This window comes from Struthio camelus, chromosome 2 (genome assembly GCF_040807025.1).
Source record: "Struthio camelus isolate bStrCam1 chromosome 2, bStrCam1.hap1, whole genome shotgun sequence".
Lineage (NCBI taxonomy): Eukaryota > Metazoa > Chordata > Aves > Struthioniformes > Struthionidae > Struthio > Struthio camelus.
In genome coordinates, this window is record NC_090943.1 from 77,576,852 (window position 1) to 77,645,855 (window position 69,004).

The window sequence follows — 69,004 nt, forward strand, 5'->3', positions numbered from 1 at the left end:
TGTATGACCTTATTCTTCCAGACAGTCTGTATTCAAGATTCAGAGCAGTCAAAACTGAATGTATGAATACCCGTGTTTCAAATTTGTAATATTTTGACAAGCTTCAAAAAAAAATTGCCTGTTAACTTTCTTTTAAAAAGGCCATTAAATAGTCTGGGACTAGATGGTAGGCCACACTTTCAAAAGTTTTTGCCAGGAAAAATATCTTCTTTATGTATACAAATCAAAGTTTATGTGACTAGGCTGGACATTTACATGAACAAATATGAGTTTTGCCTGAATAAACACTGATACATGAAGGCCCCACTGGCGTTTCTCAGGATAGCACCCTAACTGAATGCTATTTCTAGAATTAAGTATTCTACCTATTTTGAAAGTGCGATTTTCTATGATCTTACAAGAATGACTTTTTTCATATAAGTAAAATTCTAGAAGAATATTAACTTCATGAAACTAAGCAGAAAAGTTTGTTTCTATTTTTTTGTCTAAGGTTTTAAGGCAATAAAATTTCCTCTTAGAAAGGTATTTACTACTTTTGCAGTATACTCTGCATTATAACCACATCCAGAAGAAAGTTCGACTACACAAATCATGAAAGCAATGCCTATTTAACTTGAATTCATAATTTATTGGTTTTGAATGCATCACTTTGATCAGCAATAAAAAGGGCAATTAATCAACACTGCTTTGCAGGGAAAGGGGAGAGGGAAGAAAAAAGCCTGTGATTTCATTTTGCAATAGAAGAACAGTCTATGTTCTTTTGCTTAGGACTTGCCTCAGTTTATCCTTGCCTGCTTTATCTGGCCACCATCACCAAGTGGAAGATCCTGACTTGGGAACTGGAGGCTCTCCAAAACATATGGAAGTTAAATCAAAATAAATATCCTCTCACCTGCAACGTAGCTCTTCTATTCAAACTGGGAGGTCTTTTAAGAGACTATCTCCTTGCTCCCTGTTTAGTATCTTGGAATTTGATCCAAAAAAAGAAGTGTCTAAATTTAAAACTGCAATCCAGAAACCTCTGTTTACTTGCTGCCAACTCCTAGAAGTGTCTAAACTCTAAAGTATGACTTATTTTTATCTTCAGGTGTCTAAGGCATGGACCTCTCTGCTACATACAAAGGACGTTATGAAGTTCTTCCGCAGCCGCTCCCTTTAGAAGAGGGCCATGAGAGAACGAGAGCTGATCTGTCCTCCTAACTATATCAATTGCACAAAAAGCCAAAATTCTGGGATTGATTTCTTCCTCAGCCTGCTCCCTGCCATTGCAAAAGCCAATTAAACCAAATTTCCCATTAGTCCCAATCAATAACTGAGAAGTATCACATTTTTGATTTGCTACTGCAGACAGAGGCACAGATTTTTTCCAGCTTTTGCAGAGGTGTGCAACCAAGTTCACTGAAAGTGTGTTCGTATTGATAGTCCATTCCCCAGGGTGCTGCACAGTCCAGCCTGCCCCTGAGATCATAGTACCTCTGCTGTTCTTGAATTCATCCTGAGCTCAGGTTACTATAAATTCCATTTGTGATAGCTGGCAACAAGGACCTTCTAAGTAGGCTCCTGTTTAACATGTCCTGTTTGGCATTATCAGAGCAAGGGCAGTTCTGATAAAATAACGCCCAACTGCTGCACTTTTGAGAATCTTCTTGAAACTAACCACACCAGAGGTTCCTTTCAAAAAAATTTAAGTAGCTAACTACATACACTAACCTGCACTTGAGGGCACTCTTGCAGGTAGGTAATAAAGAGTTGCAGGTTTAACATGGTACTGAGATTGCTAGGGGCTAATATAGCCAGCCATGAAGGTATAGCCTCTTTTATCAAAGGATGAAACTCAGCCCTGTGCAGTGGTCTCATCCAAGCCTATTTCAAGATATCATATCCTTCATCAAAGCCTTAAGTCTTCATAATTGATGAAGACCTGCATAAACTTTTTGTAAGATTACTCTGCACAAAATAATTTAAATTTTGCTGAGAGAATATGTTTCCCTTTATATTGCTTGCTATTAAGTGATTTAATTCTGCTTGTCATAGACTGCTTCACACCCTTTTCACCATGCACCAAAGGAATGCTGGTAATTGCCTATTGCTGCAGGTATTCTGAGCCCCCTCTCATACTGATGAGTATAGATTCATCAGCCCTGTGGGAAAAGGGTAACCTGTGTGCACCTCAATATCAAAGAGGAAAAATTAAACCCTTTAATTCTGTCACAATTAAAAGTAAAACAAAGTTAGTGTTGTTTAGCAATAAGTTTATAAAAACTAAAATGAAAACACAAGTTACTCGTGCTACCTGGAAGGTAGTTCCGTAATTTTAGGATTTCTCTTTTTAGATATCTGCATTTAGGACTGGTTCCAGTTCCTTCACAATCATCCTATCATAATCAAGCTTCATGCTACCAGTCATCAGGTATATTGGTCAGTCCAGCATCTGCTGGTGAACGTGATTCGCAGAGCATCTCCTACTCCTCTAGGTCTGCCTTGCAGTGTGAGGACTCAAAATGAGCAGCAAGCAACTTAGCATTCCATTCCAAAATACCTCTCAACTGTGAACTAAGGGGCAACTCTATGAATTCTGCTGGTAGAACAACATCTATAACTGCGTTTGAGTCATGGAGCGTAACTTGATCCTCCAGAGTTAAACTTCTCAGAACAGAAGCCATGACAAGGGCTACTGCTTCCTATTACGTACCTGCCAAACAAAATGAGGTATTAAAAGGTATTCCAAGCCTTTCCTTCTTCCTATCTCCTTAACTTAAGTGAAATTCAATGGCTCATAATCCTACTTCATTGATCACGCATAATGACCAAAGAAAACTGAGGAACCTTTTCTACATTGAACTTGGAGAACAAGCAAAAACAATGTTCTGCCTTGGATTACTTGCCTGTTATTGCAAGGCCTTAACTTTTTCCAGCTGTTTAGTGAAACTTTAGACAATCAACTGCTTAGCTTCAGCAGCCTTACTCAGACATAATATCAGGGTATTCCTAAAGGCTAACTCTGGCAGAGTGAAGATAATCTTCTTTAGTTCTTTTTTGTAGTCCTTGGAGAGAAACAGCATCCAAGTTTGGCTAAAGTCTAAATTTGAAACTGGATCATCTAAGAAAGACAATATGGTTACATTCCTGCTGTAAATCGCGTTATAGAGGACCCATCCTTCTGCACTGAACGCAGAGGGAAGAGAGAGATTAGCCATTGTGAATGCCTCCACTTTTTTAATAATGATTTATCATCACAAATTATATCTCTTCAAAATTAATAAACACATGCCAGCCCGAGTAACATTTGTTCTTAGAACTATTTAGAAGCTAACTGCAATACATTAATAACTCCAGGAAATAAATTTGAAAGTGTAGTGAAAAGATACTGCCCCATTAACAGTTTAGGGGATTCTGGTTACCTGTCATATCTGTTTTCTCTTCTGTCCTATATAGTTTGCTGGCAAAATCCAAATGGCTGGAACAGTCAAAACTGCTTAAGTATTCAGATACCTTACTTTTAGTCAGATAAGAGGGAAGTGGTTGTTCAGATGTATTTGCCTATATCACCTTTAATATTCACTTTTAAAATCAGATAGTTTAATAAAAATCTGGTTTTGCTTTATTAGTGTCTGTCATAGCAGGTTGAAGACAACTATAACTTAGCAGTTACAAAACACTGTAACAAACTTTAATATATAATTAATAATCAATATATAATTACATATATTATATAAAGTAATAATTATACACTATACTATTTTATATGATTATATATTATTATATAATTAATATATAATTAATATTTAATCGATATATAATTACTAAATAGCAACTATAACAAAATACTGTTACCAAAATCAATCTATCTGTCTGTCTGAGTTCTCTTTTTAATTCTCTCTGTGTTAAGTTGCCTGAGTGAGCAAAACTTGTGGAGAAGGCATATGGAAAATCAGCTGAAAAGTCAGGAAGCAAAACAAAAAGTGATTCATATCGTTTCATTCATTCACATTCAAACAGGAAAGCTTTCAGAAGTTTCGATTCAAACAAGCCTGCCATTCCCTAGGAGCTACTAGTTAGATAGAAGCCATATAAAGTTATGTCTAATGCATAATTACTCAGCATCAGTGCACAGGGAATTAGGGGATGCTATAAATCTGTTGACATTGACAGGGACAGGGGGCAATTCTTTTTTTTACATATGTAGAGAAAGAGTAACACCAACTTCGCATTGCTCAAAGAAAATGCAATTATAGGAATGCTATAAACCTATAGCTGTTGGTTTGCCTGTGTTCTCATTCAACCACTTCACAGAAAGTGGAAGTCCTTGTAGGATCCTTTGATTTTGCTTCAGACACCTTCCCTTTCATTGTTTAACTGAATATCTTTTGCTCTGTGTAGAGTTCAGAGAGCTCCCTGCGTTGGTGATTCCCATTACACTGTAAGCTAGTGGCAATTTACAGTACATATGGAACTTATTTATCAAGAATGTCATCTTCTCCCAAAGTTGCAAGCATTCTACCGTGCATCAGTGGGAATTATGAGAGTGGTGAGCCTCAAGGAAAAATTACGAGGTACTGACCTATAGTCATATTTGTCATAATTCTGTGTCACAATAAATAGTTTCTGAAGCAGAGAACCATTTAAAGTTGAATTTATGCCCATTTGAAGTTGATATTTGAAAAAATGAGCACTTTTACATACAAAACTTACTCTCTCTTTTAACTTGGTTTAATATTTTTCATATTGACACTTTATGCTTTGTTGTACATGTCTTCCATGCAAATACCCAAATATGATCATTTCATTCTATTACTGCGTCTGGCGTGTTTATAATCACTGTAACAAACAGCATGTAGTAAGTATCACAGGTTTCAACAGAGCTTCACAAGCCTGTTTGTGACCCTGGGTACTGTCAGGGAGCAGCAAGGCAGGAGGTGCTGCTCATGGGAAAGGGGGTCAGGAGCCAAACATGATGACCACAGGCAGAGGCAAGGTTCTTGCAGCAAGGGTGAAGTCCTGCCGGACCTGACCAAGGCAAGCAGAGCAGATCTGACAACAGTAAGTTTCAGCCAAGAGTCCAGATCACTAGACGAGTCCACTGTGAAGTTATAGTCCAAGCTGCTCCTGAAGGAAAAGGGAAGACCCACTGCTGAGGCTTCTTAGCAGAACTGTCTCAAAGAGCTCTCCTCAAAGGTGGACATCTGCACCATTATCGAAGCTGACCCTGAGCCCAGGCTGCCAGAACCCCAGGAGGAGGATGGGGAATGTGCTTAGGGCCATGCCAGGTACTTTCTTGGATGAACAGTTTGCACTGAAGCCTGAGCTGCCATGGCTAGATTACAACTGGTCCACATAGAATCACAGAATGGTTGAGGTTGGAAGGGACCTCTGGAGATCATCTAGTCAAACCCCCCTGCTCAGGCAGGGTCCTCTAGAGCACATTGCCCAGGATTGCGTCCAGGCGGGTTTTGACTATCTCCAGCGAAGGAGACTCCACAGCCTCTCTGGGCATCCTGCTTCAGGGCTCAGTCACCCTCTCAAGAAAGGAGTTTTTTCTTCCTATTCAGATGGAACTTCCTGTGTTTCGGTTTGTCCTCGTTGCCTCTTGTCCTGCTGCTGGGCACCACGGAGAAGAGTCTGGCCCCATCCTCTTGACACCCTCCCTTCAGATACTCATATTTTGTCAATTAAACCTTGCAGTGCTCTTGGTTCATCTGAATTCATTCTCTTTAAGACCCATTACCAAAACTATGTGCTAGAACATGGAGAAAAAAAATATGTTTATCACATGCAAAGAAGATGGCAAAAGCTCACTCAAAAACTTTCTCATGGTTTGTGGTTCATAAAAAAAGTAACTGACTTTTAAAAATCATCTTTTCTTGTACCTTTCTGCACAAACATGAACATAATGTATGGATTTTTATGGCCACGTAATAATTGAAATTTTTATGCTTGATAGAGTATTTAGATAATTAATAAATGCTTTTTAATTTGTATTTTTATATTAGTAGTTCAGCTCCAGACATGCAAAGCATTCTGTGAATCATTTTATGGTCCCACACAGTCCCTCAAGTAAATTATCATGGGTAAAGGCCAACCAGAATAAAAGGGCCCAGATCTGTTTGTTGAAAGCTCTACATATATATTGCTCAGCAAAACTGGCAAAATTCCAACATATTTTCTTCTTACATCTCTTGTTAATGTACCATCTCTTCTTAATGCACTTTTTGATCTGATGTTTTCCTCTCTGGCCTTTCATAAACACTTTGTGCCTCACTAACACAAGGTAAAGTTAATTGAGCAGGATTTGCCCTGACCATTAAAAAGATGTTCGAGGTTCAGAAAGACTGTGATCTCTTGCTAAAGTGAGTGATAACAACACCACACACATCTTATCTATGATGAGTACTCTGTTGATCTCTAGATCTGCACTAACCCACGGACTTCATTTAATTTTTACAAGTGTGCTGTCCGTAATCCTGTTTGGGCCCTCACCCTACCTCTGTGGTACATACCCTGGGCCAAAATGCTCAGAAGGCTTCTAGAGGAATTCTTATACACAGCAGAGGGTTGACTCAGAAAAGGTCTTAAAAGTTTTCTCTGTTTCCATTCAGTAAAAGGAAAGCCTCTTAATAAATGAAAGCTTTGAAGTTTTCACATCTGTAATTCTGTGGGTATTAACGGACAGAGCACTTCATAGTGATCTGATTATCTGATCTGACTACCTGTAGGAGTGTGAGAGAAGAGTTGAGATTGACAAGAGCATCTCCTGATAAAGAGAATTTGAAGTCTATTAAAAAAAAAAGATCTCTCGCTGTCCCTTTCAGAGAAGGCCAGAACCAAAGGGGAATCCTGGACTGTCTCCAAGATGGACTGGCCTGAAAGATTGGTACAGTGAGGAAGAAAACCAGGCAGGAGAATATACATAGGATTTTTTTTTCCCTTGGGCATGGATTCCATAACTCTTCTGTTGTCTAAAATAGCAAGTGATAATTTAAGAAATCTCCTTTGCAGAGTTTCTGTCATTTGCTTCAGTCACGAAGTATCCCCTAAAATGTGTAGCCTAGGAAAAGAGAGATTTATGAATGGTGTTGGGGTTCTTGGACACTAAAGCTTAGCTTCCTTTTATGAGAAAGGGTACCAATGATCCTAAACATAGCAAATAATATTAGAGAAGAATGGAGAAAATATATTGAAATACATAGGCATAATTATGGGTCCTAGCACAGCAGGCTGATGACTGTCTAGCAAGAGGGATGTTGACCAGTGCCATGACGGGCAAGGTCATGCTATCATCTCATTTCCTCACTGGCCCTCTTGGGATGGCTAGTAGCCCTAGAGAAAGAGTGTTTAAAGTAATGATGCAGTGAGCAATGATTATTGCTATTGATTTGAGTGGATCAACTGTGCTACTTTTATTTTGTCTGTTGATATTGCTAATGCTTGTTCAGCCTTTTAAGAGTACATATTTATGATAAGGAGAATGGAAAAGGGTGTGGATGGAGACATGTACAGGTGGAAGAGGGGTGTTTTTATTCCAGATACAGTACACACGGTGTTCTATCTACAGCCTTACCAATTTCACCTGCTCTATACACCATATTCCTACTGGAACTATGGCATTTAATTGTTGCCACAGGATAATTTTTAAATCTTTTTTCAGGCTATGATAAAGTTATGTGATACGCTTCTCCAGAACTGGCACTGAGCCAGTAGTTTTGAGTCCTGTGTTTGTGCAGATTATGATTCTCAATTAGGTGTCCTTTGTGGATTTCAGGCTGATTTTTCAGGTCAATTCTCCAGTTTGTTAAGAGAGAGCACACTTCTGGGCCATCTCACCTTTGTGTTGTTGGCAAATTAAAGTAAGCATACTCTCTGTTTCTGAACATAAGCTGTTAATGAAAATACCAAAAAACATTAGATCCAGGGCAGCCCTTTAAAGATCTCCATTCAATACATCTTTCAGGCTAACACTGAACCATTATCAACCATTCTGTGTGCAAAGTTTTTCACCTACATTTTTGCTTGCACTAAAGTAATTTAATCTAGTCTCTGGCTGTGTCTACATTTATGATCTGAATTGGAGTGATAGTGGGATTTTTGCCTATTTATGTGCATTGGTTTGGTTCACCAGAGACGTTGGCATGTGTGACCTAGCTTCCTTTCCAACACAAATAAATCCAAAGTTCTGCTCCAGGTATGTACTGAAAAGTCTGCTATCCTTACCGGGGCTGGTTGGATCCACATTGGTCGTGGAGATTTTCTGTTCAGAGGACCAGACTAAATCTAACCTAAGTAAAACTCCTGAACTGTGTATGGGATAGCTGTATGGGTTTTCAGCACCAAATGCTTCTATCTATTGATCTGCTCCTGTTGTGCCAGATTACTTGCTGAGGTAGGCATGTTCTCCTAGACTGCTTATGTGACTATTGTATGTGACCATATTAACAGTCCTGTTAAAGTCAAATATACTTGGCTAATTATGATTCCACAGCTGTGTTACAATGGCTTAATTTGATTGCTTTAATGTTTTCTTTAATTTATAAATGTTCCTATGTGATTTGGAACTGACTAAAGAATTACATATCTACAGATGCCTAAGCAGCCTCCTGAGAGCTCATGGGAATTAGAAATCATTACATCAATCAGAATTTTGTGAAGGAGCATTATAATCATTCTCTCCGAGAACTGTGAATTTGAGCACTGTACTTGTCAAAACTGTTATTTTTTTTCTAGTTTACTTTTCTTTGTCCATTTTGCAATCAGGTTAAAGACAAAGTAAGTCAAATCTTCTAACTATATGGCTGAGAAACACTGTATTATTGGTGGGATGTCTGTTGCCATCTTCTTGTAGGAAATTATGCAAGTTGTTGATATTTGCTGCTAATAAAATGAATTCTGTGATCTTCTAAACAGCAGGACTCTCTGTAAAATTTTTCATGAAACTTGTCTGTTCGGGGTAAAGTACCACAGTGTGCAACTGGAGGAGATAAATGAAGGAAAGGACAAATTTCCTATCTCCCTGTCCCCCTAGATGAAAGATTCATATTGAGAAGCACCAGGTTTCTAAGGGAAGAACAATTTTCAACCAGTGGAACTGGGATCATAAAAGTTCATAAGAACAAGCTTGAGCTGAACCTACCCCAGATACTGGGCCCTGTCCTCTTCTGGTATAAATAGGTAGAGCGCCATTCCTGAAGGCTGTGATGATTTACCCTGGTTAAATCTTCTTTATGGCACTTTGAAATGTCTTTCTTGATGGAAAACTTGCTTTATTCTCTGACTCTCTGATTTTCTCAAAGCTATATATTTGCTTAGTAGCAGTTACTAAAAGATTAAGTATTTGAAAATGCTTGATGCACTTATCACACTCTTTGTGCTTTTGGGTCTAATTCTTCTCATAAGCAATTTGCCAATCTGAAATAACATATCACCGTAACTGCAATGCCTTTGATGGAAACAGCGGGAGAATCAGACCCCAAATATTTTTGTTATTTATATACCCAGAAGTTCCTGCTTCCAATAGCTATTGCAAGTGTGTCAACACCAGTAGTGACTATGGCAACAGAACTGCTTCATAGTCACTCAGATGGAATTATCATCACTTGTCATCACTTAGGTAAACCAAAAAACCCTCCCCAAATATGTGCATGTCTCTTTATTTCCTGTTACTTACATGTCATGCAGGCACGTTCCTTAGTTCAGCCTCACATTTGCAGTCACAAGACTAAAACCAGAAGTTCGTTCAGGTGGTTTTTCATTCAAAGTGTTACAGCAACAAATCTGTGTACAAGCCTAAGTCAAACTATTTGTCACTTCACATGGTAGCCACTGTGTTAAACTATACACCTGACATTATTTGATAAGAACTGTAATCATCTCAGGGAGTGACGGACAGCTTATTGTGAAGCTGGAGACTTCCCTGGAGTGACTAATGAGCTGTCTGTGGTGCCTTTCAGAAGAACAAATCTGATACAATGAACAGCTCAGGCTGTCGAAACTGATCTTAGATTTTTTCTAGTGGGAACTTCTGATTTATGTATTTGACTGGGCTTGTATCTGGTCATTGGTTCATATAACTAAAGCCTTATTTAAGAACTGGGTCTTTATTACTCCAATTAGAAACTATTAAAAAAAAAGACAACTGGACATTATCTAGCTATAGGGTTGAGAAGAGGAAGACTGCAGGATGCAGAGAAGATCTTTTAAACATAGTGTTGCCTAAAAACTTGCAAGAAGTGAATATTGACTCAACTGGGACAGGTTGTAGATTTAACTTTGCTTTAATTTAAAGTTCTACTGCACTTCAAATGCAACTGTGGTTTTAGAAATCTTGTGCAAAATTTGCTCACCTCATGGTCCTAAAAGTATTAAACTAAAGCCTAGACATTAAGGCAGCTTTGGCAAAGGATGCTTAAATGTTTGCAGTGATTTCAAAGACCTCAGCGTGGTTCAAGGCTGAGAGCAATTCTGAACCCTGGCTTCAAATCAGTTGTCTTGAAGACAGGTGGAGCCAATCACTGTATGTGGCACAGCAGATTGGTGACTCTTCATTGATTGAAGTTATCCTGATCTATCATCTGCTGTACTGCTATTTTCTTTGCAGATATTGCATGTTCCCAAGTAGGGCTTTTAGAGAATAGAGTAAATAGAATGCTTGTTGAGAGACAGTATTTTAATTGTCACTAGTGCATTTGATATCCATGCAGTAGTCACTTTCTCTGTCTCTTCTTGGGATGTTTCAGCTTCAGGACGTGAAGCGGCAAGCAATAAAAAGCTTGTTTTGTAAAGTTTCTGATGAGTTATGTAGGTCAGTCAAAAGGGAACAAATATTTCAGAGAAGGCTTTGAATGAATATAAGTGGATATCTGGTTATCATCCAGTTGGGAAACAAGTCATCTTCTTTGTAACATTTTAATTTTTTCAATTGCTCATTGTTGCTTGTGGTTCTGGTTCCCAGGACTTAGTGCCCATAAATCTCCATGTGAAAGCAATGACTTCTCTTTTGATTTATGTAAAATGAATTAAGATATGAGAAAAAATCCTGGAGTAGACCAGTTTGCAAAAGACATCTTAATATGGCCAGGACAGAAGATCTGCAGGTCTAGCTACAATCCAAATACTGCTGGCTCAGTCTACTTTCTGTATGTCAGCCTGCAAGGTTCCTTGTTGATTTATTCCAGAGGCAACTTTAGACTGGTCCATTACTTCTTAAAGCACAATCTCTCAGTTGGCACTTTAGCAATCTACAGAAGTGTCCATTTTGAAGTCAGAAGAATCTTTATGTAAAATGTATTGTCATTCCTAGGTTTATCTACGTGGCTTCTATCTTCATAATATTGCAGCATGAAGTCATATTCCTGATTGCTCAGTCAACTTCCAGCATGAAGTAATAGGTTATGAAATGATATAGAACATCTGCCTGTAGCAGATATCTTCTGTTGCTTTCACTTCACCAGTAAGGACTATGCCACACTTTTATATATTTCATTGTGTGGAACATGATTGACTGGTGATCTTAGGTTCTTGTAATCATTTGAGTGGTTTAACTAAAGAATTTCATTTTAACCAATAGCCTTATTTCCTTTTATGTATCAATTAAAATATATACTAGGACACCATATCAAGTAGTCATGCACTATGCCAAATATTTATTGTCATAACAATTAAATATGTTATATAATGAGAAAGGTATTAGAAGTTGCTTTATCAAACCTACCAAGACTTGGGGTTGACTGAGAAATGACTTCACGACTGAAGAGAGGAGGGGTTCCAAACTCCCTTCTTAAACTTCCTTTCTTAGGATCTTGTTTTCATTTAAAAATACTCTGCCTTCCTCCAAATATAAAAAATACAGAAATGTGACTAATTTCAGTTCTAGAATTATTTTTTTATGCAAGAAATGATGACCAGTTTTCATGTCCTCCGTAGCAGAGTTCCTATCTTCACTTCTTTCATCTCCGTAACAGTGAGAAATTTAACTCAGCTTCAGTACATGCTTGTTGTTGTCATAGGGAAAGTAACTTCACATCTGTCCTCACAACAGTGACAAGAAAGAAAAAAAAGAACAAATGAAAGTGAGAGAGCATACAGAACAAAAAGAAAATAACCTAGATACTGTCTGGGAGGAAGCACATTGAGTAAATACTATGGAGACTCAGGTCTGCAATGGCCATAGCAGATCTTGCAGACAGTGAGACAGTGGGTGAAATTAGTCATGCCTTATGTTTATGAAAATCAGACATACATATCTGTGCTGGACTGCTGAGGGAGAGAAAAAAACATATTTGGAGAGTGAGTCATCTCACTCTAAGTCATCCTATATAAGACAGGTCAGGTGAATCACCAGTTGGAGAGGCCTATTTCTCTTCAGCAAGTATAAGAGAGCTGAGCATGACTGATATAGACATAATATATGATTTTGAGTTGTCTGCAATCAGATGGCACAAATTCTAATATCCTATGTTGTAGCTGATATAGACGTGTTAAAACATAAAAGGTTCACAGCCTGATAAAGAGGCCCACTAACTCTTCTGAATTACATGAATAATAAAGCAAACCCTAATGAGTTGATTTTTTAGCTGTTGTAAAACAACAAAATCTCTGTTGACAACATGCCAGTGACTCAAAGTTTTGTTTCTCAAGATGAAAATGAACACCTTCCCATTAATTTTACCTAAAGATGCCAATAGAATTCCCCTCACCTCACTACAGCTGACTTGGTCACCCATGCTGCCTTCATAGTCGGTGAAAAGTAACAAGCGCCATTAGTGTGGTTCACTGATAACTGATCTTAAAAGCCTGCTTCATTTGACCTGCCTTATAAACGTGATTTAGGCAGGGAGAAGTAGCTCCATAGATGCTGCTAAGTATACTGATGAGATGTCCATTGGCTCTAAGAACTTAGAGCGATTAGCTCCTGTGTAAAAGTCCACCTTGTACCTGTCTACTGTCAAGTGAACAGTATTCCTAATACATGGAGTAGCTGGTTCCACCTCAGTTTATCAAGGTCACAGTGGAACTTATAGAATCCAAAGATTTATAAAGTAGATGTTAAATTTGTAGTGCTCCTATTTCTAACCTGATTCAGTTCTTATGCAGCTGCCATTACCACACTTCTTTGGAGTAATGTGGGAGATATGTTAAGGTATCAGGTTACGCAGAACAGAACAGACCCACTGTTTCTCCTGATAAAACAGATCTCATTTCCAGTTGCCCTATGCTTTGCTCTCTTTATCCATCAGAGGTGCATCATTTGCAGAAAGCACTCAGTATGTCTGAAAAGCAGAGTATTTCTATTTAGGCCTCTTCCAGGCCATTCATTTCAAAGGCTCTTATCTCAGGCTTTAGCCTTGTGATACTGGACTTTGTGCTGGTAAATAAAGTGAAGAAAATACTCAGTTTTTACTAACCCAGATTCTATCCTTTCTTTCCTATCTGATACTCAGATTTTAGAAGAAGAAAAGGCTAGCACATTTTTTGGCACAAAAATACTTCCAGATTGTGTCTTATTTCTTTGAACTGCGCAAGCTAAGATAATGATGCAAGGATAATTATATTTCATACTTCGAATTTAAGTGGATAGGAGAGAAATATCCTTCTGTGTGGGGCTCTTACATCACGTTTAAAATATCTGTTATTAGCCAAAGCCAGAAAGACCTATGTGTGTATTTAGGGAATGGAGAACTAAACAAGAATTAAAAAGCCCTCCTTCTTTTGTCTTTATATTAGCTAATCTGATATTTTAATTGACTCAACAGTGAAGTTGCCAGTGACCTATCCCATGATGATATGTTTCATCAGTGTACCAGGAAGGTAATTCACCAGCTGCTTCAAAACATGCACTTTCCAGAAAAAGATGAGAGCAAGATTCTATTTTGTCCAAAAAAAACCCCGTTAGGGATCTCCCAAAGTCCTCATCAAGGCCAAAGCAAAATTGTTAAGAGAAAAAGATAAAACTCCTTTAGAAACATCTTTTCCAAAAAGGAAAGACAGTGCAATGGTCTTCAGACTGCTGCTCTAATCATTCAGTCCTGTGCGAGGAAAAAGATTAGAATTAGAAATCAAGAGGCAGTTTCCTGATAGAGGGTAAAATTTGTCACTAAAGGAGACCATGGTAGGACTATCTACACCTAGAAAATGTCTTTCTCCAACTCCTATCACTGTCTGGGAAGATGAGAAATGAGTTAGTGGAGGCTACTTCAAAACTGGTTATTAGACAGACGGTATCCATACTTTTGTACAACTTAAAAACATACTGAATGAACACCAAAAAATGAAAAAAACGGCCTTTTGGAGCTTCGGAATAAGCATACATCTGAATGCTTCTGTTGCCTGGAATGGAGCTGGCATAAGAGCGTGTAACAGTGAACAGTAAGACTTGGCTGGAGTTTGGCTTTCTGCTGGGACACAAGGCAGCAGGATATCTCTGCAATAGCTGTACTAGCAAGACTAGTACAATGCCTTGTGGAATGTAAGAGAATCATCTCTGAAAAGGAAGAGAGAGATGGTGTATGGAGACCTGTTGTGCTCCTGCTGAAATACCTGGGGTATTAATCCTTTCGCTTTTGTCTCATTTCATTTAGGATGCTTTTGGGGCAGACATATCTCTGAGAGGGAGAAATGGCATTTACAAATGAATTCCTCTGGAGGAAGGTCCTTCCTTCCTTTGCTACCTTCCTTCAGCTTCCTGAACAGATTTAGTAAAGTCCCAGAGATTTCGTTTTTCTTTTCTCCAGTCTAGGAATTAACCTCACCAAATGATTGGATAACTTGCTATTACCTTATAATTTGATATTCTTTCCTGTCACTGAGTAATTCTGATACTCTACATTTGAATCATTATAAAATCTTTAAGGAAGATGTGGCAAATAAAAAGAAGAAGTATAATTTGGGGATTCAAATTTTGGATTTGAAAAAAGGGATGGAATCTAAAGATCACCAGATACTGGTAAGGATAACTCTTTCATGCTGTTAGGGTAAGAAGGTGCTCCAGAGCATAAAGCTGTGCCATTCAGAGAGCAGCTGGAGTAGCTTCTGACAGGATATCAGACAAAGCAGTTTGCTTGTATGTCTCTCGCTGTACACAACGTGAAGCTGAGCACTGGCAGAAACTGTTTGAGTGAAAGGATGTTATTAGGTTCCCCTTTCCTCTGTGACTGGCAACGTGACTGTAGCTGACTGATTAGCTAACTTGTTGATCATCATTTTTAGTCTTGACATTGCAGGGCTGTGTTTTTCGGGTTTGTTTTGCTTTGTTGTTCGAGAATGGGATAATAATTTATGATGAAACCATATAGGCTACATAAAAAAAACAAACAAAAACCTTTGCTAAGCATTTGGTATTCAGTCCTCTGACAAGCAGAATTTAGAATTAAAGGTTACTAACATTTTGGCAGTGTGTTCCTTGGGCTTTCTCTTGTATTTCTGCCAAATAGCTCACAAGCCTCAGATTTGATTAAAACAGCAATGCTCTCTGCTACTTGAATGTAATTAGAACCATTCATTACAGCTTTCGTTGACAGTTTGGCAACCTGTACATTTTTCTGAATATGGACAGCATTCCATGGAAACAGTTCAAGGGAAGCGTGAAAGAAGAGAGCCCTTTCTTGAACAGCAGCAAATGGAAGGCTGTCCATACTTTGAGATGTTCACAGGTTGCCAAACTGTCAATCGAAGCTGCAAGCAACAGCTCTAATTAGATTAAGGTAGCAGAGCACTACGTTTTTTCTAAAAGCCAACTCCTGCAACTTGCTGTCCCCTACTACGCAATTGTCATGTAGCCTGTTAGACCACTATATATATTAAGAGTCACTCTATTTTGCTGCTGTATAGCCTGGTCTTAGAATACTGATGGATGGGGAAATAAATGAAGAAAACATGCTTGCCTATGTAAATCTTTTTTCAGGTCACCTTTTTGCAGAATTTGGGAAAAGATTTTTAATAAACTTTACTTGCATTTCCCAATCTAGTATGTGTGAAATAAAATACAGTTCAAATAAAGTCAGAGCAGACCTGGACTTCTTTCAGTCTCCTAATGAATTTTATCTTTCGATTCAAAAAATATTAAGTGAGCTCTTGTTACGTTTCATTTTGCATTCGTCTGTGCACAATGGCTGTGTCCAGGAACTACGAAAATATAGCAAGAAATGCCATTTAAAGTATCTTCCAAATCATCTGAAAACACGAACCCCATTGGCTTTAATCAAATTTTTCTTGTGATTAAAGTAAGAAAGACAGTCCAAAATGTTGAAAATCTGATGAGAACTACTTTCTGTTTTCTCTGTGGCTCATCACTGCTAAAAGGGAAAAGGGAGAGGGCAGATTAATGGACGGGGCAATCTGCAGTTTAGTTTCGCACTGCTTGTTGCTGGGCTACTTAAGTAAACTAACCAGGGGATGATAGCCTCATTGCCCTTTTGGTTTCATGGCAATCTGAATATCGCGGCTTTGCAGGAGAGTGGGTGCTTCTGGATGAATAATGGGTTCAAAGCTGGGATAGTTTTGAGGTCATTTGTTTACTTACAGAATTGTACACAAAGCCCAATTCCTCTCAACAGCAATAGGAACACACAGGCCATGGGCTTTTGCCAAAGCCTCTCACCAGACGGTTTAGCCATGCGCCAGAGAAACATCTGTCTCTTTCTGCCTCCGCTCCTTTACTCTCTGACATTTAACTGCTTTCCTCATTCACTGCCTCGTTAGTTACCCCTCTCTGAGTTTAGAACCTCAGAAAACTTTTTAGCGCTGGGTTGAGCCATGTCTTTGGGAGGGCCATTTGGAAGTGCTTTCTTTCTGCTGTGCAGAGGTGCAGGTTGCAGAGCGGTTAGAACTTGGGACATGGGATGCACCAGGAAGGTCTCAGATTCCCGCCTGCGTGACTGCCGAGCTTTCCCCCTTCCTTCACAGGTCAGCTGAACTTCGCAGAGTGAGCTAGGGGCCGTTATTATTTTTCAGTACCAATGAGTGACCCTTTGGGTTGTGCCTTGCATATGCCCATGCTATTTATCTTTTCCTAGAACTTGGGTATTTTTATACTACTTTAAATTTGTTAGATGAGGAAGTAAGAGAAGCTAAACCAAACAACATCTCTACTGTCAGTGCAGGCATTCTGGTATGATACTGATAACAGCTGATGCCACACAGAGCTGTTATAATTGTATGACTGGGACAGTGCAGATTTTACTACGTTTGGGTAAAATCACACCTTTAAATAAAACAGAGAATTGGTAAAAAAACAACAGATTTTTATTTCCTCTAATGGTGTCCAGCAGATATACTTCTTAAATTCAGTCTACCCCACAGTGGAGCTTGAGTCTAGGGTGTGATCTCCAAGATAAGTAGTGCCAAGCAAACATCAAGTCAGCAGAGCACAGTAACAGAAAGACTAGAAATACTTAACTAATTATGCAATATTTTTCCTATCAGGACATTTCAGCTCATTACTGCAGATAGATCTTATTCTCTTCTCGTTCTTGGAATCACCAACCTTGTGAGTATCTTTCCTTCCTACAGTCTAGAAATAACTGCTTTCAAATGGTGGTGTTTGGCTGGGTAGAGGGCCTCACATACTGTCCTTCTGATATTCGTTCAAGTGATTCTTAGACATAAAATGGGATTTTACTGATAGGCCAGCTGTGTTTAGTACCCACCTCTGCGCTTATGCATCACAGTTGCATTATGTTCTCCCATGGGTTAATCTCTTTTAATGTCTTGCTTCTCATGAGAAACCAGTAGATATATTACAGTTCTGAAAGTTTTCCTGTGCCCCAGAAACACTTTTAACCACTTCTGTCTCAAATTCCCTCTAAAATGTGTAGGTACTTAGATGTAAGAAGCCACTCAAGTTAACTTAACAAGCATCCTTAGCTCCCTGTGTTCTGTTACTAAGCCACAAACATTAATATCTGTGTTGGATTTCAAAGGGAATTTGAAGCACAGATAGGTTAAGGTGCCCAGCCTGAGTCAGAGACTGGATAAAGTCTATCAATGGTAGAGTAAATTATTCTAGAGCTTTGCAGTTAGATTTGTTTCCAGCAATTTGTTAGTAACTCACTTGGGAGTTTCCTACTCTATACTGCAGTCTGCACTGAACACATGGCTTGGACAAAGATGGTCACAAATACCCTTCTGAAGCAGTTTCCTAACTCATGAGGATGCTCAGCACTAGTTTCTTCTCCTGATGCACAGGAATATTTGCAGCCAAAAGTGCCCGACAAGACTCCAGCTTTCAAATTTCAGTCTCTTTCAACTTTCTCTCTTTCTCAAAGGCTACTCTAGTAACTGACTTGATATCACAATGTCAGGCCCTGAGCATTAGGATAGAAAGCTTACTGTATAACGTTTCTTCTACACGGGCTACTCATTTCAAAGGGATTTGCACTGATTGGCCATGCAAAACCTATTTCCTAGCATTTAAACCATATTAACACTTAAACTGATAATTGATATCTTGTGTTTTGGCTTGTTCAGATCCTACTCAGATTCTAGAATTCTAGATTTCAAGCTCATTTTTTTCATACGTGGGCATGTTTTTATACACTGTCTCGATTTGCGGTGAATTAGGTGATATGGTGACAGATCTCCTTATTCCTTAGTGTTTTAAGGAAACTTTACAGTTCTTGGATTAATTCTAACGTCTCAGACTGGATGAAAACATTTTTGCCTCAGCAGACTTAAATTTATAACTTTCCTTTTGTCTTGTGTTCCTGTTTTTCCACATTACCACTATCTGACAGAACAGGTGCCCACCCTTTATGATTTATTGCCAGTCCTTCTGGTGTTATGAATTAATGTTAATATCATTTCTAATGGCTCAAAAGAAGCATGAACCAGAATGGAACTGCCTTTTCCATCACACATATTAGGCAGATGTTTTGGTAATTCTTTCATAGTGACTGGGCTCCTTTTTCCTCATTACTAGCTGTTTTCAGCTGTGCTGCAACCAGGTTCTACCACAGAAGCTCTCTGGCCCTCTATACCTTAGGTTTCCTTTCACTAGTCTTGATATGTGAAATGAAATTCAGCTGAGCATCTTGAGCTGGAGTATATTTAATTTATCTGGATGGCCTCATGGGTAATGTCGTATGCCAGGTACAATATCTCTCCAAGTTCATCTTCTCTTCTGTGTCTGCGTTATGCTATATAAGCCTAAGGATCAGACTAATGGCTGGATCCTGTTTATGCATCAACAACTTTCACTAGAGCCGAACCACCTTTTTTTCTGGGACTAGGTTCTGCAACACTTAACTAGGTTGATCATTTTGACTGTTCTTTCTCTCCTCTGGCTTCTCCCACATGGTAATTGAGGCTGCAGTGTTAAGTTGGCCCCCATAGCATATTTTTTCCTTCTGGTTTCTGTGGCCTACAAATGCAGGAAATTTGTAAATATCCTTCTTTGCCCCGATTCTTTGATTGGCCTGTCAGCTTGTTAAGGTATCTGGCTTCCAATGCTTTGCATGATGGGAGAAAGGATGTTTTGATGTCTTGGTTGCTCTTCTGGGCCTCCCTAGCATCTTGCTGCATGCCAGAGGGCTTTCCTTCTTATTATCGTTGGTCACTGGGAGGTAATTTTGCCTCTTCTATGTCCTGTGCTATCTCCTGAACTAGCTCTCCATGCGTGACCCACTCTGTTACTCTTTGCATGCTCTAGAAGGTGCATTGGGCAGTGAGTATGCACGTTTACGTGCCATGGAGCCACACTTGGTTAGGAATGTGCTCGTTATATCAATGCTATCCTAAGATCATATCACACTAATATTTAGTCAGGTTTGGGTAACATGCAAACTGAATCATAGATTTACACATACAATGTACATAATACAATTATAACAGTTTGAAGAAAGCACAAGGAAGAAAATCCATGCTTAATCTAATCAAAATTACATTTGAAAGATTGCTTTCTCTCTCTCTTTCTGTTGCCTGTTTAACTTGCTGTTCCCACTGACAAGAGTTATTCTCTTCGGTCATTCATAGTCTCTACCTTAGTGGACCATATTAGTTTTTATAGCTAGCTTCTGCCTTGAAGACGTTCCTGGTAAATTCTTTCCTTCATCCCAAAACTCATCCCAGAATTTCTTCTGATCATTCTTCTTAATTGAAGTAAGTATAATTTCACTACCCTGGGATCCACAAATCATTCATTGTTAAGCTATTGGGTGATCTCCTGTATAATTCTTTACCTAATGAGAAAGAAAACTCACTCTCATCCTCTGACTTTGGTGATTCATAGGCATGTTCCCGTGTGAAGTGTCTTTGTGTGGATCTCATATCCCACAGCAATCTGAATGTTAGCAAACATACTGAACACAAATCCATAAGAGAGCTAAATGCAGGTAGCTCATTTCTGGTTCTGTGCTGAAACCAGACACTATTGCACTTGACTTCCGCAGTAATTTGACCCTTACCTTGTAACACAGTCTCAGGTCTCCCTTTTCTCTCAACCCAGTGAATGAGGTTGGGTCTACGACTCCTGATGCCAGAGCCAACTCCAGATGCACTGCACGGTTTTTACATGCTGCCAGTTTCCCAGAAAGGAGTTCATATTATCATAAAGCAGACAGCTGCGATTGCTCAGAAAGCTCTTGCTCTCAAACTTCTACTTCTCTTCCTTGACTTTGAAGGGTACCTAGAGGAGGGGTTTATGAGTGGACATCTTCACTGCAGGTAGTATCACAGTGCCATGCATGTAAAACATGAGAATCATAGTGGTTTGCAATCTAACAGAAATAATGTCAAGATAAATACTGTGCTGTCATAATTAGACTGTTGGCTAGATAGCACTTTTGAGTTGCATCCTCATGATCCTTTATGATACTCTGTTCTGTAAGTCTTCTTTCTAGCTGATATTTGTTTCACTACTTCCAATTTTTCTGTATCCTATTTCCTTAAAGACTTTCCTTCCCCTTCCAGCAAGGTGGCTAGTCAGAGATGCAGAGAATTTTTTTGGATGCTTTGATTTGTATGATGATATGGACATATTTGAAGTACAATGAGTTCATGCCTAACTACCTTTACAAAAGTATGGCAATTAGGGCAGCATAGCCACTGTTTGGGCCATATGTCAACATATCTATCTAGTACTCTAGGTTTCCAACTATGCTTAACTTCCCAGCAGTGAATGGGACGCTTCTGTGGGTACTGAATACTTTTAGATTGCAGTACAAGTTGGACAGTGCCTTGCTGAGTGCTCCAGTGTGAATTGTGGCACACAGAGGTCTAATGCCATACCTTGGCACATGCTCTGGGTAAGTGACGGTTCACTACAAAACCTCAAAGATGCTGGAGATCAGATAATTATGGATATTTGCCTCTGTTTTGGCAGTGCAGAGGGCTTATTAGCTACATCATTTTGGCAGTACTGGGAACTGGTTTATCTTGTGTGCTGTGCTTGGAGCCTGGAAGCCGCATGCTTTTTAAAAAAGAGTACTTAGTTTTCTGTGGAATATTTATGAGGTCTCAGCTTTGTCATAGGATTTCTACCTGAATGACTGGGCAAGCAGTAGCATAGCAGGTTCAAAACTACATCAGTACTGGTTGCCCTGCCAGTACACGCATGCTGACTGGCCACCTGGCTGCCATCTCTAACCATGCACAGTGGCTGGATCCCTTTGACAGTACATGTCTGGGTCTCTTTCCTTTACCCAGACACAAAACTTGTAGAAATGTTTTATCTTTGAAAACTTTATCCATATGCCAAGTGTGAATGAAATTATCCAATTGTTTCAAGAGAGAGGAGGAAAGAGGAGAAATTTATGAACAGCTCGTGTGATCATATAAACCTCACTTCCTTAGAAATCCAGTGTAATCATGGATCTCTAGAATCCTGCAAAAACAGCAAAAACTCTCTGGAATGTTACAAGTGGCTATATATTATAAAGAGTAAAATATGCCCTTTTGCAGTAGAGATGTGAACCTAAAACTGGAGCAAATAAGAGGAGTGGATTTGATTTCAGTGGCTAGAAGCCAAAACATGGCCATTTCAACCCAGATTTCTTCCTTCTTGTACAATTTTCTGAGGTAGGGTGTAATGTTTTCCCCAGGGAGAAGATTAAATAGTTCCTTGAAGAGTATATATAACACTAAAGAAGTCTACAGGCTTGTGATATCAAATCACAGATGTAGTGCTATATTGTCCTGTGGGCATGGGAATTCAAAACCCTTCATTATACTTTGCTCTTATAATCATTTTGAAGTACATTTGTTGCAGAGTCATTTCTGGAGACACTTTAGTTGTACATTGTCCTACAAATCATTACCACCACTGTGGAAAGAAAAAAATTCCATTTTCAAACACCAAAATCAGCCTGTTAGGCATGCGCTTTCTCTGAAAGATCAGTGGTGACTCCTGTTTTCCTCTGATTACACAATTATCTTCCAACCCTTATGCAAAAGCATTAATATTTGTTAGAAACAAAGCAGGTCTATTCATAAAAAATTCCTTTGAAGTTTTATCTCACTCTGTTCTCAAGATACAGTTTTGAAATGCTTTTGCTAAAACAGGATAAATTAAAAACAAAGGCAGGACCTGGAAAAAGATGAATGACTTTTAGTCAGATACATCCATGGTTCACAGAATCACAGGATCACAGAATAGCCAAGGTTGGAAGGCACCTCTGGAGATCATCTAGTCCAACCTCCCTGCTCAAGCAGAGTCATCTAGAGCACATTGCACAGGATTGCGTCCAGGCGGGTTTTGACTATCTCCAGCGAAGGAGACTCCACAGCCTCTCTGGGCAACCTGTTCCAGGGCTCAGTCGCCCTCACAAGAAAAGAGTTTTTTTCTTCCTATTCAGATGGAACTTCCTGTGTTTCGGTTTGTCCCTGTTGCCTCTTGCCCTGTCACTGGGCACCAGGGGGAAGAGTCTTCCCCATTGAAAACAGCCTGGCCCCATCCTCTTGACACCCTCCCTTCAGATACTTGTACGCATTGATGAGATCGCCTCTCAATCTTCTCTTCTCCAGGCTGAACAGGCCCAGCTCCCTCAGCCTTTCCCCACAGGAGAGACGTTCCAGGCCCCTCATCATCTTTGTAGCCCTCCGCTGGGCTCCCTCCAGTAGTGCCATGTCTCTCTTGTCCTGGGGAGCCCAGAACTGGACACAGTACTCCAGATGTGGCCTCCCCAGGGCTTAGTAGAGAGGGAGGATCACCTCCCTCGACCTGCTGGCAACACTCTTCCTCATGCACCCCAGGAGACCATTGGTCTTCTTGGCCACAAAGGCACATTTCTGGCTCCTGGTCAACCTGTTGCCCACCAGGACACCCAGGACCTTCTCTGCAGAGCTGCTTTCCAGCAGGTCAGCCCCCAGCCTGTACTGCTGCATGGGGGTTATTCCTCCCTAGGGGCAGGACCCTGCACTTGCCTTTGTTGAACTTCAGGAGGTTCCTCTCCACCCAGCTCTCCAGCCTGTCCAGGTCCCTCGGAATGGCAGCACAGCCTTCTGGTGCGTCAGCAGCTCCCCCCAGTTTAGTATCATCAGCAAACTTGCTGAGAGTGCCTTCTGTCCCTTCATCCAGGTCATTGATGAATACGTTCCACACGACTGGAGCCAGGACTGACCCCTGGGGGACACCGCTAGCTACAGGCCCCCAACTAGACTCTGCACCACTGACCACAACCCTCTGAGCTCGGCCATCCAGCCAGTTCTCAATCCCCCTCACTGTCCACTCACCCAAGCCACGCTTCCTGAGTTTACCTATGAGGATGTGATCAAAAAGTCACTTGCTGAAGTCAAGTTAGACAACCTCCACTGCTCTGCCCTCATCTACCCAGCCAGTCATTCCATCAGAGAAGACTATCAGGTTGGTAAATCCATGCTGACTCCTCCTGATCACCTGCTTATCCTCCACATGCTTAGTGATGACCTCCAGGATGAGCTGTTCCATCACCTTTCCAGGGACGGAGGGGAGGCTGACAGGCCTGTCGTTCCCTGGCTCCTCCTTCTCGCCCTTTTGGAAGCCTGGAGTGACACTGGCTTTCTTGCAGTCCTCAGGCACCTCTCCTGTTCTCCAGGACATTGTAAAGATGATGGAGAGGGGCCTAGCAATAACATCAGCAGCTCCCTCTGCACTCGTGGGTGCATCCCATCAGGGCCCCTGGATTTGTGGATGTCAAGTTTGCCCAAAAGATCTCTAACCTGATCCTCCTCGACCAAGGGAAAGTCTTCTTTTCTCCAGACTTTCTCTCTTGTCTCCAGGGTCCGGGATTCCTGAGGGCTGGCCTTAGCAGTAAAGACTGAAGCAAAGAAGGCATTCAGTAACTAACTAACTCCGTAGCCTTCATCACCAGGGCACCTGACCCATTCAGCAGCAGGCCCACATTTTCCCTAGTCTTCCTTTTGCAATTGATGTATTTGAAGAAGGCCTTCTTGTTGTCCTTGACATCCCTTGCCAGATTGAATTCCAAACGGGCCTCAGCTTTCCTTGTCGCATCCCTGCACACTCTGACAACGTCCCTGTATTCCTCCCAAGTGGCCTGTCCCCTTTGCCACATTCTGTAGAGTTTCTTCTTTTGTTGGAGTTTCGCCAGGAGACCCTTGCTCATCCGTGCAGGTCTGCTGCCTGCTTTGCTGGACAGCTTCTGGCTATCTTAGTTATTACCTTCAGTTTGGTTGCATGTTATGAGGCCATTGTCAGCATACTTGTTGGTCTATTCCATGTGTTTCAAGGAAATTTGGTTGTAACAAATGGGGGCAACATGTGACAATATAACATTTAGCTAATACAAGCCATTTCTGATTATTTGGGTTAGAGGGTAGTCAGTGGATTCTACACTTCATGTCTTTGCAACAGGAAAACACTGATTTTATTGCACTGAAGTGACTCCCCACAGGTTGGTGACTTGAATATCCTCAGTGAAGTTAATTTCATAACGTTTTCTGGCATCTTAGTTCCACCTTGGTAGCTTACTTTATTCTGTCTTCATATTTTCATGTTAATACTTTACTTGATTACTTCCTGGTCTTCCTCATTGTTTAATGAGACTGATTTGTCTCTTATCTAATATTCATTTCTACTTTTGTGAATAATCCTGTTTCCCCTTAATCTTTTCTTTTCCTGAAAGCTTCTCCATGGTTGAAGATGATCTCTCTGGAACTCTTCTGAATTCTATAGCATTTTTCCATTTTGCCTGCATATTTTAAAAAATTGAATGCAAGATCAGCGCTATCTCTAGTGACATAGCTGTATTTTTTAAATGATGTTTTTATTAATACTGCCCAATGTAGTATTTGACTTTTTTCTAACAGTCATAATAACTTAAATGCAATGTATCAGCAGCTTTAGTCTTCCCCTGATATGACTGGCTGACCACTTTATAATGGTGGTTTCGATTAAGTCTGGATAAGTTTGAATAAATTCTCCTCATCTAATTCATATGATATGTATCTCTCTAAAATCCTGGACTGCTATACAGAAAAATCAGTAGTGAGTTTTAACTGTCTCTTCTGACCCACGAACAGGCTTCAAATGAAGAGGTCTTTGATGCTTAAATCAAGAAATATCATACCTTTAAAATGCCTTGAAAAATCCTAGAAAGTGCTAGCTGTGAACACTTGCCTCTGCTGACCTGAGGAGACCTAACTGCACTGTTATGGTGTGAGAGAAATATAAATAAAGGTAGGGAAATCTGCTAGTCACTGGATAGTGGGAAGGAGCTAGTAGCTGTTAAAAGGAAGAGAAACAGATGCAAGACTGAAAAACAGATATAAGCTGAAGCTAGAGAAGTCATTTTATTGGAGCTGTGACTGAGGACTGCAACATTAGAGACTCACAGGAATCTTTGACAGCATTACATAATTTCATTGTAGCCTGCAGAAGATAACAGTACTTTTCTCGCTGGATAATGACAATTTCAGTAACTTACGCTAATGAAGATGGAAACGAGCTATTGTATCTAATTCTTACACAGTTTTCCTGTGTGTTGTCTAAAATGGATTTTCATTTTATCACTGACAGCAGGAACTTACCCATCTTATAATTAGGATGGAATAAAATCACCTAATCCAGGTAAGAAATGCTAATCTTTGAACATAATGATTCCTCATTGCCCCAAGATTTTTCCAGTCTGATTTGTAGTATAGATTTCCTGCAACATATTGATTAGCATGAAATGTGTTGCTCAGTAAAGCTTCTAATTTGGGCTACTACTAGACTGAAACCATCCATTTCAAGGACTGTCAGTCTGACACCAGTGAAAGAAATCTCATTCATTTCTTTTTAAATTCTGAACTGGGGGGTGATATGTTAGTCAGTTCTAGAATTTATTCTTGTTCCCAAGAACCAGACTCTGGAATAGGCTTGCATTTAGTTCCTTATCCTGGTGGGCTACCTTAATAAGGCTGGACTATAATTATCCATGGAAAACCCTGCTACAGGATTTCCTTCAAAAGACTTTAAAGTCTCTTACAGACTCTTCTATTACAGACAGTATCTTTTCCATCCTTGACCCAGTTATGCTCTTACAGAACCTGGAGCTGATTTCCTGTCCTTGCTGATCCCCTGAAACATAAGGAAACACCGTACCTTTTTCCAGTTGCGCACTTCCCTACCCCTTTCTTACTGCTTGCTGAAAAAGATGTTTTATTTTATGCTGTTATCGAAGTGCTCCCTGTTCAAACTGTATATTCACATTGATGTTCTTCTGTGATAAGATACTGTACAACTTTACAGTGTCATACACTAACCACAGCAGCATGCAGTAGCTCACATGATGGTCATTTAATATCCATGACTCACAGTCCACAGGACTAGGACTCCAGCCAGCTGGAATTTGTTCTAAGTGGTATGAAATGACAAACAGTGCATGAGATACAGCTCAGATACCAAACATGGTGGTCAAACACTTAAAAAAACATGGCTCCTTGCCCTCTCCAATAAAAAAATAATAAATTATGCAATAGATTCACCCAACATCTATTGAATATCATTTTTCAAAAGCTCAAGAAAAATAAAATGCCAAGATGAAGCACATAATATCTTGGCCTTTTTAGGAGGTCTTTGCACCCTCCCTGGACTCTGGTTGTTTTCTTTTATTACCTTCATTTTGTTTAATTTTTCCATTTGAGCTTTATGGTGAAAACTGGTGACACCTCTAACTGTGCTCATTCTTTCTGCCTGATTTTTATATTTAAAACTGCAGCTTATTTTCTTTGGCTTGATAATCAGCTGGGATGTTATATAGTTGCACAGTGCAGGAGGGATTAGATGTTACTCTGTGATTCACCCAGTCCCTGAGGAGAGCTATATAAAGATTATCCTCTTCTCCTTGGCCCCAGGGAAGCTGAGGGGGGGGCAGATTATGAACTAGCCGAAAGACGAAGGCATAAAGAAAAACCTCCCCATCTGCAAAGCGAATGCAAGGTTCCAGGATTACATAGCCGCCTGCTCTCGCGTTATTGAGAACTGGAAGGAGTGTGTGCCGCTGCTCAGATACTGCTAGTATAGGCGTAGGAAGGCATTTTAAGGAAAAACAAAACCACTAAAAGTCCCCTTTCCCATGTTGCTACTGCTCCTTTCACAGAAATTGCTCAAGGTTTCATTTTCCAAGGAGAAGGAGATGGTAGGAAAAAGCAAGACTAGAGACTTCAGTGTTTGCAACTGCCTTTTCTCCATAGCCTGGGAATTCTGAAATACGATTGCCTTCTAAGGGCAGGTTATTTTCAGCCACTCCCTTCATTTACGTTCCTGCTAAACCCATGGCTTAAGTGGGGCTTCTGTGCTAGAGAGATTTTGCACTGGCTGTCTGCCCAGGGGAGGACTGCAGCAGGAGTAGACTCTGACAGAAATAGGTGGTTATATGTGTAGACCTCTAAGTCTTGAAACAAGAATATCACTGCTAGAGGTCAAGGTTTATGCCTGCCAGTATTTCCCTCGTTTACTAAAGTCAGTTGACTTTCCCTTGCCAGTGCTGGCTATTTTTGTAACAGTCTCACAATGGTGGGGATTTTCTCATTTCAGTCCCTACAGAAACGACAAAGCTTTGGATACTACTGCCTCTGGAGACTTCATGAAGAAGTTCAAACTCTGTGTTTTCATGTTAAAATTTCTTCTAGACCATTGGTTTACAAGTGAGAAGTTTTTTAGATTCATTTGTATAAAATATTTAATTGTATTTTTTACATATTTTACCTAAGGCTTTAATATTTTAAGACTATTGTTTCGTCCTCCAGAAATTCTTGTCTTTTCTAATCTCACAGAAGCAAAGCTCTGAATTCTCAACAGGAAAAACAAGATAATTGTTTCATTTTTTTTAAACCAATAAGCAGCATTTTTAGATTGCTTTTCGAAACACTTGGTATTATGGATTTAAAAACCAACAGTCTCATAGCCACTCCTTATCTTTTTCTTCCTTGTTTTTTAAGCAGAGCTCAGGATGCGAGCTGGCACATTTGAAGGAAGAAGGAACCTGAAAACTGACATCGCTGACAACACCTGCCTCAGCTTTCTGTGTTCCCAGTGGTATGTTTAGTTATATTTATCCATCTTTTTTTGCATCACTATTTTGTCCCACATCTTATCACATGGGGTGGGGTTTTGCTGCTTCGAAGGCTTTGTCAGCTGCAGAGTCATTGCTAGATACAGATTACATAAGAGGAAAAGCCTTTCCAAAATAGAGGTCTGGCCTTTTTACAACAGGAGCAGTGATATAGTCTCAATTTTGTATTAAGAGAATTGGTTTTGCTATTACAACCCCTGCCGTTACTGAAACAGTACATTTTTAATGCCTGTTACATTGAAATTATATACATTTTAAATACGGGTTGCTGTTTATATATGCTGTTATGAGGCAAGCTCAAAGTGCCCTGTAGAAGAATGGGATCTGTGATGATCTCAATTCCTTGGAGAATTATTTTAGCCTTAGATGACCCTTTGAGAATACCCTGTCTTTGAGAATACAAGTAAGCTTTCCTTAGTTATAAGGAGATATTTAACATAGGAATTCCCAGACAATGAAAGACTAAGTCCTTGGAGACTAAGTCTGAAACTTTGAACTTGAATTGATATTCTTTGGGAGATTTCGACAAAGAGAGAAAAACAGGTTCAGTGGGTTTACGATAGCTTAAGAGCTGGCAAAATGTGTTGAAAAATTCCTTGTTATAGGAAAATGAGTAATACTAATTTAAAAACACATTTTAATCTACTCCATTTTAGAATGAGAAGGAATACAAGGAGTCTATGGAAAATATGTTTAATTATCTTAGTGTTAAAACTGTGGTACAAACAAATACCTTTTCTACATTCCCAGTATTTCACAACCTATTTCACCTTTTTTGGAAAGAAGTTTTCTTCTGCTGTATAAGCAGAAAGGGAAAAGGGCAAGACTGAAATTAGTAATGAAGGTTCTAATGACTTCACTGGGTCAAGGATTTTACCTTAGAATAGTAAATCGCAATAATGAAGGGTTGCTTCCCATTCTGTGAACATCAGCCCCTCATGACTTAGACAGCTGTAGAACTAAAATGCATTCCAGTCTTTTTTGTTAGTTGTGTTAATGGTACAACAAAACGTTACATTAAGTTTTCTGTGGTGTGTTTGTGGAGTGTAACAACAGTAAGGTTAAAGGTAATTGTAAACTTGCATCAGTAAGAGAAGGCTCAAAGGAATCATAGCATCAGAATTTTCTCTCTCATATCTTTTTTAGTGATGAAATACCAGTAATCATTACTGTGCACAGAAAGAAATGTTTTTGTTTAGGTATATGAAAACAACAAACTGAACAAGTACATGTTGATATAGCTATAAAAAAAAAGAAAAATTAGACAATTAGTCAACCCATGAAGTCAATAATGACTGCTTCTGATGGAAAATTACTGCTTTTGATGTTTGCGTTTGTCTAAGACATGACAGGTTTTCCAGCTAGGAAATTCTCATGTTGTCCAATTGGAACTTTTGATATTTTATTTAATTTTTAGTATCGGGTGAAGCAAATAAGGGTGTAGATCGTCTAATTGCCTTATTCTGAAAAGCATTTCTGCTTGGTCTAGAAATGTCTAGCATTTGCCATGTTTTCCTTGGGTAAAGGGGAAAAATCCTGATTTGATCCTTCCTCCCAGCATTAGAAGAAAAATAATTATTTTCCACCAACACTTATTTTTAAAATTTCTTAGTCTAAACTGAAAGAAATTAAAATATGTTGATAACTTCTGTGGGAGTTGAAGAGTGGTAGAATAAGGGGAGAAAAGAGAGAGGTTATGGAATTTATAGCTTTCGTCTAGGATGTGGAAGATGTAGAATAAGTTGCCTCTCTCCCTCTCTCTCTGATGTTTTGATTCTGGAGCTACAAAACCTTTTCCAAGAAAACTAGTATATTTCCATTAAAACTTTTGCTTTCTAGAAATGTGAATTTTGGTACAAAAATATGTTTAAAAGTTTCCAATCTAGTCTACTCACAATATACTGCACTGTCTTCCTTGAGCTGTGAAAGGAGATGACTTCTGGTATGAATGTTAGATCTCAATGAAACACTACTTTTTTTAAGTGGGAGGTGTCGTAGGCATGAAGGTGAATCCACACTATGCTACCCACTGGATATTTTTGGACGGTTTGGGTCTTTGTCAGCAGTAACAAGCAAGGAAGGGGAGATGAATCTATAAAAATTTGTTCTCTATTCATATATAACATTGCTAAGCTGAATTTGAAAATGTGGCTGTCTGGCCTCAAATTCTTTTACAGTCTGACAGTCTAACCTATATTTATTCCAGATTACTGAACACTGACGTAGTAGGTGTCTAGAGGAGCACTTCAGTCACCTTTTGATAATAGCTGTTACTTTTTAGTGCTTTCTGTTCAGTAGAGAGCTACTGATACACCATCTTGTGTCAGCTAGGGTTTGGAGGCTACTGATGCTTTCTAGTATAGAAATAAATAGATGGGATTGTAATTTTTTCAATCAAAAAATGGACTACAAAGATTCGAACAGAAGCGTTAACTTAATGGCCTTAATGTTATGTAATCAGAAAAAGAAAAAAAAAAGAAAAGAAAAAAAAAAAGAGAAGTAAGCTCAGATTTGGAAAAATGCATCCATCATTTTCTTCCACCTTGCTCTATGCTTTATGGCTCCAGAAGGGAATGCATTGGCATTGGCATTGTGTTGACTGGAAAAAAATTGCACATTGGTATTCGAAAACTTAACTTTCATTTTGCAGAGCGGGCAATTGCTTCTTTACCGAATTTCCTGCAGCTTTTGGGCCTATGGGCTTTTAGATAAAGGGCCTGAATCAAAGCATTTTGCTTATTTTTTTCACAACACTGCCTCCTTTTTGCAGTGCAGTAACTATTACCCTAGCATTCCTTCCTTCTCTGATCTACACAATTTCTTCCAGCCTATCTACTGATGTAAGAGGAATATATGTATATGCATAGCTTCAACTGATATAGAGTATGATTTGTGCAACTTCATAGTTAAGTTGTGCTAGCTTTTGTGGTCACCATCATTTTGATTTGATTGTCTGACAGGATATGATGATTTGAAGATCATGTCTGGATGGACTTGTTATTTTGTAGCATTGGTGAAGACAGGATTGGAAGATGTTATGAGCAGGTATTTAAGAGAGTACATATGAAATCTCAGTCAAGGTGGAGGATCTGTTTCAAACAGCAACAAATCAAAAAAATCTAAAAGGCCTTTAAATAGGAAATATTGTATAGAAAATCACCTTCTTATTTTCTGGTGACATACTCATGCCACTTCTAGGAGAACGCCTCAGTGCAATTTGTTCTCTTTCATGGCTTCTGCTCAGTGGATGGAGCAAAAAATGATACAACTCTACGAATTTACTGTCTGCAGGAATCCAGCTGCGGAATTCTATGTCTCATTCCACTTTTGACCTTGAAGATCTTCAAGAAACATTAAAGGAGAAAGGAAGGGAAAGCCTGGAGAAAGTCTGGCAGCCATAAAACATTATGATTTTTGCACATCAAACTGATATAAAGGATCCGATAGATGTTCGTAACTGAATTTACCAGTGAGGGAAAAGGAAGAAGACAGACCAAGCTCCAGAGAGCTGGGCTGAGGCTGGATGCAAGCTCATTTCACAGTAAAACTCTCACCACAGGAAAAACTGGGTGCCAGTGTCTGAGGGGAATGCTAGCAACAGTGCTGTCAGTGACGGCACTATAGTTACTGACCATCTGGGAGGTGGGGGGAGAGGGGGCGGCGGGCTGGGGGGCGCGCAAAGAGCTTCAGCTGAACGCTTGCAAGTGAAAAGAGAATGGTCGGCAGAGAACTTCCCCTTTCTCCCTTTGTCGTCCACGGTGATTTATGAACCTCTCTGCTGCTCTGTCTTGGTCTTTTAAGTGAAAGAATCCAGTTAGCTTTTTCATAATGGCAGAAGTAATTAAAAAGGTGATCAACTTTGGAGGAACATAAAGCACACACAAAAAGTCTGTCTCTTTAATGATATCCCCTACATACTTTACTGGCAGGGATTCTGCTAATCTAATACCTGTTAATTTTCTTTCTAATTAGGGCTATATCTCACCAGAGGCTGTTTTATATGCAATGTAGATATGTTTAAAGGGCGTAATCGTCGATCAGGGAAAGAATCTGGAGCTATGGACTGAGATTTTAGAAGAAGGGAATGAAAGACTGGAAGACATGACACACAAGACACAGGAAGATCAACAGTTCTTTTGATCTTGGCTCAAAATTGCCATGAAAGATGCTTGGAGCTTACACCACTTTGAATAGAAGGTGCTTTTATAGGGAGAAATCTCAATGTAGCCGTAAATGTATAAGCATTCATTGCAGCCATGATTTTTCTCAATGTAATTTAAAAAATCCTAGGCCCTTTGAAAACAGTGACTCAGAAAATTATGGCCACTATGATATTAGCAGAATGGAATTATGAATGATCGCATTTCTGTTTTTCTGCTTATATTGTCCCTCCAGCTCTGAAGTGATGCAAAGAGAACACTAGGCTGCCAGGGAAAGGCCACTTCTGTAAACAAAATGTATATGTACATATTTCCTCTTTTAAGGTCAAATGTCAGTCTGAAATTTGTCAATAAAATAGGTCCAAATAGGACCAAAGTCAATCAAGTTTTTGCTGATCCTGAGCATTTTTTTCAAGTATTTTTCATTATGTTTAAAGGCAGGTGTTCTGTAGAATTCTGTCTGAGTTGATGGTTGGGTGGAGAAGCAGGTACTTCATAAGTCTGCTTTCAGGGGACATCCAAGAGGCACACTGCCAAACTCTCGGTTCCCAAAAAAGTACGGTCTGAGGCTTCCCAAAGCTATATGTCTGACAACTCTAGGAGAGAGGAGGCTCTGAAAGCTACAAGACTCACCATCACAGGATAGGATTTAGATTTAGATTTGAAAAGGCCTGGAATAGGCTTCCAGGATCTCTGGAATCCAGCACTTTCTTTATGATGAAGTTGTCACAGAACTGTGAATCACAGAAGCTGCCAAGAAAGTGGCCTGCAGACATAGATTTTGTTTTGGAGCAAGATTAGCAAGTATTTGGTGGTGACCGCACCAATATTTTTTTGAAAACTAGCCCATCCTTGGATGCACTAATATGGCTTAATATGCATTACCACAATTTTTTTATTAAGAGGAAATCTTCCATTTCAACTCCGCTTAGTATAGCTGGCCAGAATTCTGGTCTGCAGTTCTTTATGGGTAGTAACTAGCAGCTAGGTTGAACAGTAGTGTGAATAATCAGAATTTCAGGAATCATGGCTTTACTGCAGAATCTCATTCCATCTAGAACATCCCCAGCTTTTATTGCGTTATAATATATTGCTGTCTTGTCAAGAAATAACCATTTCCCATAAATTTTCAGAGACTCATTGAAACACCATTTGTGAAAACCAGTGAAGGCATTCAGTCTTTATCGTCGTCTTTGCACAGATAGTTATTTGCTGCACAATATCTACAGTTGATCCAGTTGATATAGAAGGAGAGTATATAGTATATAGGGCCTTCATAATCGTTCTGCTCTTTAAAAGGTCATGCTGGGCTGTCTTGTAAAGCATGAGGAACAAACTTCAAGAGATTCACTTGAAGAACATTTGCAAGAAAATTTGCAAGTATTATCACACTGGGAATGGGGGGTTGGCTTCTGCAGGGAATTAGATGCAAGGTTACAATGAAAGGATGGCGGGAAAATCTTGTGAATTTTAAAGGAGCTCATGGCCATCTATAATGCTTACTGTATTGTAGGGTGACCATCAGTAGGAAATGAGGCGCTTATATTTTTGTTTTCTAAACTTCTAGTTATTCCTAGTAATAACCCCTTATATCACTATAATTTAGTTCTGATAGATTGTCACACAATCTCTCATAATAAATTTTACTCCTTCAGTTTTTTAATTTGCTGCTTTTCTTTTTTCACATTGTACCAGTCGCAGATACTCTGCAGAGATTAAAAAGAATAACGAGAGACCTTGAAACTCTGACCAGCAAGAAAAAAAAAAAGGAATAGGTTTGTTTAGTCTAAAGAAGAGAAAGAAGAGAACTCCAAATAAAGACAGGAGAAATATTCTTCAGGTATGCAAATAGTTGCTGCGGTTAGGAACAGTCAGTTCTCAGAGCATCCAAAATGGACAGGACAATAAGCAATGGGCCTAAACTGCAGTAAAGGAGACTCAGGTCCTAAATCAAGAGAAAAAATGTTAAAGGGTACTCCAATACTGAATACTGAAGCCTGGGAAAGCTGCTAGATCTCCTTCGTTAAAAAAAGACATTTGCCATTGCTTTAGGCCAATATCTCTGAGGAATGGCTGAATATGGGTTAAAAGGAGGAACTAGGTTACTTTTTTAGACCATTTCCAGCCATATTTTCTATAATATGCTTCACAACAAGGCGGGCAGGAGAGGACTATTGCAGTTTGGAGATGAAGCATGAAGAAGTACTTGAAGATGATGATCTATCCCATGATTTTTTTATTGCTAGATACCAGGTAAATTATAAGAAAAGTCAGGGAATTACTTGTATCTTCCATAATCCATAAAGATTTCAAAAAATAGCTGGCCACTCTTCTGTTTTGTCAAATGTGATGAAGCAATACCCCCAGTCTTTTCTCTGTCTTTTCTCTGTTATTGACAGAGCAATAGAATAAAAGTATAATTATTTTCACTCTGTAATGGCTTTAGGCATTAAAGTCCAGGCATTCTCAACTCTACATTGGACTGACTGTCTGAATCTGTGCAAGTCTCTATACCTTTGCAATAATCCTTTTTATAAACGGTACTACTCTTCTACCTTATAGATGAGGCTTGAGCTACTTATTCAAGGTCTGTAAAACAGCTTGATCTTTGTATTACATGGAAATACAACATGATGGTATCTTATTTATTATTATTTTTATATATATCTCCCCTCAGAAAACCCACATTTATTTTCTTACAGAGCTTTTACAACCTGCCTGTGAAAGTGAATCATGTGACTGACATTTTTTCCTTTTAGCTTGGTTTCCTAAGGAATGAGACTCACGCAATCCAGCTGTTCGTTTCTTTTCCTTTCTTTGTGTGTGCATCTGCCTTTTGTATGTGTTGGCCAGTTCCAGTGAGAACTGAGAGAGGGCCAGAGATCTTGAACATATTGTGTTCCTAGATATTCCATGAAATTAGGCACAGAGTAGAAGAGAGTGATCCTCTTAATCTTCATGGAGGGAAAATAGCTGCTTATTATCTGTCAGAGAAACCGCATGGAAAAGAGCTATTATAAAAGCCCAACCACAGGAAATGCTTCATTCAGAGCTTATGGCTGACTATACAGTGGAGTTTCTACTCTTCAGCTGAGTTTTCTTTCCTGTGTAGATTCTCTTTCTCTGGTCTTTAATAATCAGTCAAGAAGTTAAAAAGTCAGTTACCACAAGCCCAGAAGCCATTCGAAATTGGGCGACATTAGTTCCAGTGCTCACCCAACTACTTGTTTTCTTGTACAGAAATTCAATAAAAAAGTCATGATCAGAATCCTAAGGATGAATTTGAAAACAAAAAAAGCTGAAAATTTCAAAGGTAAGGCTCTGTGCTCTTGCTATAAACCATGTATAATGAAAACACTTTATTAAGACAGTACTTTATGCTAAATTTTACAGTGATTATTTTTAAATCCAGCGCAATCCAAAGTCTTTAATTTTCCTTTTAGTTCCCTATAAGAATTTGTTTGCTGCTGGCTTTTCTGGGTGTGAGGAAAGCAAATGTCATGTTGGCTGGCTGCCTCTTCTTTTGGGCATGGTCACTGCAGAGTGTCTCTAACTGTTATTTGTTTGTTTTTTAAATGTTCTAGGGTAAAACTACGGGACGGGAAATGGCTGAGCCTGTCTGACACTCCTGTGGTATTAGCCCTGATGAAACATCTGGGGCTCATTAGTTCTCCGGGTATTCCTTGACTCAAGCCAAAGTTTCTTGGCACTTTTTCACCTCTTCAGACATATAACTCCAAGAAAAATTGTGTCAGTCTCCTAAGTACATTAATAGGCCTTAATTGCCCTGACCAGCCTCACCTGGGACCTCCAATCACACCTGCTGCCGTGGTCCCTGGGGTCCATTTCAGCTCAGTTCTTGCTCAAGCTATGTTATAGTTGTGCCTGTCTCTAGCTCCAACTGTATTGCAGTCATGCCTGGCCATGGACTCTGCTGATCAGGTTCCTGACCCGTGGATTGAGTTTCCGGCTTGATGTTGGACCTACCTCATCACTATGGGCCTGTCAAGTTATCATTTGACTGTGTCTGACCCTGACTATCAACATCAGACCTGACCCGGACCCTGACTGGCTTGCATTCCTCGCTTGACCTGAGACCTGCCTGGTCACCACAAACTTGTCTGGTGATCTGGACTCTTGGCTGAACCTGGATTACATCTCCTGCCCCTGCCCTGCCAGCCATGTTATCATGGCTGGCCCGCCATCCAGTAAGAAGTAGCCAGCCATTGCTACTCCTTGACAAATTGGAGGTTACGCTCGAAGAGTAAAGACCAGGTTGGACCACTGAGGTGGTGCAGGCTGCTTGAGATCCCAGGAGACCTCACATCTCAGAGGTGCAAGGCTGCAGCTCCTCTTTAAAGGGCAGAGGACCTTCTACTACTTGGCCTTCCTCTGTCTCTCTTAAAGAGGAAGATTAGCCTATGACAACTCCTGAAACAGAAGGAGCAAAGTATCATAATTTTGACCAGCACCTGTACATGAACTGAAATCTACTCTTCTCACTAATTCTTGTACACCCAAAAGGTTCTGGCTAAAACCAGCCATTTACATGCATACATCAGTATTTGCAGATGTGGTATGAACACATTTATACAAGGGGTGCCACTATGGCATGGCTTGACCTTGCTAGTCCCTTCCCCAAGGAATGGAACTCTCCTTCTGACAGGGGATAGTGGGACTTGCATTCCTTGACTTTCAGTTACAAGTGGAGGAAGGGAAAGTGGGAAGGAGAGCTGGGTATTATTGTCTGCTTTCCTCTGCACAGCACACTTTTCTGCATGGATTTCCAGCAGCAGTCATCGATGATCGCATCAGCAGTAATGTCCCTTGATGCTTGCAGTCCCTCTTAAGGAGGCCAGGGACTGGAGTATTGTATGGAAAGAGAGCTGAAAGCGAGAGGGGATGCCACTGACCAGGTGTGTGCAGAGCAGAACTGTGTTCTCAGCAGAAGCAAAGTTCCATCCAGCTCAGCATCTTGTGTCTGAGAGGTGCCAACAGGAGGTGCCCATGGAAGAATATAAGTGCAAGGGATTTCTCCCCTGATCCTTCCTCCATATTTCTCAGCAGTCTCTCGGTTAGAGATTCCTCACCAATAATCTGAATGGTTCTACTTAAAGACTACCAATAGACCTGACCTTCATCATTATGTTCATGGTCTTTTAGAAAAGTTGATACGTTAGGCCCACCTAGCAGTGGGTGGCACTGAGATGCACAATTTAATTGTGCATTGTGCGAACTCCACCCTCCATTTTTCATTTTGTGCAAGGCCTCCCTTCTAGAGAACTAGCTAGACTTACCATTGTATGATCAGAAAAATATGCTTATAATAATATCACATCTCCAGTGTAACTCACTCCTCCCACCACCTGAAGCTTCTTCATTTTTCTGAGGTTTTTGCTAGTATAGTTTGGGTTGCACATTTTGCTATGGTTTTGGTTATTCCTTAGAAAAGTAATACAGATGCTTTTTCAGCTAAGCATGTTGTTTCAGTTGAGGACAATTTCTTCTGTGGGGTGGAAAAGAGGCAACAGATTACCTGGTGCCCTATTTTATTTGATTCTGGAACAAGGCTAGTAGTCTTCCATGGCAGATGGTGTATAAATCATTTGTTCTTCTGCATTGTCAGCTGCATCTCATACATTCATACAGAGTAGGCAGAGAGCCGGCTTTCTTGCTGATGCTTTGCCACAAATTTTCCAGTTTAGGAGTTCTAATTCCTTTGTTTTTCCTAAGCAAATACCACTGAATATTGTCTTTGACTTTCTATGCTGCTGTGGACAAAACCAAATCCAGATCTACTGTTTTTTTGTTTGAGCTAGCTGGAGTCCAATCATTCACTGACACACTGAAAGCTATCAGATGTATGGCTAGATGGGCCATTAGTTTATTTAGATATAAGAATGAATTTATTTATAAGAATGAATTTTAATTTATTTTATAAGAATGAATTTTAATTTATTTTTATTTATAAGAATGAATTTTTGAAGATTATTTTGAAGATTTTCAACAACCATTATCTGAACATCATACTCTCCCTTTCTTTCAATAAAATCCTAGCAGATAGATAGCAGTGTAGAGGGCAGGACTTTCCTGATGTTTATTTCCACTGCAGAAGTAGGCAAGAGTTCCCATTATCCTGTTTCTGTAAGAATTGCAATGGAGAAGTCATGAGAATTGCTGGCAACAGAATTAAGGCCTTTGTGGACTTGGATAGGCAGCACAACGGATCTCTGGAATTCCTGCGTGGTTTCAGGATGACACAACTCAGCAAGTGCTCTCATCATTCTCGGTGTGTGACTGAACAACTTTTAGAGGGCATCCTTCCTGGTATCCACAGGGCTGGAGGAGGAGGTTTACTTTTTAACAGCTATTGGTGAACTTCTAGCTATCAATTTGGAGCCAATGCTGTACTAATACCTTTGTTTACCTGAAAGCTGAGATCCTAGAGGCAAAACAAAAATTTGTCAGTCCCCTGAGCTGGTATACAGGGGCTTAATGTAATATTCTTTTATTGGCAGAGAGTTCAGGTCACTAAAGCACCACTGATCTGCTGATCTGTGATCTATTGGCTGATTTTTCTCTTTTTAATTTCTCAGCTAAATGTTTAACTAGTGCATAATTCGGTTACAAACTTTTCTGGCAAAAATAGAATTAATAAAGATCTCAGAACTGTTTCAGACAAATAAACATCAGTCTCAGCCATCATTTTCATTTTAAAGTCTTGAAAGTAAATACATAAAAAAGAAAGACGAGAAAAACAGTTATGAAAATTAGTTTTCTTTTCAGTAACTCTAAAGAATGCTTTTAATCTAATTCTTTTCCTTTATATAGCAGTCTTCCTCAGCTTCGAAAGATGATTGAACTGAGGATATTTCTTGTCAATTAGAAGATGTTTTTGAGTTGCATTTGATCAGCACTTAGAATTCCACCTTAAATTCTCAAAAGATGGCACTTGCTTAAGGTACTGAAGATGGGAATATGATCTGCTAAAAATCAGACAAGTGAGCAGAAACAAACTATGACTTCTGCCCCAGGGGTAATGGAGATGGAGATGAATCCTGACAAGCACACACATGACAAGACCTAGGCAGAGCAAGAACGGGTGACTCACAAATTGTAGTGGCACGTTCTCTCCAAGGGCCTTGGTGTGCAGTAATGCCTGAAAGATCTTAACCAGGATCACATGATGCATATAGTGGCTGGCTGACTGTTGAGCCATATAATAAAACCCCAACAAATTAAGTACAAAACAGCCTCTGGTGGGCTATAGCCCTAATTAGAAAGAAAATTAACAGGTATTAGATTAGCAGAATCCCTGCCAGTAAAGTATGTAGGGGATATCATTAAAGAGACAGACTTTTTGTGTGTGCTTTATGTTCCTCCAAAGTTGATCACCTTTTTAATTACTTCTGCCATTATGAAAAAGCTAACTGGATTCTTTCACTTAAAAGACCAAGACAGAGCAGCAGAGAGGTTCATAAATCACCGTGGACGACAAAGGGAGAAAGGGGAAGTTCTCTGCCGACCATTCTCTTTTCACTTGCAAGCGTTCAGCTGAAGCTCTTTGCGCGCCCCCCAGCCCGCCGCCCCCTCTCCCCCCACCTCCCAGATGGTCAGTAACTATAGTGCCGTCACTGACAGCACTGTTGCTAGCATTCCCCTCAGACACTGGCACCCAGTTTTTCCTGTGGTGAGAGTTTTACTGTGAAATGAGCTTGCATCCAGCCTCAGCCCAGCTCTCTGGAGCTTGGTCTGTCTTCTTCCTTTTCCCTCACTGGTAAATTCAGTTACGAACATCTATCGGATCCTTTATATCAGTTTGATGTGCAAAAATCATAATGTTTTATGGCTGCCAGGTACATGGGCTGCTTTTGCCTGCCTTTCCTTGTTTTTCAGATTGTTACCTATTACTCCACTCTGATCCTTCTTTTCTCTTCCCAGTCACTTTCTTTTTCTTTCTGCTCTCTTTACACCTTTTTTTCTCCCCTTATATCCTTTCAGTTTGTCTCACTTAAAGTATTCTGCCCAGAAAAATGGCTTCCATTGCTTCTTGTTCATCTTGCCAAAGAGAGCACAGTCCCTGCATACTGTCTGAACAGGGGTAATCCCAGACGCACAGATGTTGCATAGAAATCTCTATTGAAGCTCAGATCTTGGCAAGTCCTTGAAGCAAAACAAATGGCAGTGGCAGTGGGGAAAATCATATTTTGCCTCATTTTTTGATTCATCAGTGACCTCCTTCTAGCCCATCTTCCTTAGATTCTGAATTTGTACAACAGATACAAGAACTGCATCCGGAAAGTCCACTACAGTGTACTCTGGAGCAGGCCAGCTCTCATGCTGTCTCCTACATCTTTGAGTCTACTCTCAGTTTATATACCTGTCAGCTCTCTTAGGCAAAATGAAGGCCTTCCAGTTGCAGATCTAAAAGTAGGTGGCTTCTTGTCTCCCAACACACTTACTGCAGTGCAGCTGTGCGTGCACAATACGCCTGTCCTGTCGTGGATGCAGTGGGCTCTCTGCACTTACGGCATAGAGTTTTTCTGTTCACATGCAGTAGCGATCTCATCATGATTTATGATCAAATTACGATCAGGTCTTTGACTTTTGAAGTCTGTAATGCTTGCCCAGTTCTCTGCCTAGAACACAATCTGGACAGTGGTGTTCAGAAAAGGGGCAGTTTTCACACTGTGTTTAGAAATGTCCTTTGAGAAACTCAGGTACAGATTTTAGTTAACTACCTGTGCACCCGGAAATAGTAGTTGGCTCCCAGGTGTCCAGATAGGTGTAATACACAGAAAGTTGTTAAAAGTGTTGTTGCAAGATGTAATTATCCATTCCAGTCTGGGCAGTTACATCATGCCAACAAAAATTGCTCCCATTCAGGGGCTAAAAACATTCTTTACTTTCTCTTCTTAGGTGTGCTCTGCTCTGATGGCTGTGTATTTCCTTCCTGCTAGATGTGACTACGTTTCATGAATGATCAAGAGAATTCTGGCTGAAAGATGGAGGAAATTTGGCAAATCTGATGTCCTTTAAAAGCAACTACCGTACAAGGCACACATGGTAGGAGTTGGCTGACGGTAATCCGGCTGCCTTTGTAGACAGCCATTGAAGTCAATTTTTGGCAAGGATTTAGGCAGCTGAGCTGTTGCCACATGTGTTTTATAGGTACTGTGCTTTACTTTGACGTGTAAGGGCGCCACGTGACGTTTTTTTTTCTTCAGATACACTTTCTGCAATGAAGACTATGTCTCAGCCAGGAAATGCATTAGAGAATTCCTTGTTCTGCATACGCTCCATATATGCTTATATAGGGCTCCAAGAAATATTCATAGTACAAAGCTAATGCTGCATTTGCATTTCACTCAATTAAAATGCTAGATTAGATCATAAATGTGAAAATGAGTTTGATTTTATCAGGTATGATAGTCCATCTCTTTGTTCTCTTTTCCCCAGAGCGCACATGCACATGCGTACAAACACACACACACACACACACACACACACACACACTCTGTTTGTTACAATTCAGTACAGCTGGTAATTTTCAGTTCACCAGAAGCTCAGAATAGCAGAGAAATTGTTCAGTCAGGCTTGATGTGGAGAACAAGTGTTTGCACACACTCCTTGCTCTCTTTCGAGGGGCAAAACAAAAGAGGTTTCAAAAAGGAATGTTAAAGAGAACAAGGTCAACACATTTGCCTGTTCCTTTTAATAGTTATTAGTGATGTGCGGGGTCTGCCATGGCTTGGCTGAGCTGTGAAGCAGGAGTGTAGGCGCTGCATCGCTTTAACTGAAAAGGAGCAAAATAGGTAGCATTTCACTGCTGGGACTCTTCTGCTCTGAACAGGAAGAGACTACACACACCACAAGAGTTCCTGGTGGCGTTTGTATTAATGGTGAGGGAGGGGTAAATGAAATCTTGATGGGACTAAAAAGGAGGGACGCTCCCACGTGACTCCCTCATGTTCATCTTACATACTCCTCCATGGTTTTGTTGCCTATGAATTACATCTTCTGGTGCCTCCAGTTATCAGCATATACAATTTTAATACTTCTTGTTTCTTATACTTCACTATAATAGGCAGTGGAATGTCAAAACCCAAATAGTACCTTTCATACCTTGGGGGCAGGCAGACTATACATGCAGAGTTTTAACCTAGAATTTTCTCTTTTGTGCTTTAGGTAATGTAAAAATGTACCATATAAACGAGGCAGTATTTTGACTGCAGGAATGACTTTATGGCTATCCTGCTTTTACCGTGTGACTTGTGTACATCCTCAGATCTCCAAATCTTTTCTGGAGATTTCACCATTGCTGCATTGTTTCTGTGTAGCATACACCTTGGCCAATTAAAGCAGAAGACAGTTTTGCTTGAGTAAATTATTCAGCATGAAATATATTCCATTAAGTACTGTCATTCCAGCTGAATTGGGGTTGGTCTAAACTAACTTAGGCTGTACTGAAGATAGGTGGGTTGGTGCAGTTATTCATTTGCACAAAATTCACTTATTTTTTATTCTTTGAGAACACTCACCTGCAACCTATAAATGAATAACACTCGTATTGAACTGTTTGTTTGCTATAGGTTGTTCTCTGATGAGTAGTTCATCTGAACACACAGAGCTGCTCATGAAACGTTTGCTTTGCCTGTTGGAGAATCATTTGTAGCCTGCCTTTCTATGTGACTGTTTTACAAATAATTTAAGCCAGGATAAAACTTTTAAATGAGGAAAATATTAAATAATGAATGAAAAAAATTCAGCAAATAAGAAATTATTCTGTTTGTGAACATTACCTTTGTTCACACAAGAAATTAAGTGCGAACTGTTTGAGTGCTACTTAGTAGTCATCAGAAAAAGAAGAATAGATAGGCATAAATGGTCCTATAAGAGACCATTTTTTAGATTGTTTCTGAGTGCAGCAACAGCTACCCAACTGCTGCACAGATACGCATCAATGCTGATCTATTCTTGTCCTAATACTGTTAATGGGTAATCTACATCACCAAGGGACACTGATAACAGGGATTAGGAGCTGTCTTGTGTAATTCCAGTGCATTCATCTGGACGAAAATGTGAGTGCAGTGTTAGTCCATTTGGCAGATACAGGTTGGAAAATAATAATAGGAGCAAGGGTTAACTAGTTATCTACAACAATGTAAAGCATTATAAAGCTCTCTGTAAAGAGCAGTGCTTACAAGTAGCAATAAGAAGATGGGACTTTCTTGATGAAACTGCCACTAAAATCCTATGCAGTCTCCACACACCAAAAAGTTTGGCATTAGGAAAGAATTCAGAAAAGAGATACAAGTCTGTAAAACCTCTGTAAATGCGAGTGCTGCTGTATGTTATTTAATCTCTATAAAAGGAGCTTAAAAGAAGACTCACTTATGGCATAAAAGAGACATCCTGTACACTGAAGAAAGTGGCAGAAATTAAATTTATAGAAAGTAAATGTAAATAAAACCCAGCTAGAAATGATGTGCCTGCTTTTTGGTGTGGTTGTTTAACCCCTGGAAACTATACCTAGACAAGAGCTTACCTCCTGTTACCTGAAGTATGTAAGCCAATAGTGGGTGTGTTACAAAAACTGTATTCCATCTCCACCAGGAATTATGCAGTTTCAGCTTTTGGCCCAAATATGCTGGGAATCAAGAGAGCTCAAAGACCCAGCTACAGGATGGAAAAATATTTCAAATAACTGAAAAACATAAAACTGAAAATACTAGTTATGGACCAGAGCAAATGTATTTTTTGAGGTGAAGTTAGTTTCTTCTACAGTCTATTACCTACGCCCATCTCCTTTGACTCTTCCTTCTTTTACAATCATTCCTCCTTTCCTCCCTTCCTCCCTGCCTTTCTTTTCTCCTTCCTTCCCTCCTTCCTTCCTTTCCTCAGGACTTTTGACATTAGCACAAATGAAAGCGAGATTGTAGTTATCTCTATATTTTACATTCCTAAGAAAATGCATATAATGGAAAGAAAGAGTTATTCTTTAGTTTAATCCATTAAAAAGCCAGAAGAGAAAAGATGCATTGAAAGCACAGTCGTATTCATTATATTTTGGAAGTAAAAATGGCTGATACCCAAATCATAAGGAAGCAGGTATGGGCTTGAGGTCTGCAAAGGTAAAAAAGGTACGCTCAAACCTAGATGGCCCAGCAAGCTAGCATGATTATGGCATGACTGTCTATAGCTGATGGCACTCCAGGCTGACTCCTTCCTCCACTTCAAATGGCCAGATACCCATATAGGACTGAATCAGTTGGAAGCAACTTTGGTACAAGGCTAGGAAGAACCTTGAATTCACATCTCTGGACCACTGTAACTTCTCTGCTGCTTAACTTAAAATATGTGTGTAGAATCCACTGGTGTATGATAAAATCCTTTGGTTGATTTGTGCTCTAGGTGTGAGAGTGACTCCTCACATGTGGACCATCCATTCCTAGGACACATCAGCCTAGCATTTATAAAGGAAATATCACGGTGCCTAAGCTCAGTGGGTGTGTTCAGAAAAATCCCTCCATGTTTTGTGTCCTTTTTCAGAGTACTAGATGCAAATACAAATCTTCCCTTTACCCTTTCAGCTGATGGTTGGTACACCTACTGTCCTCCTTCCTACCAATATGGTGCTGCAGCCTCCAAGTTTCCTCCAGGAAAATATTTTCCCACAGAAGCAGAAAATTTAGTCAGTTATCAGTAGCAGGAACATGGCTTGTTTTCGTAGCCTCTGTATCACAAAAAGAGCAAAGAAGAGAAGAGAACTGACCCACAGAGTTGAGAGAGAGAATTTAATGCACCAGCATAAGTATGCATTTCCTCAGGCACTCAGATGTATTAACATACATATATACAATATATATATTCTCTGGGCTGCCCTGGTCAGAGGGAGTTGGGGCTTTCCTTTCAGGTGGCTCCTGATTGGGTGGGTCAAGCACCCTTGTGAGTCACTGCTAGGCAGAGGCCTATATAAGAGCCAGGCCTAGAGCGCAGCTCCCAGAGCGCAGCCAACAGAGGCAGCCAACAGACGCAGCAGTTTGCGCAGCAGTTTGCGCAGAAGGGTGCCAGAAGGCAAAGAAGGCACCTCTCCATTTTGCACGTTTTGCACAGTGGTGTGTCCTTCCCCGGGGCATGGTCATGACACGCCGCAGAGCACGTTCCCCAGTGGCTGCGGGAGGTGCTGCATCGGCTGTGTCTGAGGCCTCAACCCAGACAGGCCCTCGGACAGCAGATGCAGCTCTGCAGGTGTGAGGCTGCGGGGAGTGCCTGGGGCCTCTCCGTGGGGCCTGGGCTGACAGTCAGCTCTCCTGTGTGAGGTGTGCTGTGGTTGACCAGTTGCGTCACCAGATAAAGGAGTTACAGGAGGAGGTTAGTAGGCTGCGTAGCATCCGAGAGGATGAGCGGGAGATTGACAGGGCGTTCTCGGAGACTGTTCAGCTCCGGGAGTCCCCTGCCCCCACTGCAGCGGAGTTGTCGGAGGGCTCAGCACCGTGTGTAAAGGTGCATCATAACGCTGTTGAAGAGGGCTGGAAGCTGGTGACCTCTCGTAGAAGGAGAAAGGCTCTTGCTCCTCCTCAAGACTTACCCTTGAAGAACAAGTTTAGCGCCCTCCAAGCCGAGGAGGAGCTGGGCATGGCTCCAAGGGAGGCAACTGGCCTGGCAGACCCTGTGCCGTGCAGGAACCCCCGGAAGAAACGGCGAGTGATTGTTGTGGGTGACTCCCTGCTGCAGGGGACAGAGGCACCTAACTGCCGACCTGATCTCTTGTCCAGAGAGGTTTGCTGCCTGCCAGGGGCTCGAATAAGAGATGTCGTGGAAAGACTGCCAAGGCTTGTCCACGCGTCGGACTACTATCCTCTGCTGATCTTCCATGTGGGTGCTAATGACACAAAAGGCAAATTGGAAACCATCAAACAGGACTTCAGAGCTCTGGGAATGGTGGTCAAGGGTCTGGGAGCCCAGGTCTTTTTCTCCTCAATCTTGCCTGTGAGGGGGAAGGACAGGAGGAGGAGTAGACGAGTTTTCCAAGTTAACAGCTGGCTGCGCCGCTGGTGTTGGCAACAGGGCTTTGGTTTCTATGACCATGGGACCCTGTTTGAAGATCAACAGCTGATGGGGAGTGATGGGATCCACCTTACCAAGTGGGGCACGCATGTCTTTGCCAACAGATTGGCCAGCCTGGTAAGGAGGGCTTTAAACTAGGCAAGATGGGGGAAGGGGAGTGGTATAGTGGCAGGGGAGTCACCAAAGCACCGCTCAAGTCAGGATGCCTCCAGCGGGTGCATACAACCAGGGGAGACAGCATGGGACATGGCTATGGAGGATCCTCTTGCACCTCTTCTGGGAAGCTTGCATGCTTGACTGGCTCTCTGAAATACCTGTACACCAATGCACGCAGCATGGGGAATAAGCAGGAAGAGTTAGAGATCTGTGTGCGGTCGCAGGGCCATGATCTCATTGCAGTGACAGAGACATGGTGGGATAGTTCACATGACTGGGATGCAGTCATGGATGGCTATGTGCTTTTTAGGAAAGACAGGCCAGGAAGGCGAGGTGGTGGAGTTGCTCTTTATGTGAGGGAGCAACTAGAATGTATGGAGCTCTGCCTCGGGGTGGATGAAGAGCAAGTTGAGAGCCTATGGGTAAGGATTAAAGGGCAGGGTAACATGGGTGACACTGTTGTGGGGGTCTACTACAGGCCACCTGACCAGGAGGAAGTCATCGATGAGGCCTTCTACAGACAGCTGGAAGTAGCCTCATGATCACAGGCCCTGGTTCTCATGGGAGACTTCAACCACCCTGACATCTGTTGGGAAGACAGCACAGCTAGGCACAAACAGTCAAAGAGGTTCCTGCAAAGCACTGATGATAATTTCTTGACTCAGGTGGTGGAGACGCCGACGAGGAAAGGTGCAATGCTAGACCTTGTACTAACGAACAAAGAAGGTCTAGTTGGAGAGGTGAAGGTTGGGGGCAGCCTTGGCTGCAGTGACCATGAGATGGTGGAGTTCAGGATCCTACGAGGAGGGAGCAGGGCAATGAGTAGGATTGCAACGCTGGACTTCAGGAGAGCTGACTTTGGCCTCTTGAGGGACCTACTTAGGGGAATCTCCTGGGGTAGGGCCCTGGAAGGAAGAGGGGTCCAAGAAAGCTGGTTAATATTCAAGCGTCACTTCCTCCAGGCTCAAGAGCAGTGCATCCCTCTGAGGAAGAAATCCAGCGAAGCGGGCAGGAGACCTGCATGGATGAGCAAGGAACTCCTGGCCAAACTCCAGCAGAAGAAGGAAGTGTACAGAATGTGGCAAAGGGGACAGGCCACTTGGGAGGACTACAGGGACGTTGTCAGAGTGTGCAGGGATGCGACAAGGAAGGCTGAGGCCCGTTTGGAATTCAATCTGGCAAGGGATGTCAAGGACAACAAGAAGGCCTTCTTCAAATACATCCAGAGCAAAAGGAAGACAAGGGAAAACGTGGGCCCGCTGCTGAATGGGGCGGGTGCCCTGGTGACAAAGGATACAGAGAAGGCAGAGTTATTGAATGCTGCCTTTGCTTCCGTCTTCACTGCTAAGGCCAGTCCTCAGGAATTCCAGACCTTGGAGGCAAGAGAGGAAGGCTGGAGAAAGGAAGACTCTCCCTTGGTTGAGGAGGATCAGGTTAGAGATCTTTTGTCCAAACTTGACATCCATAAATCCATGGGCCCCGGTGGGATGCAGCCACGAGTGCTGAGGGAGCTGGCGGATGTTATCGCTAGGCCGCTCTCCATCATCTTGGAAAGGTCCTGGAGATCAGGAGAGGTGCCTGAGGACTGGAAGAAAGCCAATGTCACTCCAGTCTTCAAAAAGGGCAAGCAGGAGGAGCCAGGAAACTACAGGCCTGTCAGCCTCCCCTCCATCCCGGGAAAGGTGATGGAACAGCTCCTCCTGGAGGTCCTCACTAAGCATCTGGAGGACAAGCAGGTGATCAGGAGGAGTCAGCATGGATTCACCAAAGGGAAATCATGCTTGACCAACCTGATAGCCTTCTATGACAGAACGACTGGCTGGGTAGATGAGGGCAGAGCAGTGGATGTTGTCTTTCTGGACTTCAGCAAGGCTTTTGACACTGTCTCCCATCACATCCTCCTAGGTAAGCTCAGGAAGGGTGGGCTAGATGAGTGGACGGTGAGTTGGCTTGAGAACTGGCTGGATGGCCGAGCTCAGAGGGTTGTGGTGAATGGCGCAGAGTCAAGTTGGAGGCCTGTGGCTGGTGGTGTCCCCCAGGGGTCAGTCCTGGGTCCAGTCTTGTTCAATATATTCATCAATGACCTGGAGGAAGGGACAGAGTGCACCCTCAGCAAGTTTGCTGATGATACTAAACTGGGAGGAGAGGCGAACACACCAGAAGACTGTGCTGCCATTCCAAGGGACCTGAACAGGCTGGAGAGGTGGGCAGAGAGGAACCTCCTGAAGTTCAACAAAGGCAAGTGCAAGGTCCTGCACCTAGGCAGGAATAATCCCATGCACCAGTACAGGCTGGGGGCTGACCTGCTGGAAAGTAGCTCTGCCGAGAAGGACCTGGGAGTGCTGGTGGACAACAAGTTAAACATGAGCCAGCAGTGTGCCCTTGTGGCCAAGAAGACCAATGGTCTCCTGGGGTGCATTAGGCAGAGTGTTGCCAGCAGGTCGAGGGAGGTGATCCTGCCCCTCTCCTCAGCCCTGGGGAGGCCTCACCTGGAGTACTGTGTCCAGTTCTGGGCTCCCCAGGACAAGAGAGACATGGCACTCCTGGAGAGAGTCCAGCGGAGGGCTACCAAGATGATTAGAGGGCTGGAGCACCTCTCCTAGGAAGAAAGACTGCAAGAGCTGGGCCTGTTCAGCCTGGAGAAGAGAAGATTGAGAGGGGATCTCATCAACGTGTACAAGTATCTGAAGGGGGAGTGTCAAGAGGATGAGGCCAGCCTCTTCTCTGTAGTGCCCAGCAACAGGACAAGAGGCAATGGGCAGAAACTGAACCACAGGAAGTTCCACCTGAACCTGAGAAAAAACTTCTTCACTGTGAGGGTGACAGAGCATTGGAACAGGTTGCCCAGAGAGGTAGTGGAGTCTCCTTCGCTGGAGATATTCAAAACCCGTCTGGATGTGATCCTGGGCAATATGCTCTAGGTGACCCTGCTTGAACAGGGAGGTTGGACTAGATGATCTCCAGAGGTCCCATCCAACCTAAACGATTCTGTGATTCTATATTTTTATTATATGCAAGCTATAAATGCAGTGGATAAACTTTTGGCAATAGGAGATTCTATAATTTCCGTCTGGACTTCTGACTCCATTGCTGCTGAAATGAAGCAATATATAGTACTAAATACAGTGATCCAGTACAAAAATGACTTCAAAACTGTTTCATGCATCTCATGATTAAGGAACCATAGAATCACAGAATAATTGGGGTTGGAAGGGGCCTCTGGAGATGGTTCTTACTTCCTGCTCAAGCAGGGTCAGCTACAGCAGGCAGCCCAGGACTGTGTCCATCTCCAAGGATGGAGACTCCACAACCTCTCTGGGCAACCTGTTCCAGTGCTTGGTCACCCTCACAGTGAAAAAGTTTTTTCTTATTTTAAGACGGAACAAAAGGGGGAAGGAGCTTTTGACGAAACCAAATAAAGATAGTTTCTGGACAGAAGAGGGTATTGACCAGCTTACATCTGTTTGAATGACAATAATATTTGATTATGCTTTGTCTCACCTAAAAAATACAGTGCATTCACATCATTTCTCCTCATTGCATTCTTACAGTTAATTTCCATTTTTCCTGTTTTACAGTACTTAGCATTGTTTGCTTGTTTTACTTTAGTACAAATGAATTTGCATTAAAATGGACTTCAATATTATTAAAGAGTAGTGTTGAGCATTAAGCAATTGGGATATAGTTTAAAAAATCCAAAAGCCCAAAAACTTATCATATCTGGAAGTGAGATGGGGGAACCACTGCTGTGTTTTAAATGAAGTTAACTAATAAACTTCTACAGACTTCACTATGAATATTTCAAGACTCTTTAGGACATAAACTCTTCCTAAGACTTTGCAGATCTTTGGGGATTTTGTTAAATTTTCCATGCTCAGATTTTTAAAGGTTAATTACATATATGATCAGTTTCTGCAGGTAATTAGCTAGTCCTCCATTTCTTTTAGATAAAAGGGAAAAAAAAGAAAAAAATATAGCTACGTTTATTCATTATTACTGTTAGTTACTGCTGTAGTATTTCTGTTTTCATGCAATTAATGTTATATAATGTGTGTTAAAAAATGCCATAATATTTTCCTTGTATGTTTTTAAAGAAATGAAGACATTTAACATATCTAGTAAATATCTGTGTAACATTTTATCTTTCCCTTATTTGATTATAAAGCAAATACAGAAATGAAAAGATGAATCTCCATATTCTCACACTGTACAAGCAACATTAGTTAATTCAACATGACAAGCTATATGAAGTATCTGGGTAAGTCAATCTAGTATCATTCTGTTTATGAAGCCCAAAATATAGACTGACAAAGCACAAATATGGAATGCATTTCAATCAGTTTAATCAAACAGAGTCAATGTAAAGAAAAGGGGCATTGTCAAGATGTGTCAGTGAACATTTGACCTGCCTTGCAGGAATATTGTTCTGTGCAGAGATTTCTCTTGGGGGGATACCCTCTCTGTTCTACATTTCAATTCCAAAAAATGAAAATTGTATTTTTGATTGGGCGAGAGGCGCTCTGTAGTAGGAATGGATATAGGAAAGACATCACTTGAAAATCATTGTCCATATAGAAAATGAACAATGTGAAATTAGATCCCTTAAGGAAATTAGACCCTTCAGTGTGACTTTTACCTGCACTGTATGAAATTCTCCTTTCTTTGAGTGAGATTTTGGCTGATCCTTGTGTGGATGCAGAAGATGGGGATTACAGAGGACCAGGCCAGAATTGCACTGTGGAGCTTAGTCTGCACTAAATCTTCTCTAAGGCCCAAGAAGACTTGGGCAGGAGAGAGGTGTGGGGCCAGAGTGGGACTGTAGCAGAGCTGAGTGATCACAGAGCTGGGTGAATTCTGTGCCTTTTTAAGGACAGTGGAGGTGGGTTGCCAGAGATTGCTCCAAGGGGACTTCAGGAGGAATTCACTGGTAGGAACCATTCAGGATTTTTCCCAGGAGCTCCCAAAGTTGCATTAATTCTCTGCCTCCTAGCTCTTCCCTATCACTGTTCAATAGTCCGGGTGATAAGCAAAGTAGGATTCAGGTCTGCTGATTTCTGAAAATCTCTCCCCAGACCTGATTTTCCAGTGCTTGATCTAATCCTGTCATCTCTGATCCTGTTTGCACTCAACAAGCAGGATAATGGTAATTACATGGTCAAATCATAATGCAAAATAGTTCTGTGTTGCCTTTAAGAATACTCCTCTGCCAATGGATAATACGAAAGTATTAAAGGCTTTAAATCTGTCTATTACTCTATCGGAAAACTAGAAACTGACTAGGATTTAAATTCTATGTGTATGAATGTATAGACATAAGCACACCATAAATTACAAGAAGAGCTTTTAACTTTTGTATCTTAAGTGATAGTAAGGCTGTGGTGACCAGGATTTGGATTAAGGTTTTAAAAGCCCATTTGTCATACTAGTGTTTATTTGAAGGTCTTACTTCATTTTCTAGAATCTCAGCTTTTGCTATGTTAAAAAAAAAAAATCACTGTGTGGCTGCTGTGGTGAAATAAACCTCAGAAATGTGAATCAAATTCTAATTGGAGAGATCTGGGAAAATCCTTAACCAGGTCCTAAGTTAGCTGTTCCACGCACCTCCATAAAGTGTTGCATGTTACAGCCAGTGATGAAGACTGATTTGTCAGTGTTGTTTCATGCCTTTCCTCAGAGATAAAAAGAGAAGGAAACCCAAGTTTTCTGGATTTTAGCCCCTTTAGCACTTGAAAAAAATTATCATTTGCTCTCCACCCACCACTTCCTGCTTCCTTCCCCCCTGAAACCGCGGTGGAGTCATACCCAGAGCTCAGAAGATCCCTTTGACACACTGCAAGTGTGCCAGAGGATAGTCAAGTTCTGGAAACAGCGCGAACCAAGTAATATTTTCAGTATGTGCACACTTTGATCTGAGCAGAGTCCATTCTAGCAATTCATCTGCAGGGCATGATTTTCAGGCAGTGCTCCAAAGATCACCACTGCACATTTTTCCCAAATTGATCCCTGCTGATGGGTGAACCACAACAGGGATCTCACAAATCAGGAGAGCTCTGCATACAGTTCAGGATTTTTCCCAGATCTCTTGGGACTGCAAAACTATGCTGAAGGCTTGCAAGTTCTCTTATGTGATTTTAAATGCTTCCTACTTCAAACTTTGCTGAAATGGGTTTAGAGCTACATGAAAAGAATGTTTAATTGCAGTTTAACAAATCACAGAAGTTTGTGCCTAGTTCCAGCTCTGGACATGCACCTGTATCACTGCAGTATTATTTGAACTGGTTTACCCTTCTGTTTTACAGCTAACAAACTAGGGTAACCAGAATGGTCTGAAGTGTTTTGTTTTGATATATATAGGATTTTCACCCCAGTATTTTATTTAAACCTTCCTGTTTTTCATGAATATATGCTGTGTAGTCCTTTACTAAGACATTTCATAATGTGAGAGTATTTTGCTGCTACAGACTTAGACCTTCAGAAGAGCCTAATCAAAAACAGACTTTTTTTCCTTTAATTGGAAAAGAAATGAGTGTTTTGCACTATACACTAGCTAGTTAGTGCTATCATAAGCAACTCCCTATTAATCACGTACCATTTTTTGCAGCTGTATACAGTTACTGACCTGCCAGGATACACTATAACTGAAGCAATTAAGGATCTTTTGTATTTTTATGTAATTACCACTTCTGAGCCAGGTTGCTAAATACTTGGGACATTTGGGGGTATAATTTCAAGGTCATTATATTTTTGTTCATCACATTTCCTAGGAAACGTATTTGCAGACTTGCCTCAAGCATCCCAGATACTGTACATTAAAGTATGGCAAATTAATTTAATCCTACCTCCTTCCCCTCAATAAGTGCATGTCCATTTTCCAGTTGTATAATACCTAGTATATTTTTAAATTGTAAACTATTCCTATTTTTAATGATGCAAACAATGGAGAGACCAAATCAGCTAAAGGAGCTAACACATTTATCTCCACATTCTGCCATCTGTTTGAAACTGCTGATGTAATTCCAGTTTTAAATTACATTAGATCCTGCCTTCTGGACCCCTTTCCCTATTTACTTATTTTTTATTTAAGGCTTTAGAGAAAGCAATGCCTTCAGGTTGTTGACTACTTAATAAGAAACTGTGTCTTTGACTGTTTTCAGTCTGGACTTATATGTAGGTTTCCTGGACAAAGAGGTAGAATGGTAGTAATACTTTTATTTCCAAATGAAGAAATGTATCCTCCATGTAGAATCTGATGAGATCTGTTTTCAGCAATAATGCTAGCAATGAGCAGATCTGTTTATACTGAAGAAATGACAGAGATTAAGGATAGTGTTCTTGCATACTCTATTGTCTAATGATGGAGTTTCCAATTTTATCTCTCAGTTTATGCTTCAGCATTAATTTAATTTCTTTTATGTAACCTTTCTCCCTTATTTTATTAGTTGTTAACCTCTCCCCCTTATTTTACTCGTTGAATTAACAAACTTATATTTATTTTTCTCAGCACTTCCTTGGGCTTTGGAGTCTACCATGGTAGTTCTCCATTCTCTTTCCTCCTGGTATCTCATGGCTGGAAACACTGCTTTGCCTGGATCCAGTACTAATGTTGACCTTTTCAGGATTTGCTCAAAAGGATATTTGTTAAGGTCTGTCTTCTTCTCAGCAAATCTACCAAACTCATACCCTACTTTCGCACAGTCACATTAAAGTGTTGAAATCCTGATTCAGACTTTAAAACTTCACCAATCCTTGCTACCATTTCCAGCACAGAAATTAAATGAATGAATTCTATTTTACTTTTGTAAATTTTCTTTTTTTACATTCATTACATACCCACAGAATAGTCAGAAAGGTAAGAATTTTGGAGGAAAGACAGAGCCCTGTTCTGAAAACTTTGCAGACTAAGAGTAATTTTAAAAAGGCAGAACATCTAATTAAAAGCAAAGAAAAATGCACTTCAGGCTACATTTTACACATCATGGTAAGAAGAAAAGAAAAAGAAGAATTTTTTCACTAGCATATTTTCAAAAGTCATGATTAGAGATGGTAATATGGAATACAAAAATACAGATTTAAGATGACTGGAACAACTTATGCTATGAGTATTTCTGAATCGTATCAGCTACAAGTCTTAAAAATGTGGAAGCAGATTGGTTTGATTCTGACCCTTTATTCCAAACTGAGATTTTTCATGAAAAGTAGTTTCATTGCAGTATTTGCCTAATTGCTAATTGGAAAATTGCTAGAACCTAAAATGAAAACCCACAAAACTAAACCTTTTCTGTTTGTTTTGGTAAGAAAATGAAATTTGGGTTCATTTTGGATTGAAACAGTTGATTTTCTCTTTCACTGTGTGTTAAAATATAGAAGATTTAAATAATGAATGAAACTTAATTAATGAAATATAGAAATTGTAATTCATACAAAACTCTAGTCCTCTTTCTGAGCAGGGAACTAGGAGTTATGTTTATTGTAGAAGATGTATCTTAAATTCTGTAGGCGACTCATCTCCCTTCAAGGAAGCAACTGATAGATCAGTTGCTGATCCATGCTAGATTCTGGGGAAGAAACTTGATTGATGTTTCAGAGTTTGATCTTTCTAAATCAGTCCTACCAAAAAGAATATGTATGATCTGTCACTGTGGTTTTAATTATCATTATGTTTAATCACACCAGAAGTGTGGTGGTTAAAATGTGACAGACTTATTGTAGGCTTTCTGCATTTCTTCTCCAATCACTGAGATCAATGGTTAAAGTAAGGTGGTGGCAGATTGTTGGAAATATTGATGATTCTTTTTTGTTTATTTGTTCATGTCTAGCATTTCCACTGCTAGTGATGAAAATCTGAAATAGGGAGGCGTAATATTCTCTCTACACCTCATCCATACCAACCCTGGCTGGCTAGATATGGAAAAAGTCTTCTCATGATCAGTACTGCTGAAGACTAAGCTAAGTGGAATGATACACAACCTTGCCCTTCTGTATTTTCAGGGGTTGGTAAAGAACTGTGTAAACTGTGTGTGGATTTTATTCCATATTTTCATGTAAGGCTATATTCTATGGTGATTCATTTTGCTATGAAAAGCTATCTGCAGAAGAGTTAAATTAGAGGTGTCCAGGTAAGAAAAAGTACATATTTTAAATAGGTCTGGAGCTAATTAACATGCCAAAATACTGACAGCTAAAACTTGTTGTGAGACCTCATAACAACTTTTCATGGATACAACCAGTGGTGCAGAACAAGGAGTTTTGATCTTTTGCTTACAAAAATACTGTTAACTTATAGAGTCTGAGAAATGTTTCCCAAACAAAGAATTTACAGCTCCACCCTAGCTTATGAGGGAAAGATCATGAAAATTGCATTATTCTTCAAATGCTCAGATTCCAAAGGTTTGGTAACTAGTTCCCTGTGGTGGTAATGCTCCTATTTCTACATGGAATTTGTATTCTAGACTTACATCAAATTTGTATATAGAATGAATTGAGTGAATGATTTGTTAGAAGAACTTTTTGTTGTCAAAATGCAATGAATATTTCATGATTCAAATTCAAAGCAAAGCAACCATAAATTTAAAATACCAAGTTTTGCTGTGACACATAAAAACCGTTCATCATAACTGTTAAATACAAAGCATATTCACTCCTGGTAAGAACCATAAATATGACAAGAAGTCCCAGAAAGAAAGTTGTAGTTATGGTTAGGAAGTGGTGTACGGAATGAATACAACAAAATTCCTCCTGAGTGTTTCAAATAATGCTATCTTCCCTGCATTTCATTGGCTTCAAGATTTGCAAATCAGTCAGGGACGCCAAAACTCAAATACTGTCATTGCATCCCCAGGCCAGTGTAATATTAAACTGTAATGAAAGAGTCATCAGAAAGCAAAGAATATGTCGTACAAAGTCCTATGCCATTTAATCTGCAAGAATCTCCAAACATTTTCTCCAGCCTCAGTGGAGAAAGGCCTTTCAACGCAGCTTCTGGTCTTAAAGAGACACTTGGGAGGACAGACCTCTTGCTTCCCAAAGGAATCTTCGGTAGATTGAAATGTAACACTAGTACCATGGACTGTATTTCCACTGGAGTAAAGTATATGTTATTGTACTTGAGATCTATGCTGATGAAAATACTCTAGTACTACCTAAGCACAGTGATGGGTTAGTTCATATGATGGTAAGATAGTTTTTTAAATTGATTGGATAAATTTGATTTAATTGGTTAATTTATTTAGTGATGCCCAGATCCTATGTTTTCCTCTACTTCTTTTCTAACAATTGATTTATAGGACTGTAATTCTTGAAAGCATTCCTATCCAGTAGCTCTTGGTGCTTGTTTGAAGTCCTTTTAAGGCATACATTTCAAGATTCCATCCAAGTGAATTGCCTTCTAAATCAATTCCATCAAAAAAGAATGTACATAAATTATTATGCATAAATTACATTAAATTACATTAATAACTCAAGAAAATTTACCATCCCTGATCTACTGCCATGCTGGAGCCCATCCCATCTGAAAGAGAAGCTTTGCAAGAAGGACAGACGTCAGCATGCTGTAGGCTATGTAGAACAATGGCACATTCTGGGTTATTTTTACAGAAAAGGCTCTGACTGTGGCATCCTTCTCTTTTGAGAAGGGATGCTGCTTGATCTGAGCATACAGGAGGTGTAGAATTATGGACAAAGGGAGGAAATACTGTTGCTGCCATTGTGGTTCAGGGATATAAGAGAAGTGAAGCATACAGGATAGTCCTTCACATAAGTGAGACCCTAACCTAAAACTCTGCTTAGAAACCTATTAAAAGTATCAGCAGAAACAATGAAGCATGTGTGTGATGCATTTTTTGTATTACTGAAGGAATAAACTAATTTTCAAAATGTATATGCCTTAACATAATTTGCAATGAGCTAGCTAATCAGCTTCTGATTCTGAACAACTTGACTTCATTTTCAAAAGATTAGACCCTCTGAGAATCCCATTGTTCTTATTCTTGTAAAATTTTTGAATCTAGCTACAGGAAGGTTGCAGAACACCGCGGAACAGTTAGATTCAGAGATCATTTAATCAGTAATAAAATGTCGTTGTAGGCAGCATAGCACTACTTCCTAAATCCTTCATTGCGTGGTTGGCTTATTTCATTAGAATCTGTCCTGGCCCGTCTCCAAAGATGCATAACTAATGCTATGTGGAATTATCAGGTCCTGTTAAACACAGAGAATTTGACAGATACAGTGTTAATGATAGAAGAATAGGAAAGCAAGACCCTAATGTATTGTTCATTGTTTAAAAAATTAGGACCCAGCCCTATTGTATTTATTTAGTTGTAATACGACTCAGATCAGCAGAATAAATAGCTCTGCAGCTATTCTCCATAGTAAATGTAGTAAATGTAATGCATTACTTGCTATTTTGCAAATGATGCGCTTTTTACTGAGAAATCCTTTGCTGAGAAATAAGTAAAATGTAAACTCATTTCTAACAATCAGGGATATGATGTCTATGTATCATTGCCATATTCCTACCTATTGGAAAAAAAGGATATGTTGATGGGAAAAAGAGAACACAGTCTAGTGTCTAACTGTCACTAGACATACCAGTGCCTTTTAATTAGCCCTCAGCAATCATAAGTCATCATGGTGTGTATTGTATTGTGTTGATAAAGCTGCGAGGGGAAAAGCTGCAACTAACAGCTAGCTCTAAATTCAGAATTACAGCATGTTCAATAAAGCTTCTGGATGTTGACACTTTCCAGCAACAACAGAGAGGTTTGTTCCTTGATAGGAAGAAAGAGGCGAGTCTAGGTGTCACTTAATCTTGAAAAAGAATTTAAGGATCAAAAGAAAAAGAACTGAAAACTTTCTATTCCAGAGGATACAGGGGTGGTAGATAAAATTAAAATATTTTGGGAAAAAAAGAACTCGCACAGGATATATTTTCCTTACATAGAGACCCTCCCTCTTAATTGAACATTTGATAAAATTATTGATCTATGCACTTTAAAATCTTGTTATATCTCCAGTCACCTCAACATCACTAATTTTGATAGTGACAGCTAAGTTCAGAATTCTGTTGAAGTCACCTAGTAATAAAATACAATTAAAAAACAGCATATATATTCTGAATTTTTTCCTCATCTCTGAAGTCCATCAGCCCAAATTAGTGTGTTGCTCTTCGGCCAACAGATTAGAAGGAGCAGCAGAAGCCAGTATCAAAACTGAATACTTTGCTTACTTTTCTTCTGTGGTTTGGATGCGTTAGAAGAAAATATCATGCATCCACCTCAGGAGAAGGAGGTCAGAAGAACACAGATATGAAGAGCCATGAACCGGTGCCTACCACTGAGAAAAGGGTCCTCAGTCCTTACGTTTTCATCTGCAGCAGATCTGAAGTTCTGCTACCTTCGTTCTCCAAAACGCCTGACGTAGCAATGCTCGTTATCAGGGCCCTGAGGGCTCTCTTAGGCCTCCCTGGCCCTGACCGGCCTCCCCTGGGGTCTCCCCACCACCCTCTGCCGTGGGCCCAGGGGCCGGTTCGAGCTCAGTGCGGGGTGCTCGCTGCTAGCCCGAGCTGCTCCCTGCGGGCTGGGGGGGGGGCCGAGCGCGGTGACAGGACATGGCTGGCAGAGCAGGGGCAGTGGCAGTGGCAGATCACTGGCCAGGGCCCCGTCCGCTGCCCACAAGAGAGGAGAGCAGGACAGGCCTGCCAAATGCAGCTGGGGGCCGCTAGGCAGCCGGGCAGGCCCGTAGTAACAAGGCAGGGCCGAGTCAAACCGGCAAGTAAAAGCACAGCTCAGGGTGCAGGTGATGAGCAGGGTGGGACGCAGCCCCGCGGTTGCCAGGCAGCTCCGCAGGGTGAGGCAGGGCCAAGGGCTGGGCTGTGGCATGGCTGGAGGCAGGGACACCTGCAGCGCGGCTCAGGCTGGGCCTGAAGGCCCAGCTCCAGCTGAAATGGAGCCCCAGAGGCCCGTGCGTCCTCACACCTTACAGAGGTCTGGGGTCAGCAGGGACTTGCTGTGGTGGGATTTAATTACTGTGGGATGTCAGTGGGCTACTTCAGGGGAGGCAGAGTCAGGGCAGGGAGCTGGGGAAGGGAAGAGAGGCTGGGCACCCTTGTGGGGGAAGGGAAGGCCCCGAGCTGCCTCTCTGGACCTCCCAGGGCCAGCCATGCTTGAGTGGGGTAAGGTCTCTGGCTGCCCTGAAGGGTCCCAGAGCCTGGGAGAGCTTGAGGGCAGGAGGGGTCCCAGCTGCCTCTGACTGGCCCTGGGGCCTGGGCAGCACTCTGGGGCCGTGTGACCGACCAATAAACCCCTACAATGGAGGAAGGCTCAGAGGAGATGGGCTAGGGCAAGGTGCCCATGAAGCTCAGGGATGAGTGTAGGGTGTGACTGACCAGAGTATGCACCAAGAGCTGATGTTATCTCAACACAAAGGGGACCAGAGGGTGGTCTTTGTTCTAGATAAACAGCTATGTCAGTTGAGTGGATCAACTAATTATGCCCCAGTTGAGTGGCTCAACCGATGTAAATGTTTCTCCCTGATTTCATCAAAAGTGTGAAGGTCTCCCTGAGATTAGCCATTCCAGCACGAGCAGAAGTGTATACGTGGCTCAGCCCACCATAGAGTATAAAACCTGGACAACTAACAGAGGAATTTCAAAGAGAGCAACGGGCTCGAAGTGGGCTTCAATGCACGTATTGCTTTTCAGTGACTAGGGATGCCCAGCATTGTGACGGTGAGCATATTATAGAGACCAGTAATGGGAATCACATTGGTATTGTGATTGAACTGTATATTGCAATTGCTGTATTTTGCTAAGTGTAACTTTTGCTTGTATTGTGATTTCATTATATTACTGTATAACTCTGCTAAATCAAAAATCCAATGTAACATTGAATATCCACAAAGAAGTAAAATTTGATATTAAACACTACAACCTCTGCATGTGGAATATCTAAAAGAACCTGGTCAGAGTACTGGATTCTGACAGACTGTTCACTCGGGAGCCTCATGTTGGGTAGGTGTAGGAAGTTGTGGGGAGGATCACAGCCTGAGGCCAGTCACTCAGGAGACGACTTAGGGGCAAGGCGCTGCACAGTGGCAGGCCAGGCTCTATGGTGCTTGCTCCAGGGCTTGAGATGGCCTGAGCAAAATGAGCAAGGGCTAGCTATTATCTATGGGATGGGTGGCCTGGAGCCAAGTGTAATAACACAGGAAGCATGGCAGTAGACTCATCAGTCAGAGTCCAATCACGCAGTAACCAAGTAAGATAAGCAGGGCAGGCACGGGAGTGGTGTCCAGCGTCTACAGAGAGTCTAGATTACCAGCAAGTTTGTGGGGACAAGGCAAGTCTGAGGTCAAGCTGAGAACGCAAGTCATCAAGTCAGGGTCAGACACAGTCCAGTGGTCACCAGGTGAGTCCCTAGTGACAAGGCAGGTCCAAGGTCAAGCCGGGAAGTCAGACTGCAGGTCAGGGTCAGGATCAACAGGGTCCTCAATCAGGCACAGGTATGACTGGAGACAGGTACATAGCTCAGGCATGGACTGAAGGCCTAGGCCTGAGCTTAAACAGGAGTGGGGACATGGTCTTCAACTTGGCTGAAACCCCACCCTATTCAAGGCAGAAAGTCAGAAAGCTGACTGTATTTAAGCAAGAGGGCTGAAAGCTGTGTCGGAAGGTCCAGACAAGAACGGTGTTATGCTTCATGGGCCAAAGTAATTTTTAGACCATTAGCAAAAAAATTCAAAATCAAACTGATATTTTTGTGGGAATGGTAATTACAAATACAATTGGGCCCCAGAATAATGCTTTTGTCTCCTTTTCCCTTTCTCCTGCTTGTGCCTCTCCAGTAAAGCAAAATCATGGGATTGATAGAGTCAGGCTATCTTTTCAGCTGACTGCAGAAAATAACAGAAGGTACAAAGCAGTTTAGCATAGTCTCCACTGCTATAAGAATATTGGCAGCCTCTTTCTTGAAGACTTATATGTTAAAACATTTGTATCATTACCTAAAAATACACCTTAGTACTTGGAAAATTTCCTCCCATGGTGGAAGAGTAAGAACTGTGATTTAGCTTCTGGAGGTATTTAATGATAGATTTTTCTAGAGTTCCTGAATGATGATCAGACCTTTGCCACTCCAGTAGCAACTTCACAGCGGATGTGACTCAGGGTCTGTGGGTGAAGCTGCTTAAAGGAGAAAAAATTGCACAGACTCTGCATTTGTTAGCTCTTTGCATGGCTTCAGAGAAGAAATGTTTTATTAAGTTACCTAAATATGTGCAAAGCTTTAAGATAGAGGGAATATGTCTGTCCAGAAAGGTTGCAGTTTGTGCTTAGAGGAAAAGCGATGTGAAAATAAGATAACTGTCCTAGAGGTAGAACCTATGAAATAGGACAGTGCCACGAGACTGTGCCTCTTTCCTACAGATAAGGAGCTGACAAAGGAAGAGAATAAATGATCAGATCAAAGACAAGCCAGAAAGACCTGTTACTCAGGTAGGAACTGACCTAAAGTTGGTTATATCTCAGTCTGGTGCCCTTTTCACCTTGCCACCTTTTCAACCACTTCACTTTTAGGAGCTATTAGCATCTGGCAAAGAATTAGTGATAAACGCATTCCTGTGGAGTCCTGGAGCTTGTACCTTATTAAAGTGCTGCTGAAATGAGGGAGTTGACAGGGGCTTTGTGCAGATGAAAAGCTGACGCTTAGGTTTCAGTTTGAGCTATGTTTAAGGGGACATCTTTAGTTTATTGATGTAGATGATTTTTTTTTTTTTCCAGAGCAAGGTAAACTAGAAACTATAAACTAGAAAAAAAGAATCAGTCAAATTTTGTTGAGAAGGCTTAGGAGGGCCAAAATAGGATGGAGAACAGTTTAATGAGTAGGGCCATTGAATTTGGGAAAGTTAAAATTAAAAGTGTTCTTGTAGATTTTCATAGAAATTAATACAATGTCACAGAGGAGGTTGAGAGCTTTCAGATCATAGCCCAGCTTTGGGATTCAAATGAGTTCCTGCTTTTTGTTTCATTACAACCACGAGACCATGAGATTCCTCTCATTTATGGAGTATCTTTAGACAGTTGACATTAAAGACAACAAACAAAAGAGAACATCCCAGAACAAATGAAACGGGCAAATTTTTCTGGGGTGAGAGTGTTAACCACACTCTATAAATATAATATCAAACAAGAACTCTCCTGCCATCTATTTTGATTTTTGGGGGCACAAGTAATCCAAAACAGTAGTTGCCCTTTCTCCATTAGCTAGCTCATAAACACACAGGTAACAGGTGATGTCAGTCTTGCAGTAGTTACCAACAGCTTTAGCTAGCAGAGTGACTCAAGTACACTGTTACAAAGGCCAAAGCATAAGGACATAACCTGACCTCTTCCTCTTTAAATTTCCTCAAAACTCTAAGAACAGGAAGGACAAATACTTTTTTTTGAAGAGAAGCCACTTGGTAAAATGTTAATGTCCATTTTCAATACTGATCTGATTTAGTGTTCTTGGCCTTCTTGTGCACTTTTAGAATTGGACTATCTAGGTTTCTGATATAGGGATCGCTTGTTCTTTTGTCCTCAAAAATGTGAGAATGTACAGAGGTTAGTTAAAAGTAGTAACACAGTTGAGAGTAAATGCAGACAAGTGGATCTACATTCCTGTAACCTGGAATCTAGAATTTACCTGTGGTATATTACAAAGCCTGGACCATCAAAAATTTACATAAACTAAAGAGTTTACTCCTACTTTTCAAATAATAATAAAAAACCACTACTTCACCACTAAGTATTTTTTATGTAAAAATAAGATATCACAAAGTTAAAAAAAACACCAACTTAAGCCAAAAAAGTGCTATTGCACTTTCTAACTATTGATTCCCAAACAATTTGTCTTTATAAACTACCATAAAGCAGCAGAGCCTGACAGAGGGTCTGACACACACTGGAAGGTATCAGATACGCTGGGTTCCATAACAAGGGGGAGCAGTAGTGGTGTTTGCCATCTGCTAGGACCCTACAAGCTAAAATGGTCTCAGGTAATGCTTGCTGGCCATAGAATCTCCCTGAAACTGTGTGACCAGCCAAGTCAAAGGTAACAGCTGTCATGTTATAGCAATAAACTCCAACTCTATGATTGAATAGCAGGGCTGGTTCGAGCAGACCGCTTACAAAGCCTTATAGGCAACTGGGCTGTGTTGTGGAAACCACTACATTTCTCTGCAGGCTCAACACATCTTCTGGCACAGTTTTTCATGTTTTTAACTTTATTAGAATTAGAAGTGCCATGGTCTTCCTTTCCAAAACATTAAAGCAGGTTTTCCTAATACCACACAAATACTCTTGATTTTTCAGCCTTCAGATAGAAATGGACAATAATATATGGCCTCAGAGATTAGTTGTTACTTAACAATATTGTTATTAGAAACACAGATTACTTGCATTTTAGGTCAGCACAATTGTTTATATTTGAACTCACTCTATTCTTTTAGCGTTCTTCTGGTAAGAGAGAACAGAATTTTTAATTGATAGTTAGATGCTTCAAGATACCTAGCATAGAACATTCATACGCATCTGTTTATTTGCATGCTAAAATACCTAAGCACTTAAGTAAATCTGGCTTTTTGATTTCAGGAGATTATTCCTTCAGGATATACCTTCATAGAACTGAATCATGTCAACCACTCAGGCCTCAGTACTCAGGTGTGAATATAGTCTTTCAGGGTCAGTTACTGGAGCTGCTTATAGACAGAAAAAGATTGCTCCTGCATTTTTAGAGAGAGTGGAAAGCTAGGCAGACAAATTTGCCATACATGTTTAAAAGACAACATAAGACAGACTACAAAATCATTCACTCTAAGCAAATTAGTTTTTTTCCATTCTGCATATTGCAACTTTATGACAATCTTCTTCCACATTAGCTTATAAATAAAAGTATTATGTTTTTTCCTGTTGCTCTGACTAGCTTTACCTATTTCTATTCTGATATATGCTTTCATTATCTTCTAAATTAGGAAGAATTATTGAATGATCAAAATATTTCAGTGAAAATGTTATTCAGATTTGTGTACATGCTGTTTTGTTCTCACTGAGCAATGCAATGATGAAGTATTCACAAATGTTACACAAATATGGAAGAATATTAATGGAAATATTTCAGAAGAATTCAGTAATTTCATCCTGGAAACATTATTTGGTGACATGTTAACCCAGGTATCACAGAGAAACATACCATTTCCTTGCACCCAGAGCGGCTCAAGTTTTTACTGTCATGAATAGTGTATCCACAGTATGTATATCAACAGTTATTTTCAGAAATCTATAGAAAACACTTAGTACCTTTGAAAAAAATCTCAACCTTTGAGATATCTGTGATATAGACCACACTTATTATGGATACTTAACCACTTATGGAGACCATTCAAAACTGTACATGTTATGAGTGATTAGTTTATTTCCTTTTCCGAGTTACTGACACTTAAAAAAAGATCTGATCTAAAACAGCTTTCACTAGCTGAATTCCAAGCCTATAAATGCACTTTCTTGGGGTTTCTTAGAGAATTTTTCATCTTGCATGGCAGTTCTGAAGTTTCATTTGCAGTTTTTCATATAAAGATTTCATGAAATGGTATTAATTGTGCTCCAATAGCTGGAGCCCATAAACCCACTAGGGAGGTCTCCGCATGGACTATGGGCCCAAAAGTGGTTCTTCAACATAAAAGATATTTTTCCATGAAAGCTATTTTATTCTTCTACTTTTGGCTTGGACCAAGAACAATCTTCTTTGTGCAATACAGATCTTTATCTGAAAGAGAAATTTACAGGTAGCCAGTTGAGGAAGTTTTCTGTCTGTGTCCTACTCAAAGTGACAGACAGCAGGACATACAGACCATATTAAGATCACTTGTGAAGTTCTAACGTAACAGTGCCTCTGGGTCACCTTTATTTGGAGAAAATCTTCAGGTCAGTTCTCATACTACTCAAACATAAACAAGCAAAGGCAGAATGCATCAGTGTAGTAAAAGCAGCAATGTTAGAACTCAGCATTTGACTTTCTGTAGTGTCTTGTAGACGCTTTATAAAATCTGTGCTTGATAAAGTTGGAATAGCTTGCATTGAAGGTGGTTAGTGTTCCACCTACAAAATAAGTGGATCAAGTTAGAGGAAATAGATCATTAAATATGCAAAATTGTGCCAGAATGAGAATAGCCCCTACATTTTAGGGGCTTAGTACTTCAGAACGCTTTATTTATTTCAACTCCACAACAAAAGTAAGCGGATTGACTACCTCCATACATGTTTGAGCAACCAAGGACACTGTGAAATACTTTCACAGAAGTATTTAAAAATAAGTTTCTGCAGAAACAACAGCATGCCACCTAAATGACACCAAGCATAAGGTATGAAGTCACTTGTGATAGTGACATAAAAAAATGAAACTATTGGATAGATGAATGAGAAAGAATGTTTTATAAACTAAAGAAGATTGTAATGGATGCTAACAGACACTGATAGGTAGCTGACTTATTAGGGAAATAAGTCTCACTTAATTTACCCTAGTTCTTATTTGAACCTTTTCTTTCTGATTATTCACACAGGGAAAATTCAGAATAAACACACATTATACAGCAGAGAAACTATCTCAGAGCAGACATTTTTCTTTAATATCCTTAATATAGAATTACAGCAATCACATTAAAGTATTTTAGATAATACCTGCTTTGCAATACAAAGTACTAGTATTCCATGTAAAGCAACAGCAATATCTACTAGGTTTGCAGTCAAGCTCATTTACCAACTATTTTCCAATTGCCTGTGAAAAACACCTCTTCTGACTCTAAATCCCCTGTTATTTTTCCAGTCATCTTATTTATAAGACTAAACTGAATACATGCTATTTACTACTTTAATTTGTACTTTGCTGAGCTGCTAAACATACTATTACATTGTACTCCTGCAAACATCTTAGACCAAAGGATTTAAGATTAAGTGATAGGTCTACAAGACAGAAAATTCCTGCAGACATTGAAAACACTTCTTTTCAGCACTCACCTAAGTGTCAAGGCTACTTAATGATCAAATCAAGATCTGCAGACACCACAGCCTGCAGCCTCTTTCTTAGAGGATTTTAATCTTTGTCCTTGTCCTTCAGTGGAGCTTCTTTCCAGAGCATCTTGGCTTAATAAATACCTTTCAAGAAGACTTCAGTACTAGTGAGAGAGTACTTGAGCAGCAATCTTGAGTTCTTATCAGCTGTGTAGTGATCAGGTGAAGGAATAACTGATTTCAATCAGCAACACCTGTTTTTATAATTGCTCAAGTGATTATAATTCAATAATAAAAAGCCAATTTAGCTATCTTTACTCAGATAATATTAACCTCTGATATGCAGCATAAGAGTGAAATTGCAATTGGTTAAATTACTGTAAGAAAATAATTGATATTGTGTATTTATCCTATTTTGATCTGATTTGTTTTTTATTTTCCCTTTTTTCTGTTTTTCAGAAAAATATCTTTCCACATTCTCTGTTGAAAGACCTCCATTGCTGTTAATTTTCCAGCGCTGTGTCAAATATACCCCTTCTCTCAACAAGCTCAATCCTTTCCATTTTTCCTCATAGTTATCTTTTTTATGATTTGCCATTTTCATGACAACATTATATTGTTGGCACATAATTCAGCTTGTGATCTCCTATAATACCTAGATACATTTCTGCAAAACTGCTACTTAGTTATTCCCCTGATGTTTGCACCTTTTTTCTCTCCTACCTAAGTATAAATATTTGCACTTGTTCTTATTGAACTGCATCCAGTCTTTTTTTAGACCATTCCTCCATTTTGTCAAGATCATTTGTATTCTAAATGTGTCTTTCCACATGCTCGAAGTCATTCCCAGCTTTGTGTTGCACTCTTGTTAAATTTGCAGACTCTCCATTCTGTCTTCCAGGTCTACAATAGAAATACTGAATACTAATAGGTCCAAGAGATGTTTTGGCGGATCTCTTCTCAGCACATCTTGTCATTCTAACTGCTAAGTTAATATTAATATATAAACATTAGAACTACTAAGATATTATACTTTGTATCCTCTCTGTAGTTTCATATAGCACGTTTGCCTGTCTTTCATACGAACATGCTAGTAATATGAGACACTGTCAAAAGACTTACTGGAGTCAAGACATAACACTTGGCTGCTTCTTCACAAGGCCGTTCCCCTGCCAAAATTAGATTGGTCTGACACAACTTATTTTTCACAAACTTACCTTCACTGTTACTCATTTCCTTCTTTTTCTTTTTTTTTCTATGTGATTTTTATTCTGAAAACAGAAGTCAAGCTAAATAATTCTTCCTTCCTTCTGACTTTCTTCTCCTTTCACCAATTAAAGCAAGATTTTTCTTTTTCTAATCTTCTGACACCTCCTCCTGTTCTGTGAGTTCTTAAAGATAAATACTAATCTTCCTGTGACAAATGTCTGGCCCAGAGTATCTCAGGATGAATCTTTTGGGGCACAGCTGATCTGGAAACAACAAAGTTATTCAGATGTTCTGTAACCTGCTCTAGTAATCTTTTTCAGTTGGAACTTACCCTCTATCTCTTGTATACTAGTCATTGGCTCGAAGTTGACCTTTTTAAGTAAAGAGGGAAAGAAAAAAAGAAAAAGAGATTAAACGCCTTGATGTTCTCAGTCTCATCTGTCAATACCTTTAATTGTCCTTCAACAAGCAGACCAAAGTTTTTCTGATCATCTTAGCACTCATATAATTATTGAAAGTAAAATAAGACATCACCCATATCCCTCATCGGGTATCTTGCGTGGGCTTTTCTAATTTTATCTGTATGCACTTAAACTATTTTTATGCGTGTTTTGACTAACATAACTTGGTTTCTACCTTATGTATGCTTTTTTCTCAACTAAAATTTGTATCTCTACCACTTTTTTTCTGAACAAGGTGGTGTATAATGTCGCCCATCTTGGTCACCCAATAGTAGGATTGGATGGAAGTGACAGTATTTTTTCTTCCTTGTCTCTTGTTATGTGAGATGTAAGCATTCTTATAATTTATCCAACTAGCAGCTAGGATTGGTGTTTTATGATGCTACAGAAAAATAACAGATAACTCTGATTTGGCTTCAGAACCAATCACAAATA

General features: G+C 40.3%; 1 long non-coding RNA gene across 2 annotated transcripts; it reads left to right on the forward strand.

Moving 5' to 3' along the window:
- Positions 1-25,771: 25,771 nt before the first annotated feature.
- Positions 25,772-54,532, forward strand: LOC104145107 (uncharacterized). Of its 2 annotated transcripts, none has more exons than XR_011138943.1 (5): positions 25,772-25,987; positions 28,345-28,438; positions 41,555-41,701; positions 51,027-51,119; positions 54,363-54,532. It is a non-coding gene; the product is annotated as an uncharacterized lncRNA (long non-coding RNA). The 2 variants fall into 2 exon arrangements; XR_011138944.1 differs by lacking the exon at positions 25,772-25,987 and adding an exon at positions 27,824-28,047.
- The last annotated feature ends 14,472 nt before the right edge of the window (positions 54,533-69,004 follow it).